General features: G+C 42.4%; 4 protein-coding genes across 6 annotated transcripts in view; 3 read left to right on the top strand and 1 right to left on the bottom strand.

Annotated features, from left to right (window-relative positions):
• Positions 1–8,836, top strand: part of LOC117776798 (nectin-2-like) — an 82,402-nt gene extending 73,566 nt beyond the window's left edge. Inside the window, exons 7-10 of one of the 2 annotated variants that reach the window (XM_034611098.1) lie at positions 5,306–5,441; positions 5,578–5,635; positions 5,761–5,844; positions 7,282–8,836. In XM_034611098.1, coding sequence (XP_034466989.1) covers positions 5,306–5,441; positions 5,578–5,635; positions 5,761–5,844; positions 7,282–7,473 — 470 coding nt within the window. In that variant the 3' untranslated portion in view covers positions 7,474–8,836. Of the gene's footprint in view, positions 1–5,305; positions 5,442–5,577; positions 5,636–5,757; positions 5,845–7,281 lie in introns of both variants that reach the window. The other variant, XM_034611097.1, reaches the window with a different exon arrangement.
• A 21,314-nt stretch (positions 8,837–30,150) lies between these two features.
• Positions 30,151–51,065, top strand: atp1a3b (ATPase Na+/K+ transporting subunit alpha 3b). Its single transcript, XM_034611023.1, is given in 25 exon segments — positions 30,151–30,312; positions 30,509–30,603; positions 41,222–41,335; positions 41,899–41,958; positions 42,205–42,408; positions 42,699–42,812; positions 43,182–43,316; positions 43,407–43,524; positions 43,705–43,973; positions 44,256–44,454; positions 44,563–44,807; positions 44,953–45,145; positions 45,579–45,754; positions 45,873–46,009; positions 46,098–46,248; positions 46,882–47,050; positions 47,284–47,438; positions 47,553–47,676; positions 47,891–48,000; positions 48,002–48,037; positions 48,549–48,679; positions 48,797–48,898; positions 49,011–49,086; positions 49,088–49,103; positions 49,465–51,065. Coding segments are annotated over 24 exon segments (3,069 nt in total). The 5' UTR covers positions 30,151–30,312; positions 30,509–30,597; the 3' UTR covers positions 49,494–51,065.
• A 1,789-nt stretch (positions 51,066–52,854) lies between these two features.
• On the bottom strand, positions 52,855–56,596 carry rabac1 (Rab acceptor 1 (prenylated)). Of its 2 annotated transcripts, none has more exons than XM_034611179.1 (7): positions 56,476–56,596; positions 55,271–55,417; positions 54,717–54,929; positions 54,349–54,446; positions 54,031–54,132; positions 53,581–53,790; positions 52,855–53,548 (listed from the first exon to the last, which is right to left on the bottom strand). In XM_034611179.1, exons 2-6 carry the CDS (start codon positions 55,408–55,410, stop codon positions 53,702–53,704), a joined length of 642 nt encoding a protein of 213 aa, XP_034467070.1. In that variant the 5' UTR covers positions 55,411–55,417; positions 56,476–56,596; the 3' UTR covers positions 52,855–53,548; positions 53,581–53,701. The 2 variants fall into 2 exon arrangements, with proteins under 2 accessions (XP_034467070.1, XP_034467071.1); XM_034611180.1 differs by having other exon boundaries at positions 55,271–55,410; positions 56,476–56,570.
• A 976-nt stretch (positions 56,597–57,572) lies between these two features.
• Positions 57,573–70,037, top strand: dedd1 (death effector domain-containing 1). The gene is made up of 6 exons (XM_034611133.1): positions 57,573–57,756; positions 58,003–58,198; positions 58,897–59,420; positions 59,584–59,712; positions 60,086–60,226; positions 68,041–70,037. The coding sequence occupies exons 3-6, from the start codon at positions 58,946–58,948 to the stop codon at positions 68,445–68,447; spliced, it is 1,152 nt and encodes a 383-aa protein (XP_034467024.1). The 5' UTR covers positions 57,573–57,756; positions 58,003–58,198; positions 58,897–58,945; the 3' UTR covers positions 68,448–70,037.
• The last annotated feature ends 1,506 nt before the right edge of the window (positions 70,038–71,543 follow it).

The raw sequence follows: 71,543 nt of genomic DNA, 5'->3' as shown, positions 1-71,543 counted from the left end.
GCTTTTCTAGTTACCAATTACCTGCTCATCACTTAAACCAAGGTCAACCACTTTTTTTCTCCAGGACTGAGAGTTTCTCATTTTCAGTCAACCTGTGTAGGTGTGTGCAGTTTCCCTGCGTGGCGGCCAGTTTTGGTGAAGAGGTCAGGAAAGGTAATGAAAACAGACTTATCTCACCTCATTAGGCAGCAGAGATAAGAGATGCAGAGGGAGAGACCAGGCAGATTTGTGTGTGTTGTATCACCGGGGCCCTGACAAGCAAATTCCAAATTACATCGGCGGTGCAGCGGGATGATGGGAAACATGATGGGTAGCGAAGGAGGGATGGATGGAAGCGGAGGGGAGGAGATAAATGCAGCGAAAGCCCCGTCCTGTGCGGGGAAGCTGAGGATAGGGCAGCATGTTAACCTTAATCCCTTCAGGGAGAGGAGTAAACACACAGGAAGAGGCAGAACAAGGGATTGAGTGGAAAATAAAGGGATGTGAGATCTTTGTCTTCCCACTCCTTCATCCTCTCAGTGTGTGATCAGCCCGTTGCTGGCATCAGCAGGGAAATCCCTCTGTACTTATCTGAAACCATCCCCTTAATCACGGCCTTCATCTGCAGTCGCCTGGCACTTCCTGCTGCATCACCCTCATTTCCTTTTTTTGGAGTCCTCCTCTTCTCACCTACTCAATGTCATCCTCCCCCCCAACTCACCTCTTCAGTACCCCCTCTCTCTCCTTGACTCACTTCTAATGAATCTTCATACCTGAGTACTGAGCTTTCCTGTCGGTGACTCATATGCCCAAGTTTTTCAGGACTGATGATGCGTCTCCCAAAAAATGTTCCCCCCTCTCTACAACTATCTTAAAACGGAATTGAAGAGAACAAAGTACAAAGTGGAAAACTCTATAGCCACTGGCTGCAGACTTGCAGAGATTCAACCATGCATTCTAAAGCTGGAAAGATTCTGGTGTTCTCTTTTTTCCAAACTTAGTGAAGTGGTTCTGTGGCAATTTCAGAAAGTTTCAGTCAACCATCCAGCCTTATCTCCTCTTCCTCCACTCCCAATCCGTCCTCCCCCTCGTCTCCTGTGCCCCGTGGGAGAGCGGTGGCCTGTGGTTGACTGGCTGGCCGTGCAGGCGAGGGTGAGTGATGGAGCGCTCGCGTATAGGAAGGCGTACATGTGGATCTGACTTGATGGTCCCTGCATTGATCTGCTCACAGGGCTGGAGTTGACCTTTAACTGGGTTTCAACTGGGAGGACCATCTCATTCACAGTAAAGGAAATAAATGCAAAGTGTTGGTTCAGATTCAGTGTTTGGGTGTGCGCTTCTGTTTGCGTCTTAACGTGTACGTAGGTATGTCTTTGTGTTTGCATGTGAGAGGAAAGGCAGCAGGGCAAAGGGCACGCTGCCGAGCGGTGTGTTTGTGTAAATATGTCAGACTGAGTGACGGGGATGCAACACAGGATGTCAGCTGCCTCTAAATACAATGTGTGTTTGTGAGCATGGTCTATACATAGGTGTGTGTATTTTGCATTTGCATGAGCGTAGATGTGCTCCTCAAATGTGGATGAATACACGTCTGTTATACGTCCTTGGCGAAGAGCTGCATGGATTTTAACACACACACACACACATCTTCTCTCTTTCTCTGTCCGTCTGGGGTATTTCATTAGCGCGAGACATGGCTGGTGTCCCTGGCCAACACGGAGGGCGAACTCTCGAGTCAAGTCATTCACACCCAGGCATCGCACCTCAATCCACACAATTGGCCTCTTCGCCTGCAGCTCTCTCTTCTCCATCGGAGGTTAGCGAAGGGGAGAGAACAGATTTCTACCTGAAACCTGCCGAGTGCAGATTACATTGGTGGGATAATGACGCAGAGGGGTTGAGGGTGGGCCGCGGTATAAAGAGTTTGAAGGGAAAAAAGACTAAAAATGGAGGAGGGGGATGTGATGATAAACAGACACAGCAGTGGAATGAGGAAGCAGTGAAAACAAGACACTAGGCAGGTATCAGGTTTACAATGAGTGTCCCGTGGCTGTTTGGTTTTAAAGTGACACAGCACCCCCACGTGGACGGTCCCCCATATTACATGACAGGGATTTTAAGACACTAGATGTGTTTAATGCCAAATTTCACTGTCAACACTTGGATCGTAATAAAGCCTGAATGCCAGCGAGTAAATCACATCCAATCTGAATCTATTGTTTGAGAATACATGGAGGCAGCCTGGCCTTTTTCCTCTCGTCCGTGTTCTACTATGCAAATCATCTCTCCGTTCCTATTGAATCACTAAATGAAAAAAAAGGAAAAACACAGCAGAACCATCAGGACTTTGAGAAATGCCACAGGAAAATGTTCCCCGCTCTCCATCATGACAGCCCTCGGAGAAACTTGATTAATTGTTCCGCATCGTTCATTTTAAATTTCCTCCTCAGACTCTGTGTCTTATGGTTGAGCTGAAACAAAAAGTGTTTTACAAGCTTCTGGTTTGACTGTTGCATGAATAATTAGTTTTAATTTCCTGCAGCTCAGTCTGAATTTCCTCCGCTGGGTAATAGCTGCTCTTCATCATCATTGCCTTCAATAAATAATGTGTAGACACTTTTCTTTGCTCTGAATCTAATGTGCTGACAAAAGAAACAACGTTTTTTACCAAATACATGATTAAAACCGACTAACATAATTGTATCACTTTAATCTGTCGCAACCTTAAAGGAGAGAACTACATTCGTAATATCATATTATTATACTAGAAAATATCTAGTCTAATATCGCAGCTCTAATATATCAATCAAATAATCCTTATTTCACAGTATTTGTATTCAGCTATTGCTAAAATAGAGAATACAACCTAATCTACACTTCATCAGTTTATGCAACATATATACTACGGCTCGGCAGTAAAATTAAATAATGAATCTATTCTCTGCCCATAAAGTTTAAAACCACAACCTTCACTCAGGAGGAAAAATGAGTCTGTAAACTGAAAATAAATAATGTGACATTTATTATGAGACTTCAACTGATACAAACATTTTTATCTTTGTATAATTTTTGTCCATATTGCGCAGCCCTAATATTTACTAACAAAGTAACAGTACTTCATACAGTTCATACAACTTAAAAATCCTGTTTGATTTGAATTTTGAGAATAAAATGTGTAACATATAAGAAACACACATTTCACACTGTACATATAGATGTGCCGTTGACAGTTTGTGTCCCTACAGAAGCATAAAAGTACTTTAGATGCAATGAGGGCACCACATGTTGGTTCTAGTCCCAAGACAGGGGGAATCAAAGTTTTGCACAAAGGATAAAAAAACAATGTAAAACTTATTTGCACCCAACAGAATAAAAGTAATATAATTAACTCAGTCCACCCCATTAAAAGATTTTATTTTCATTATATCACAGGAAAACATTTTGTTTCATCTTTAAAATAGTTGCAAACTCAGTGACTTTGATATCCACTTTCATTTTCTTCTTTTTTTGTCTTTCATTTCTCATTCACATGTTTTATTTTAGTCTTGTGAATTCGGTGAGTTGCAAAAACCAACCAACCCACAGTCTTTTGTGAAGGTTACGTATTCAAACCTAATACAGGCTGTCTGTGTGAATCAGCACAATGAAAAGCAAAGGTAGAGTAAAGGGGAGAACAGGCGGGTCAGAGCAGAGACGATGTGTTGGCTCGTAATGAGAGCGAGAGAAAGACGTGATCATTAGACTTTTCAATCTGCGGAAATTATTTTAGGAGATATTCAAAGTAGTCTATTGTTGGAGGAAAATTGTAATTAGGGGACTAACAACATTCAGTCATGACCTTTCCAATTATTACGACCAGGGTTTGTTCTCATCAAATGAGCGTCAGATCCTCTCTGCCCTCCACCACCCCCTCATTAGCATAATCCCCCTGGGAATATGGGGGGGGATAATGAGCCGGGTTGCACCTCCAGTAAACACAGTGTGTGTGTGTGTGTGTGTGTGTGCGCGTTGGTTCATGTTAAGTGTAGTCATGGTTCATTAGTGGAACCTCTGCATGATTCCTCTGGTTCGTCTTAATCACCCCTGTGACTTGACACTCTAATCAATACCCTTTCTGTACTTCCTTACACACACACACACACACACACAAACACTCATTTCTTCTGCTGATCCTCTTTTATCAGACCACCCTTAATCATGTAGAGGCGCAGGACTCCTGAAAGCGGCTTCAAAGTAAATTTAAGCTGTTGGAGGATGATTCACAAATGGAGAAGATTATAAAACCTATTTTTACTTATCAACAGTCTGAAAGAAAAACATTGTTGTGAAGTAAAATTATTTATCAAGGGCCACTTTCTTTGCTGATCCTAAATCTCTCAGCTGCATCAGCCTTCATCCTCTTTTATAATCTATGAAGATCGATGAGCAGATGTCAGGTAATCAGTGAAGTTACTGGTCTCAGTCATAGACTGTGTATGAAGATGAACGACATAATGTCTCCCCACAAGTGACTCCAAAGCATCTCTATCACCCCCTGGTGGCTGGCTGCAGTGTAGATCATAAATCCTGCTTCTTCTATGTTAGTGGATGGACCAAATTAAAAAGTCAAAGTTCATGCTGAATATTTTTTTCTTTAAGATGGTTTCTGTCATTTCCAGTAAGTTTGGTTTTCCTTAGTTATTTGATGCTATGAAAAAAAAGTGGTAAAAATACAATGATTGACAGTTGAGATTGACTCATTGGTCGAGCGAGTGTACGGGTGGGACTTCGCTACTGTTTCCCCATCCCCCGTACGCTACTGGGCAGACTGGCTCCAAGTGCACAAGATGGTGGCGTTCGACGATATGTTGCCTACATTTCTGGATGGTGGGAGGAAGTGGAGATGCGTCGTCCATCTTTTTATCCAGTCTGAACTGTCTCAGCCAAGAAATAGTCGAGCACAAAACAGCTAATTGTGGCTTTCTCACTTCAGTTTCTGTGAGCTTCAGTTTCAAATGAGCTATAATACATTAGGTTTTGAACTTTAGAGGATTTCCCCCCTTTGTTTTACAGTTTCTACCGGACCCTTTATCTCCTGTGGCTTCTAAAAGTCACAGTTACTCTGCTCACTGCTCATTGACACATGTAGAGAATGACAAGAGGCTTCAATCAGGCCTTAACTTGAAGGCAAACAAGGCAAAAGGGTCAGGAACCATTGTGTTAAACCAATAAAAAGCCAGTGAGGCTCTATTCTGGATCTGACCGTAGCTGCTCCTTTCAGCCCAACAAGTTATTCATGTCCACTTCTTTGATTTCATCCGTTTTCTCTCTTTTCTTTTTCCTGCAGAAACTCGTCTTCCAGAGAAAGGTGCGACCACAGGCAGCATCATAGGAGCCATCATCGGAGTCATCCTCCTGCTGGCCATCATCGGAACTGCCATAGCCATGTACCAGAAGCATCGCAACAAGAAACAAAGTGGAGAGTGAGTATCAGCGTGTGGATGACGAGTTGTTGTCGTCTTCATGCTCAGATGTTTTTTGTGTGTTAGATAAAATGTCACGCAGCATGTGTCATATTTGTTGTGACTCACTAAGCGGCTGTGTGTGTTTGTGTTGCAGTGGTCCACCTAAGTACAAGCCCCCTCCCCCCAAGAAGACCAACAACATCACCAACGGGGTGAGTCGCCTTCGACACACGTCTGAAATAACAACAACAACAATATCAACAGCTAAACTGTTTTGTCAGATACAAAGCAAAGAACTGTCGGCAGAGTTATCAGGTTTGTTTTCTATCTTCAGCAGGCGAACCCAAGTTATGCCCCGGTGGCTGAGGACAGACCCCTACAGACCCAGTACTACACTACCCAGAGTGATGAGCCAGTCACGGTAAGGACACGTGTTCATTAACAAGGAGAAGGTGTCGGATCACTGTCACTGAAATGGACAATATTCTTTGTCTGTCCTCCAGTGCTCCATGCTTTATTTAGAACATGTCTTATTTAGTGCATTACGTTCATCAGGGAGACGTCTGAGGATGATTCCCATTTTTATTCATTAATTACAACCTCTTCAATCCTGCTGGATCATTAGTGGGTCTGTTGTGTGTTACACGTGTGTTATATGCAGCCTGGCCTCGTCGGAATGCAGAACGTGTGTTCCACAAGGAGCATCCTTTATTTATAGAGCTTATCCTTTTGAGGGTAGCAGGCAGGGGCTGTAGCCAAACCCACATGATACTGGGCGAACATACAGAGAAATAATTACCATTCACATCTAGGAACAATTGAGAATCTCCAATTTACCTTTCATTCAATCTGCGTGTTTTTCGGGGATGAAACTGGAGTACCAGGAGGAAACCAGAGCAAACACAGGGACAACATGCAGACCCCCAAACAAACTGGGATTCAAACTAGGAATCTTCTTGCTGTGACGGTGCTTAACACTGCACCACTGTGCCGCTAGAATATAATGCATTATTAAGTAATTGCACAGATGAAGGTTTAAATTATAATGCAGTGTTTAGTTAAATTAACTTCTTGCAAATTCTGGAAATTTTCAATGGAACATTGAGGGTTGAAATGAAAGACCAGATCTTTCAATTATTCCATCTGTGGTCAATTTCTTAATTTGTGGGTAAATTAGGATGTTAATTTATTTATTTTATTCTGTTATTGTATCGTCTCATTCAGCTGCAGCCTCCCTCACAGAGCAGCGTCTAAGATCAGCCTGGTATTCTGACTGAGTGGCCATTTCTTTTTCACCCCTCTGCTTCTGGGCCATGATTCAGTCTGGAACCAGGCTGATCTCACCATTGGATTTTAATAAAACTTTGGTTAATGGTGTGTGTCACTGCGTCATCGCAGCGCTGCTAAAAATACACCGATTAGCCCAAGGAGCTCACAATGACAGTTTACTCGTCAGATTCTGCCAGAAATTCAAGGCAATGATGCAGATTATCATTTGTATTTTTTCACTTTGTAAAAACCAGACCAAGGTTGAACATGACAAGTAGTTAAATGACACTATTTGAAATGAAGTAAGTCATTTTTCTCTGGTTAAACTGATGCAGTGTAGTGATGTAGATATAATGTTATATTACATGATTCAGGCTTTTAAAAGGCAAATTTATAAATAGCTATTTAAATGAAAAAATGATACATAGTTATAATAATAATGATAATAATCATTATTAATTTTATTAATAATAATAGGTCAACATCAGAGCTTCTCTATTCTAGCACTGCTTATAAACCAGGAGACACATGTTTTTCGTTCTGATCGATGCAGTTTTAACATACGTGACCGCTGCCTTATCTCTGACAGGACCTGGATGCTTACCATGAAGATGAGGATAGGGAGCATTACTTCTCTGCTGCCCCCTCTGGCTGGGATGATCCCGGAGACAGCGAGGTCCTGCCTCCCTACATGCGCACAGACAGTGACCCCCAGGACGATCACCAGGGGCCCAATGTCAACCGCGGAGAAAGCTTTGTGTCGCCGGCCATGTTTGTGTGATGAGTGAGAAGCCCCTGCATACACTGGCCTGTGTAAATATGTGTGCATGTATGAGTGTGTGTGATTGAGCCAGTGCTCATTTCTACCTAAAATGACACAGACATGAAATGAGCACCATCGCGGGAGAGTCAGAACGTGTGAATATCAACATTTGATAGGTAGTCATGATTTTTTCTGTTGCTGTTGTGTGTTGCTCTTTGTTTTTTGTTATTTTTACCATTTTAAACCCTGATCAGCTTGAGCCAGCAAGATACAAAGTGCACTATATGCATGACTGTAGCATACAGCTATAGAGATATAATGAACTTATTTTTCTTAAACTGGAAATAAATCAAAGAAGTTTTTAATTAGATTATTCTGTTGAATGTAACATAGTCAGGATACGTTGTAAGTACATGACAGAAGCGTGGAGCAGTTATGTGTTTGGTGAACAGCAAACTGCGTTGCATTATAAATGTGGAGCTGTCACACACATTATGAGCTGGTTAGCAGAAGCACAATATATGTGGGAATGACATGTTAGCTCTGTCGGCTCTTGTTGCTTTCCAAACCCAGGGGGCGGGAAGTCGCTGAAAACCAGGCGCCCTGTGGAGGAGCTATTAGCTGCAGTTAATCAGGCGACGGGACTCGGAGACCGTGACGGCATCAGGGTTTAAACTGCAGTGAGGAGGGGGAGTTAAGTGCTGGGGCAAAATTATATTTATGTTTGTGTTTGATTTCAATAGTTGTGTTTTTTTTCTTGCGTTTTTTCTGCTTCTGGCCTTTGCCCTACGTGTGAAAATTCAGTGCCTCTCAGTTCAGTTGGTGAGTTTGTGAGTGACTTTACTTGATAGCACCGGCCTCTAGCCTCTACTTGCATCCATCCATCCTTAAAGCCATATTAAATCAAGTAACGGAGGATAAACACAGTGCTGTAATTGTTAAGGATATCTGTTACTTCAAAAACACTTTTTTGTCCACTTTGTCTAAAAGTGTGCTGACATGGATTAGGATAAATCTGGATTAAGCCCATAAAATCTGTTGCAATTCATCAGGATTAAATAGTTCTGTATGGAGTTCACACAGGGGCGGACACAGACCCTGCTAGTAGACTGACATGTCTGTCATCATCATGGTTGAGGATTAAACAGGTCAGTAGTAGTTGGTCCGATTTATTGAGGAAATAATCACTGCTTCAAAATTAAATTCTGTGTCTTTTTGTGTGTTTTGGTGCCAACCAGGTGTTTATTTTGTTCAATTGCCTTGTGAGGACAGCAATGTATGTTTATCTTTGAATTAATGTTGATTTCAATCTGTGTTGGTTGTCTGCATTTTTCCAATGTTGTTGTTGCAGACGTTGATTCAATAAACATTTTAAGCATGATCCTTTTTGAATCCTCATTAATTAACATGAGTTTGTCTTTTCTATAACTGAGTTGTAATTCCACCGTTTCACCACATGTCGGCAGTATGGACTGAGAGTAGAACAATGAGTTCCATGGCTGAATATTATCATCTACTGACGTCTAAAGCAGAAAATACTGAATAGGTTTTGAAATGAATGTATTTACGTTATTAGTGAATATCGTCACTGACATTCGACATCATTGTCTGTATCTCAGAGTGGATCTGCAGTGCCCACTCTCAGCCATGTGAGGGCTCTGGGCTTTAAAGACTCAAACTGCACTGGGCTGGAAACAGTGGCAGCCGCTTGTTCTCCTGCTTCCTCTCGTCTCGCCTGACTCATCTCTTTCTATCTTAAGCTGCGTTTCCTCCAATCACAGCCCATGAAAAGTCTGAAGGCACAAGAGGGGGGAACCTTTTTTAGATCAGCGTGATTCATTTCCAGCGCTGGTGAGACTGCACCAAAAAAAAAAAAAAAATAGAGATACAGCCTTTGCAGATGCAGAATATAAGGATTACATAGATCAGCCTCCTGCACCACTGACTCACATGCGTAAACCCCTTGTGTCTCGCGGCTTAACCATATTAATGTGTATGTATGTGGTGCAGCAGTGTCCAGAATGTGCCGGGCCTGCTGCAGAGGAAGGTGAGGCCCGAGGTGCGGCCCACTATGACTCTGCAGTCTGTTCCCTGCCTGTATTCTGATCACACAGGGTTTCGTCTAAGGAGAACGGAGTGTGTAATGGGTTCATTGCTGACATAAGGTGTTCTGCAGCTGTAAGGCCGGTCAAGACAACGCAGAGGTCAGCTCGCTCTGCAGGAGGCACTGAAAACTCTCACCGCCCTGTATGGCAGCCATGACTTTCATTCTGCGAATTAAAGAGGACTTCTGTGAACTCCCCATTCATGCAGTCTTTCTAATTTTAGCTCGGCTGCAATGTACATTAAGGTGGCGACTATAAAAACATCTGGATCGATAAATATGATGCTGGGAGTGCAGCAGGAGTAGTAAGTCTCTCAGATGACTCTTGGTGTATAGATTGAAGTGTTGCAGTGGTATGGTTGGAATGCACATGTCGGTGGAGCGATGTATAGATAGACGACGAGGAGATATCAAGATTCAATATGTTAGTTCAGAGTATTTTCAAGGATCAAATACATACAAATTTAAAAAATCACAAATGCTCGAAGGGAAACCGTCCTCGGGGTTAACCGTGTTACTTTCCTCTAAACTAGCAGTGATCTGTGCAGTTGCAGCATTATGGGATTAGCAGACTTTGGGAATCGGCAGCCAGGTAATGAGTGAGGGAGAAGGCAGAGAATAAACCTCTCATGCCTTCAGTGCTGCTAAGCTGGTTAAAAATAGAGGCAGAAGAGAGGGATTGAGAGAATCGGGGTGGACAGAAAAGATGGGGGATGGAGGAAACGGCTGATTTGACTCCCGGCAAAGTAGGCGAGCGGGGATTTACCGGGTGACCTTGACTGCTTGTATTAGAGCAAAATGTGTGGCAGCATGTTAAAGGCACATAAAGACACAGCTCATCATGCACTCGCCGTGATTCTGAATGATTTCTGAGCAGCCTGGCCTGATGGACAATCTCTGCCCGTGCTCATCATGTGTATGACAATGATGAGCATGATTGGCTGCATGCTGTTGGCTTGGCTGGTGAGTAGATACACACACACAGACACACATTGAAAAATGGAGGCATGTTTAAGCCTGACAAGGTTGAGGAAACCTTGAGTGACCTTCAATATCCATTTGAGGAGCTAGAAATATACACAGATTTAAGAGAAGTGTGATATTTAGGAGGCAATTTGACAAAGTTGCATCACGTTCTCTCAAAGGAGATTATTAGTTCAGAGTAGTACCTGCACCTTCAACAGCTATGAGATGATGAAGTGAACAAATAACTGGGCCCCCATGGAGACAGCATGTGTGTGGCCATAGGTTTAAAGGTGCTGATTGTTATATATCATGATAGTTAGTTAAGCAGATTGTAATTTAGGTATCTACAATTGTAGCTTTAGTAAAAATCAATTTCCGAAAGTTCCCCAACTGCTCTCCTTTTTCTTTTTTCTTTTTTTCTTCTGTTTGCTATCATATTTTGACGGGGCCGATTCTGTAAACACCAGGCCAGAAGGACACACTGCGTGAGAGGAGCGCAAGAGGATGAAGGAGGCACGAGCACTGGCACCATGGTGAGTGACACTGTCGAGACGCCCTCGCGACAGGGAAAGCATGCCAGTGGAGTCTGGAGAGAGGGAGAGGGCGAGCGGATGGAGTAGATAAAGGGGAACAGGCTGTGAAAGAGGAAGAGAGGGACAGAAGCTTTGGGGATTAAAGGGGAGCTGAAGGTGGAGGGCAGACAAGGCCACTGGACAGCTGAGAGAGACGCCACTGCAGCTTGGGTCAAACTGGAACTGTTTGTTTCTCAATGGTCTGACTTGTATAACTTGGTTAGAAACATAAATGCATGAAATGAATGAAACCAGAAATAAACTACACTGGTACTGGTATGGTGGAGAGCTTCTGCAAAGGCCAAACATTTTTTTTCCCAAAAAATGTAATAACCTCAACAAGAATAGTGCATATTAAATTAATTGAATGTAGAGTCAAGTAAAGCTATAAATGTCTGTATAGTGTTGTAACGTATAGCGAGACCAGAGTATCTGACCGGCCAGTGTTGCTCTTGCAAACAGGCAAATACAAAAAAACATTCTTATCTTATACGAAACAATGAGACAGTTGTAATCATTATACAGAGCTGGTTAATCATTGTCTTTGCAACTGTGTGCAACAGCAACAATTAATACACTATGACCAAGACGCAAACAACCAGAGCAAACAGTGTGTCATCCAGCAGACAGGCTGATGTGATAATGGTCCTACAGAGGTGTTCAATATTACAGCACTTTGCTCCCTATGTGCCCAGGGCAGGACACATTGGTTTGAATTATTCAACATGGTGATGTAACTCAAAATTACATTAATGTCAAATAACGAAATCTGTGAATAAAGAGGGGGAAAAAAAGAGAATTAATCCAAAATGAAAACATTAACGTGTCTAGGAAGAGGTGAGGGTGCTTATGAGACAGTCACACATGCACATTTAGTCACTCATTACACAAGAAAAATAAGGTCATATAAATTATCAGCATTTTAATGAGAATTGCTGCAGTCTAAATTGCAAAGTAAAACAGTTTCACAGTTGAAAGGACAAACTAAGACAGTAGTGATAAATGAGGCTGAATATTCAATTAAGTTTAATTTTTATTTTGTTATTTTAATGCTCATTGTGGCATTGGAGAATCGGTAATGATGTCAACATTTGTGAGAGTATTTATTATACATTATACTATCAATGGATTTATCAACTTAAAAGGTACAATCTTGTTGAAAGAAGCCTATAATAGCCGATAATGCTCTCTGATCAACAGAGGCAAACGGCTAATTTCAAGTTTTATAGGTGCAGGCTATAGCTCTTTCACCCTGTTTCCAGTCTTGATGCTAAGCTAAGCTAACAAGCTCCTTACTCTTCGTTTCCCAAAATGCAGAATTAAAAGTTAAAATGTGTAATTTGACAGATTGTTACCAAATCTGTGCATCACTGCTGAGAGATAAACATGTGTTACATAAAGTAAGTTACAAAAAAAGGATTGGCTATGGGGGGTTTGCATGTGTGCGACCGTGTGTGTGTAAGTGTGTGACATCAGCAGCTTGTTTCCCAGTCCTGATGCCAGCTGGTTTAAAATGATCTTTAATATTTAATGCTCTCAGCTCCGGTTGCATCATTCTTCTGCACCTGCCGAGTGACTCCCATTCTATATCGCCGCATTTTCTCATTTAAAGGGATGAGATGTCCAACATGCCCTTTAAAAAACACGCCTTCCCTGGCTGAGCAGACAAATGATATTACCCACAATCCCAACTACTCACTGGTTTAGAATCAGCGGTGGGCTGTCGACTTGTGCAGAAGAACAGTGTGTGTGTGTGTGTGTGTGTGTGTGTGTGTGTGAGGATAGTGTGACCGAGAGACACAGTGAGGAGGCTGTGACATTACACACTCTGTGACTCGCTCTCCTCCTCATCTGCAATGTCCTGCACCTACTTTCCTTGTAACACCTCTCACTTTTTCCTCCATGTGACTCGCTCGTTTCTTGGTGTCTTCACTTGTATTAACAAACATTTCAACAAGCCCAGCAACATGAGATTCCTCTCACACCGGTCACGTTTTGCTGAGTCTCAGCTCTTGTCCAATCAAACCGGGGTGTGTCCTCTCTCTCCAATGGCAGAAGCTGGGTCTGCACTGCAGATGCAGGTGGTGCGACGGCGTTGCACAGATGTGAATTTTCTCCTGCCTCATTGAGCAGGACTCCTGCACAAGATGAGGGTTACAGAGACAGAAGGGAGAGAGGACAGAGGGTTTAATGACCTTTAGTCGTCGTAGAGGAGCCGTTAGCAAACACTGTGTGGATATGTTGCTGCAAAGGTGAAATATGCTTCAACGAGCAGGATGAGGTGGAAAATGATGGCGTCATAAAACTCGTGATAATTCATCCTTGTGTGGCGATGATCTGTTCTAAGCAATAAAATCTGCCTACGCACAAGCCATGATGCCATAAACACAGATTCAACATTAATCAGAGGATTTAAATCACAAGGTCGTGATGTGACTGTGATTAAGATTCATTTGTGGCATGAAGTCAAATAACGGACACAACCTTTTCGCTCAATTTATAAAGGTTTTATTGGTTGTTAATAATGGGTTTTTAATGTTTAATAATTATTTCACTATGGTTCATTCTTAACCTTTGGAAGACATGTTCGTGATGAAGTCTTCGAAACAAACATTTCACTTGCTACTGTATTTTTCTGCAAAAGCTTTCAACCATATCTCACAGCTGCATGAAGTAAATGTTCATATTCTTGAACATGGATGTTTATACTCTTTTGGGTTGGAGGGTTGTGAAATATCTTGTTGGCCGACATTTTTGATAACGATACAGTTATTGATGCTGGTAATGCAGAGGTGCTCTATTGGTGCATTGGTGCATGCATAACCCCATGTTTATTGTCTCTCTTGACAATATCTGCGAAACAAACACAACAAGAAGATCATCTACCATTAAAAAAGTAAATGTTGGTGATACATACAAGCCACCAAGTCTTCAGTTAGAAATGCTGGGTCATTTAGGAAAATGAGTTTTAAAAGTTGAAAATGTGTTAATCAATGCACTTCAGAACAGGAGGAGATGCTTTGCTGCTATTTTCCAAAGGTTAAGATGCCAAATTATCCAATTTTAAAGTTCCCCTAATGAAATAAGAAACTCATCTACAAATTCATGAATATGAATTATCAAAGAGATTTGTCATCGCCTGGCAACTCAAACATTGTTCTTAGTTAGCCTTGCTTTCATCTGATCTATAAACATTATTAAATCATGCACTAATAGCCATAAAGTGGTTCTAGTTTATAATTGCTTCATAAAGGTTGCAATAAGTGATATTGGAGGTTGTTTGTCGTGGCAACATTGAGTTTAAAATTTAATTTGATCAGTTATTTTAACTTGAATCAACCTTGGTGGATCCTTCATTTCAATGTCTGATACATGTTGTCTAACAAGTGGTCTGGCCAATCGGGGGAGTCGGCTTTAAAGAGATAGTATCCATTAGGATTTGTTTTCATGCTCATGCCCCCCACTCTCTGTTTGGATGCATATAAATTCATTATATATCTACACTCATGATGTAATTACCTGTCTTTAGCTACATTAGATACACAAATAATCAGAAGAGAAGCTTGAGTCTAACTGAAATCTCCTTGTGCATGCTTATATGGATAAATCAAATAAAAGGACTGAAATACATTTGAGTATTTGTTAAATCAGGGCTGTATGTGCAGTAGAGCTGCTCCTGAGACAGACTCTTCAATCAGCTGAGGTTCCTCTATGCTTGATTAAATGTATTTTGGAGTAAATGAGAAAAACCAGCCAGTCAAGGCCACCACACCAAAACAGAGCCAGATGTTTCATTCCCCGGTGATGACTCAACATTTGAACAGAGTGCCTCTTGGGGACTCATCCAAACTCCCTCCCCTTCATCATCCCTCACTTTATTCAATCGGAAATCACATTTCTGGGCACATGTGCAACCTTGCCAACTCATACCGACACACACACACACACACACACACAGACACACACACACACAGAGACACACACACAGTTACACCAATAAATTCAAATGGCTTCCAGGGAAACACTTGAATAACGACGTGTTTTCACAGAGTGATGAATGGCTCAACTGATCATTCAGTCGGAGGAAACAACCCTTGATTTAGCAGCACAACATGTTAGCGTATGCTAGTGAAAATGGCATAATCTGACGAATCATTATTTATTTGTGGTTTAGAGCCACTCAACCTAATGAGGTGTATGTGCTTGTGTGTATGTGTTATCCTAACGTTGTTGGGACCTTTTCTTGGTATACACACCAACCATGTCAGGACTCGTAGTCCTCTCTGGGACCAAAGCCCCGTCCCAATGACGCATAACGTCAATTTTTATGTCCTTGTTGAGGTCAGGGGTAATGTGTGAACTGAGGTTATGTTTGGGTCAGGTTACTGGTTATGGATAGGGGAAGGGTTTGGGTTAGGTTGTCCAGATTGAATGGATGTCGATGCAATGGTCTTTCTGCACAAACATCTTTGTGTGTACAAGTGTGTGTGTACGAGTGTGTGTGTGTGTGTGTGTGTGTGTGTGTGTGTGTGTCCCTCTGTGTTTTTCTGCCAGGGTGTTTACAGATGTTTCTTTCAGTTCTTTTTCAATCCGGCCACACCCACAGTATACAGAGATTCAAATTGACCATTGACAGACAGTCAGCAGATGTCACACAGAGACGCCGGTTCTAATTATATTCATGCCTGTTCTTCAGTTCTATTGTCGGGCAGATTGAGTTTAACCTCTTAACATCAGTGGTCAACTGTAATATGGCAGAACTCAGTTCTAATTGACCTCTGCCACTGCACAGTGTCCTCAGGCTATACAATGTGTCTAATACATCAGCCTGCTGGACACAGCTATATCAACTAATGCTGCATGGAGGGTCATCTGGCTTGTGTTGCCAGATTGGCTCTATGTCTAAATCCATTTGTGAAAATATAGTCTTAAGTTTCTAACGTTTAGCTAAATTTAAATCCTGACTCAGGATCCACATAACTTAAAATTGTTTCTTTTGGTCTTTATCAGGAGACGGAGTTTGCTTGTCAGTTGTTCTCAGTGGGATAACAACAGAGCTTTCTCTGTGACATTAGAGCACAAACTACAAGAGCCCAACAATCTCCTTATTAAACCACATTCATCCACTAAATCAGGATTATTATTTGGATCTGCACCAAATTGCACACACTCATAAATATCTGTGCCCTAAACATGCAGGAGTTTTTTCACTGATCAAATCAACGAAAATGTTGAAAAACAATCACAATATTAAAGAAATGGAAAAAAAATCCCGAATCTGGATCCACAACACAAATGTAATGGGTTTGTTACTGACCCTTACCACATCCTTCATTCATTAATAACTCATATAAATAAACATTGAGATAAGATTTTTATTAAATCTTTTTGTAAATTTTCTGTTTCCAAAAATGCCGAGTTATGACATCTGCAGTATGTTAAATATTTTAATGTGCATGTATTATCACAATGTTCCAAAATTAAATGAGTCAAGAATCCAAAGTTTAAAGAGCAAATCCTTTCATTTTAGAATCCCGAGCCAATGAGTCATCAATATTTTTCTTGAAAATTGCTAAACTGTTATTGGTTATCCAAATGTTTGCAGCTCCATTGCAGCACTATTTTTTTTATCCAGTATTAAACAAATAGAAGAAAAGAGACTAGTCGTTTTTAGCAGGCTTGTTTCCGGCAGCATGTGTTTATAGTGTAGCCCCACTAGCAGGTCTGTCTCTCACCTTGCTCCTCCGAGGACGTGAATGACCTGTGATTTACTGCTATAACGTGTCGGTAGCAGTTTAAATGGAAATGTGACAATCCCCCAGGCTTTGCCAAGGATAAGCTTCTGCTTCACTTGTCCGTGCGTGTGTGTTTGAAGTGTGTGCAGTTGTGTTGCACGCTGCATGTTCCGCTATGTGTTGCCATGCATAACCTTGGGAGCTATCCTTCCTCTTAGCATCATGGGATGGCTCAGAGGACACAGAATTAGCCAATCAGCCATTAGGGTCACCCCAGTCAAATGCCTCTAGAGACTCAAAGTGTCCCCTCCTTCCCTTTTCATCTTGATCCTCATCACATTACTCATCTGTTCTCACTTGCTACACACTAACACACACTCAAGATGTGAAGAAAATGCATGTGTGAGATAAAAGTATCCACGTCAGACTCATCATGAGTCCACTCGCATGAGGAAGAAAGGCAGAAAGAATGAGAGGGAAGAAGGGAAGAGTGAGATATGGGAGAGAGGTGAAGAAGGGGGGAGGCAAATAGATTCTGTAGAGGACATGAGACAGGGTGATATACAAGGGAGAAATGTGCAAAGCTGACACTTAAGCTCTTTTCTACCGGTGGTGCCAGTACTCTGTGCACCATTTCTTCCTGTTCAACCTATAGGTGATACTACTACTACTACTACTACTACTACTACTACTACTACTACTACTACAACTACTACCACTGAAAATAATAATTATAATAACAATTATGCTTACTATTCCTCTTAATTAAAAAGCAAATATCAAATTCCTACAATTTAAGAGCATATTAGGCATATTTGCACGTATTATTTTTTTATATTACTAGTTTTTATTTCTTAAGAGCATTCAAAGGGGATTAAGAAAGGTTAAGTCTGCTGGTCTGTTAAAAAAAAACAGAGCTATTCATAGATGTAGGAGAGTGCATTTTAGAGGCTGGGCTGCAGCTAAGCTTAAGGTGGCATTTCTAATAATACAGAGTTTAATCAAGACGGTGGCGGAAGGTCACCTGATGAGAGGTTGGAAAATTAACCCTTCCTCCAAGAAATGTTATCTGTGGCTAAACAAATTAGGAGCTTATATATTATTTATATATATATATATAATTTCTAGGATACTATGTAGATGCGTCTCTCTACACACGATACACTGAGTAAAGGGGACAGGTAACCGGTGCAGTATGTGGAGGAGCCACAGTCTCATTAGTATCCCAGCAGCCAGCTGGAGGCTCCTGGCAGGAAACCAATAGCACACTGCAATAGTAGCTTCTCAGCAGCAGGGAGGGATTAAATGGGATGTAGCTTTGCAATGTTCTGTGTGGTTTGAATCCATCATCACCATCTCTTTCCTTTTTTTCCCTAGGATAGAGGAGGTAAACGGAGTATAAATAATGCTCTAACACACTGGACTCAGTCTAAGTACTATCTAGGTATGTTTATCTTATAGATGCCCCTGTGCTGGACTGTGTGCACTGACAGATGAGTTATGTGATGACAATTGAAATGAAAGGGGGGATGGGAGGGAGGAGGACTGGTAGTTGCCAGGGCGACCTCCTCCAGTCTCCAGGGTCATTTGACAGGGTGACCCTGACAACCAGCACTCCCTTTACTATTCAGTATTACAGCCTCTGCTTCTGTTGAATGCCGAGTGTCTCAGTCACGATCGGTGTGGCATGTGCAGGACCTGTCACACAGACACATGACATGCCTCTCCCAGACCGTCAGCTTCCATTTGGACTGCAGCCTGCGACTGTACGTGTGAGCGAGCGACAGAGGAGACAAAGCAGTGGCCGGCGAGAGCCAATTATCTTATCACTTGCACACACTCACACACACACTTCACATTCCCACTGAGGGAACAATGTGAGAGTCTTGCAGTAATAAGCGCACAGCAGCCTCTTTCTGTCAGACCAGAGCTCAGTATAAGGGCATGAATAGACATCCAGTGGACAAGCCTTTGGGACAGGAGACACACACACATACACACACACACACATACACTCCTACGTATACACACACAGCTGAACCATACTCAGAAGACGAATGAACATCCAAAATAAGCATGCAGCGTAGAGATATATATGTCTGCAATCTTTAACTTTTAGTGGGGGTGGGTGGGTGGGTGCGTAGGTGCCTAGGTGCGTCAGTGCATGTGTGCGTGTGATATGCTCATCACTTGTGGTCCAGTAGGGGGGGACAGGGCAGGGCCCAATGTCTGCGGTGACTGGGTGCAGCAGAAATTTAAATATTGCTGAGTTTGTGTTGTTAGCGTAGCATCGGGCTAACACTCCATTAAATTGACTCATTGGGCACAGCAGCAGCAGGCCCCCATTCACATATGTACACTCGCACGCACACACACACACACACACACACACACACACACACACACAACTCACCCTTTGTAATGACGAATATGGTGCATATACAGACCTGCTGACGCAAACAAGCCTGCAACATATTAAGACACACTACTATTTTTAGCACCATCTTGCTCTTGCATGCACAAAGACACACCCACACACACAACCTCACACAGACATACTCTCACTCCATCATCTGTAACAGAATGGGGCCGTGCAGGACACAGCATCTGGAGCTTCAGCACTGCTGCGCCTGCTGCTGACACCACACATGGAGGAGGACTGGAAACCTTGGAACTCTGCTAGTGAACGCATCATCAGGCTAATGTTGAGATTATTCAGGTTGTTATCAACGCTGAATGAGAGAGTGTGGTCAGAAGCAAAACCAACCCTATATCTCATCTTTAATTTGAATGGTTTTACCTACATTATATTTTTGAGATACACTTATACAGTTGAATCCTAAACGTTACATAGAGTTATACTACCACTCTCGTGCCTGTCCAGTAAATATGAACCATAGGCTGTTTGTAAAGATGGACCGAGTGTCTCCACTTCCTAAAGCCAAAATATCCCGTATACGAACACTGCCATGTTGCACCGAGGACGACATTTGGCATCAGTCTGCACAGTAGCGATCCAGGGATGGAGCTGCGACAGTGATGTCCCATCGATTCACGCTCTCAACCATGAGAGTCCAGTTTTAGCTGTTAATCCTGATGTTTCACCCGAAAACCCATCAAACTAAAACCTTACGAGAAAAATTAGGACTCAAAAGACAAATCAGTCTGATAAGAACTAACTAAAGTGAGGGGAAAAAAACATCTTTGAGAAAAATGTATTTGACATGTCTGCCACCAGGGGGCGATGGAGACACTTTTGCTTCCCTTTTGGGGAGCTGTCATGTCGTCCATCTTTATATACAGTTTATGAACCTACAGCGAGGAAATGCAAATTGTAGTGACTGTAAAGAGGGGTTAACAGCTAGCATGGCTCTGTCCAAAGCTGATTAAAAACATCTGACAGCCTATGGGGGTTTTACCACAACCGGTTATTTATGTAAAGCTAAGTTAACCCTCTCCTGGCTGTTACTTCCAGTACAGACAGTGCAGTTCTATCAATCTTTTCATCTCAACTCTCTTCAAGACAGACACAAGGGATATTTAATATTAACAGCTTCTTTGAGGAGATTCTCATTTTCTTAACTGAAGAAATCTGATGCCGGTTTATCTTCTCCCGCCTTCAACCACATTTCTTTATGCCCACATTATTTCCAGCTCTAAATCCGAGCCCTATTCTTATTCCTCCTTTTTCGTCCCTTTCAGAGACATTCTTATGCAACGTAAGAGCGTGGCATGATGTCAATTTAATCTGTACGCGATGACGTCTGCGTGTCTGTCACAGACGGAGAGAGAAAGAGACAGAGAGGAGGAGTGAGGCAGAACCGCGCAGCTGAACTTTTAATCCTCTTAGTGTCCTTAACTATCTATCTCTCATTCATCTGTCTGTATCTAGATGTCTATCTATTTATTCTATCCATCTGTCTGAGTCGTGGAGCAGTAAATTGCCTTTGTGGTGCAGGTTATAACATTTTTACATACATTTTCTCTCATCCCGCAGATTTCCACCATCCTCCCACCACCGCTCTCGTCCTCTCTTTTATCTGCCCCTTCTGCGCGTGCTCTTCCCTCTCCATCCCTCGGCCCCCCTGCAAGGTCGTTCCCAAGGACGGCCTGCTCCCAGCATCCCCCGCCTGATTGGCTGATATGTATTAAAGGGCCGGTTCTCCCACCAAGCACATGGCTCGACTCCAGCTACGCTACGACACTGTCATCATGCCCATCACTCCTGAGGCTGCTCACTGTACTTGCTACACACACTCCCCAGCTCACATGTACATGCAGCACTGAATCCAAAGACACTCAGCTAATGTAAGATGCTGACAACATATCTGACACACCCGCATTCATAGACTACCCCGTCTCTTAAATCAGGCTGCCTGCTGCACTCCACATGACAGGTCACTTATCAGAGTGACAAAAGATGCTTGTGTGCAAATACGCAAACGTACACACGGAATGAAAAAAATAAAATAAACACTTGAACCATGCTTGGATGGCCAGCAAACCTTTTCCTTTACGATAATTGAGCGTGACATACTACAAGCTCAGCAGACCTGAAAACACAAAGCAAACAGCTTCAAAGCAGCGAGAGCAGAAAGACCATCAGCAAAATGGCCTCCGCTGTGAACAAATTTAGCCAAATGTGCTGCCCTGCAACTAAAAGGGGATTTAGGGGTGGCTGTCAAAACACAACAAGAGTGCTATTCTGAAAAATCCCTAAAAACTTGAGTGCACCACTTAATGGGTTTTACAGCGTCCATCAGTCCCCGTCTTAGACAAAAAGCTCAGCTGCTAATCTGCTGAATAATCATAGTTATCAAAAGCTATTATTAATAGTTAGCTCCTTTATAAAGCAATTTGACATTTGAGAGTTAGACACGAATGAATGGTTTGCTTTGTTACTTACTGCAAGATTTTTTCTTGCACACAACCATAGAAACTAGAGCTTCAGAATTTAGATTAAAGAAAATAATTTTCACATTTGGGCGGCTGTGGCTTAGGGGGTAAAGCGGTCATCCTCTAACCAGAAGGTCGGCAGTTTGATCCCAGTCTTCCCCATTCTGTATGTCGAAGTGTCCTTGGGCAAGATACTGAACCTCAAAGTCTAAATGTTTGAATGTGTGTGAATAAGTGAATGAAAATAACTGCATAATAATAATATTATTATTATATTATATTAATTATATATTACATAACACAATATAAATACAGACCATTTACCATTTTGGGAAAGAAGCTCAATTGCTGTCTTACAGTTAGACTGATGCAGCTCTCATGTCTGTGCATTGAATATTAATACTCAGCCAGCAGTTAGCTTAGCTTAGCACAAATACTAGCAAAAAGGAGGCAACAGCTATTTCTGTCTCACTCTGTCCAAACAAGACAATGAAACCAGCATCTTTTAAACATCACTCACTACCATGTCACTTTAGATCTTGTTTGTTTGATTAAAGATCAAGATAGAATAAGGACTCAAGACTTTGATGAGTTCTTGTTCTTAGTTAAGTGAACCAGCTGCTGGCTGCATACAGATTCTAGTGGTAGCCTATAGATATGCTCTCATTTAACTTTTGCTAAATATAGTAAATATAGAAATGGTTTGTCAAACTATTTCTTTAAAGCTGCTTTTTCACTAATGTTTTCACTTCCTGCATGTTGCTTTGTTACACAGACCTAAACCTAACTACTTGATTCCTTGCTCTATCAATCAATCAATCAATCAAATTTTATTTGTATAGCCCATATTCACAAATCACAATTTGTCTCATAGGGCTTTAACATGGTGCGACATCCTCTGCCCTTAACCCTCAACAAGAGTAAGGAAAAACTACTTAAAAACCCTTTTAACAGGGAAAAAAGAAGGTAGAAACCTCAGAGAGAGCCACGTGTGAGGGATCCCTCTCCCAGGACGGACAGAAGTGCAATGGATGTCAAGTGTAAAGGAGAACATCAAGATAAAGGTTTTAGCAGCATTGATAAGGGTAAACATTTTGAAGTATAACTGAAGGTCAGTGAATTGGTGGATTAATGTCATTAATGGTCAAGTGTCTGAGGAGAAATACTATGTATCGAGCAGTCCTGCTGCAATCATAGTCTATGGTCAGCAGCCAGCAAGATCATGATCCACCATCAAGATCGGATGCCACTATAGTCCACAGTCATTGTCCACTGCCGCCATTAGGATCCATCATCAGCTGCCACCTCGGTCGTGGTCCACCACCAGTATCTGATGCCAACACGATAAAGGATCTGCCCTACTGTTAGTTATGCTGCACCCATGTGGCTTTAATACACCTTTATCACTGTGATGCATATTAGGTTTGGTGACAGAGGCCGAATCAACCCTGATGACAGAAAACACCTGCCTTTGATAAAGAGCACAACATTTCACTCTGACAGCCGAGGTGTTGAACAGGCAGAGAACAAATGTCAAAAGAAAAACTTGCAAAGTGTGTTAGAACATTTTCAGCTACATAGAAAACAATAAGTGCTGTTTTGTTAAATAAAGAAAAAAAACTATTTTGCTAGATAACTTTGAGGATTTTTCTGAGGTTACAAGATAAACGTAATGAGATGATTATTTCTTCTTGTCAGTAAGTAAGTGCATCCAAGTTTGCGATATAGTTAATTAGCTTCTGAGTAATGATGTGGCAGCTCTCTCTGTAATCAAGTGTGACATTAAAGTTTACTGAACAATAGTTTTACTGCTTAAAAAAAACAACTAGTTTGACTTCATCAGTCAAACGCTGAATATGAATCTTGAATGACAGTTTGGTATCAAGCCAAATTCTTAAATATTAGTATGAGTCAGAAAGGCTCCATTTCTGTTTTAAATGCAGGGCATTAGCATATTGGCATTTATGGGGTCTAAATGGACATTTAAAAGTTCTTTAAGTGCTCGCTGAGAATATGTACCCACTAAAAGGCAGTTACATAAAAGGAAAACTAGTGAATGGATGTTTGCTTTCTAATGGCCTTGCAGACTTTAGTTTCACTCACAAGTCTTTCAATCAGTGGTTATAAAAAGATGTCAGATTGAAATCACTGAGTGCAGTTGGAGAAATTAGCAGCTGGTGATCTTTCGTTGAAATGCATTAGAAGCACCGTGTTTCCATTTCTCTGCTGTTTATCACAGTGACATGTGTTTGTGGTTTTCTGTAGCGAAGGTGAAGGTTTAGTTTATTAAAAGAAAACGTGGTGTTAAAGGTGCAGAGGGGCAGAGTTTTGCTGCAGTGGTTTTGGTGCTGAAAGAACAGCTACCGGAGGAGGAGGAGGAGGAGGAGGGGGAGGGAGCTCAGAGAAAAGAGAGGAAATGAACCAGATATCCCCGGAGTGGAATAAGAGAGGATGTGGCTGAAAATAATGTACAATAGTGATAAGTTGAAGTCATTCGTGCAGTTATACATTGAACAATATAATTTGTGTACAGTATCTAAATCTGTGTGTGGGGAAAGCATTTATTTAGACTGAAAACATATCCGTCTTCTCTTCTCTCTTTCTTCGAATTCAAATACAAATCAGCTCTCTCCATGGCCGACATCTTGGCATGTCATATGGTACCAAAAGCAGTCAAGTGTAATTGATAACATGATAAACGGTTGCATGTCGGTGTCCTACGTCCAGGGCCCTGCTGTGGCGCTGGCATTAAACACTGAGACACTCAAATGGCATAGAGCCACTGTTAATGTGATTACTTGCACCAGCCAGCTGCGGAAAAGCTCTATTTGAATTCAAGGCTGTTGTCGGGGTTTTAACATTCTGCGGTCTCGAGTTCAAGTCTCTTAATGGACCCAACAAAGACACCAAAAATAAATTGTGCATTTGTATTATTTCCCCAAAACGAAAGTCTAATTGCTGTTTCCAAGCTGTCTCTACACTGGCAGCAATAAAACTCTCAGGGATAAACACCTCAGAGGCTCCGTGTACCCATGATATACCCACACAGATTATTTCCATTGTTGATTTGATGTCCTATCTCAGCTCTGTGTGAGTGTATCAGCCTCAATCTCCCTCACTCCCTTTTTTTGTTGGCGTAAAACAATCAAATCATACTCAGGATTCATATATTTCTAATTTTGTAACAGTTCCAGGTTTACAAATTACAGAAATAATACATTTCAGATATAACATCAATGTCCCCATCACTGTTGCTATAATGGCATGACTAGATCAGATTCTCCGGAGAAAAAAGATTAAAAAAAATGTATACACACTGCATTATACTGTATTGTTAACAATTTACTATACTGCCTCACATTTTACAATACTGGGAGGATGATAACATGTAATGTATATTGTAGACTGTCACATGTTCCTGACATATTTATTGTTTTACATTTTATCCAAGCAAATATTGCTGGAATGAATATTTCTTTCCCTTTTTCCGTTTCTAGCTGACAATCACGTGTGTCTGTCATTTTCATTATTCTGTAGAAATGAATTGATTTTTATTTCACACATACTGACAGAGTCCTGTTTCCTCTGTTGCTTATTCTGGATTCTTCATCACACGTCTGACTGAAGTCTCCACCCTGCCCCCGAACCTCCTTTCCTCTCCCTTGCCCCTTACCACACATCTGCTATTTCATAACAACCAAACCTCCATTGATGCTCCCGTGTCACTCTTTCCACTCTAAATCCCAGAGGAATTTTCCACCACCACCCCTCACATTCCTCCGTCATCTCTGTCTTACTCATTTCATCTCCTCCTTATCGCCTCCCTTCTTCCCACACATCATTTCTGTCATCCTCTGTAACCCCCATGTGCCTTTCCATCATCCATCCCCTGTTATCTGAGGCCTCTCCTCTTTTTGTTCCTGTCTCACTCTCTCCTTCTATCACCACCTCTTTTTACTCCTCTGTCCCTGTTCTGGACACTGTGAGTGGAACACAGATTATGTCATTTATAAAACCGGATTAGCCAGGATCACCTTCACGCACACACACAAATGCGCACAGAAACACACAAATACAAATTACTTACCACACAAAGCATTATTTTAATTGTCCAAAGATGAACTACATATCCAAAGGTATGTGGACACTTGTCTGCCTGGGAGTTAATTTGTTTGCATTGCTGTTTGTTAGCTTGCACGATTACTAAACTATACACAACCGATTTCAATAAAATATTTGGAAGGGTGGGACATGACCAAAAGAAGAAGCCATTATACTTTCTGTAACATGGCGAGATAGAGCTGTAGCCTCGGTGGAGTTATTCGTTCTCCAAGCACCATGCTATTTTGGGACTATCATGGTTTAAGATAGGCACCTAAATTCCTGCAATAACAAAATCTTAATCCACTGTCCCTGTGCAAAAAGCCAGGTCCAAAAATAGTTTATCTTGAGTTATTTATGGAATAGCTTGACTCGCCTGCACAGAGTCCTGTGTTTCACCTTTTGTGGTAACTGTGGGACACCCTAAAACAATTGCCCACCATCAGTGTACAACCTCTTAAGTGCAGAAGTCACAATCATGTAATGTGTGGGTCTCCACATTATATTTGTCACAAAGCGTATGTATACATCTTATAATGTATATAAAGATGGACGACATGACACCTCCCCAAAAGTGAAGCCAGAGTGTGTCAATTGCTACCTGGTGGCTGGCAGCAGTATAGGTCATAAATCATAAAAAAAAATTCAAAGATGGTTTCTGTTATTTTAGGTAGTACAATGATTAAAAGCCATGTTTTCACCCTAGGGGAGGGTGAGGCGAGGGGTATTCAGCTGCAACAAGCAAAATCACCACTAGATGTCACTAAATTCTACACACTGAACCTTTAAGTGTGATTATGTCAGTTTGGTTTTAGTGAGTTATTTGATGCTAAAATGTGATTGACAGCTGAGACTGACATGTGATTGGTCAAGCTCATGCATCGACCGGGTCTCTCTATCCCCCGATCCCTACTGCGCAGACTCTGGTTCCGATTGCGCAAGATGGCAGCATTCATATCTGAGATATTTCAGCTTCATTTCTGGATAGTGAGAGGAAGTGGAGATGTGTCGTCTGTCTTTTATATACAGTCTGTGGTAAACATAGATTCACAAACACATACACGTGCTATTTTAGTCAGATTTACACATACTTCCCTAAATCCTCCTCCCATGGCCTTTAACAGTAAAACCTCATGACATATGTTATTCATCTGCTGCTCTGACTCACGCAGAACAGCTCATACTTTCCAAAATCACAGAGCACGCACACAATTGCACAAGACTGTCTCTGGGTCAGCCGCCCCTCTTGAAGACACACAAATCGGCTTCATGTAGATTACTATGACACAGCAGAGTCCACATGAGCAGAATCTGATAGAATAAGCTTCATCTCTGTGTCATCTCTCTCTCCCTCTCCTTCTTTCTCCATATTCTCTCTTCCCTGCGTCCCCCCCTCCCCCACCTCACCCATCCCTCAATTTCTGACTCAGCAGAACGAGTCAGAGACAAGGTCATCTGACTGCTGTTGCTGTGGAGACTGAGAATTGGGGGATTTTTCCCTCACTCACTCACTCACCCCCCCTCCATCCTTTCTTTCTTGTGCTGCAAGGCAGGGAGGTGTGGAGGGGTGGTGGTGGGGGCAGGAAGGAGCGAGAAACATGAAAGAATGACAGAGGTTAAGAAAGGATATTAGCGGCGGCCATTTTGGTTGAAATGAGATTGAAAAGAACTTTATTAACAGCACCACAGTGACAAAGTCACCCTCATGTGCAGCAGTGTGGATCAAATTATATCTATATTTAGTCCTGACTGTCCACATGGTATACATGTCTCTCCAGTGAAGGAATCTTTATAAGAAATCTGAGGGATTTTCTATTATATTATAGACATAGGAACTGTTATGATCACAGATAACCTGTCAGGAGCTTCACCAAGCAGGAGACAGGCTTTCATGATTTATGTTTTTATTTTCACCTCCCCTGTATATCTTTAATCTTCACATCCATATCCATATTTTTGGGGTTATTCGCATAAAACAACACAAATGGTAGTATTTTGAGTTCTTATAACCTTGCAAAGAATTTGGAAATGGTATCCAATTAAAGTTTCATTGCATTTTTGTACTGCCAAAGTGCTGATTGATGCTTGAGCAAAACAGATTTTTGGGAACTTTTAATTTAGTTTTACATATTTACAAAGCAGAACATTCCTTGAAATTGGACCTCCATCCTAGAAAATGTAATACGAATTTGAATTTAAAAAATGATACATAAATAATAAATAAGTTAAAAAAATAATTATCAGCAAAAGAAATATATAATGAAATAATCATTACAATAATAATCAACAGAGAAAATGGCATTTGCAGCATATTCAGAAGGAGTAACTGATTTCCTGTGATACTACCTGTAATAACACAGTTCTGTTCCAACAACCCATATCTCTTAGATGCATTGGTACCGTCTGTGTCTTTACTATAACAGCACTTTCTTTATTCTTTTTGAAAATAGCTGGAAGGAATTCAACAAAATAGTCCAATCTTTTCATATACTGTATTGTGTGTCCGCGTATTTTCATGTTACTTTACAATTCAATTTCTGTTGTACTAGCATCCCACATCCCACAAAGGTTAACAATCCATATTAATTAGAGTTTACGTGCAGTAGCTTGACATTTAACCATTTTTTAAACCAGACCTGACTCCAACACAGAAATGACTCCACAAACAAAATGATTATTCATTGAAACGTTGTATTCTTACCTATTGGTAAGTCATCTGCCTTATTTCAGATAAATTATAAAAAACAACTGCAGCATCGCAGCATGTTTGAAGGAGCTGTTTTAACTGACTCTCCTCTAACCCTGATCTAACCCTGCTCTGATGAATCTGGGGTCTTATGGTGCTGCATGGTCATCGTCTGGGCCCCCAGCAAGGAAGCCAGTGAGGCATGGCCACAATCTGCTGCAGGGACGGCACGCACGACTCTCATCTTGTCCCTTGCAGAGCAGGCAAGGGGCCTTACATACATGCCTGTGCGTGTGTGTGCAAGTCGGCGACTCTGCATGTGTGTGCTCTCGCTGCTGCATCGTCCCCTCAGCGAAGAGCACGGAGCAGAAACGTGACCAAAGGCCTGCAAATGCAACTCACTGCTGCATATGGGCCAGCTTCCTCTTGTGTGCTCATATCCTCTGTCTGTGTGAAACTCCAACCGAAATATACACAATCTGTCCAGCCACCCCTTTTCTTTCCTGTCCTGATATCTTCTTCTTTCAAACTACACAGCTCTTGCCCTTGACAAACCTCCCTTTCTGTCTTTCTCTGGCCATGTCTGCCCCCACTCTCTTTCTCCAGCCAGTGTTTGAAGAATGCAGCATAGTTTCTTCCACTGCTTCATTCCTCTCTCTGTGTGAATACTCTCAATTGTCCCTCGCAAATGTCAACACATTCTTTACGACCACCCTCGTAAATACCAGGCAAAGTTACAGCCCCAACGAGTCTTGCGCATCCACGGAGAAAATAATTACAGTGCTGAAACAAGCCTGATTTGATTCCTGAGTTTTACTTCCAGAGAGGTATATACACCCAATTCTACCTTTTGTTGCTGAGTTGCTTAAAAATGCTGCGTCTGCATGGGCACAACTGTGCACCTGCTGATGAAGACAGTCATGTTGCAGGCTGTGGTGTGCAGAGGCGGTCCGATGACTGAAATGTGATAGAACAGGATCATGTATGATTCGGGATTCATTCTTATTCTTTCAATCAATACTTCTCTCTCTCTCTCTCTCTCTCACACACACACACACACACACACACACACACACACACACACACACACACACACACACAGACACTCTTTGACTGTACTGCTGCCTCCTCTGGCTGCTGCACCCAGGCCCTTGACTAGTGAAGTGCACCACATGCTGCAGAAAGGACCAACACGACTGATGGAGACACCCAGGGGTGCTTATCCCATGCAGTAACGCACACATATCCACCATTTTATGTTACATGAATACATTACATGATGAACAGACACAATCACGACAGCCAGAGTCTAACCTTGCGCGTCCATTTCTACAACATCTCAGCCTAGAGACTCGCGACGCTGTTGGCTGTACGCCTCGGAAATCTGCAGTAACGCAGGAGGGGCAGAGCTGCCTTTCTATTGGCCCGCGACGAGCATGGGCTCACACCGATTGGCCAGCGATCACATCACCAATGAGACGCTCCGAATTACGATTGGCTGCGTGGCAGGGAAGTGGGCGGGTGCGGGAGCCCCCCCCTCTGCTGCCATTCGCTCAAGGCGGCGCTTGTTCCAGCGGCGGAGTGGTGTGGACACAGCAACGGAGTACTGCGGCAGGAGCAAGGCAGAGGCTGCGGAGGGAGCGAGAGGTAGTTGTGCGGTCCGGTTAGTGCGTCTGGTCTTTCACCGCAGGAGAGCGACGGAGAGGAGGAACGCGTGCCCATGCGTGATGCTCCGCTTGAGACCGCAACATTTCATCTGACAGAGGAGGAGAGACGCTGTAGCTGTAGCCTCACAAGGTTTGAGAGACCATTCATTTTAACCAAGGGAGAAAAAAAATCATAACCTCAGAGCTATAGAGAGAAAACAAATCTTAACAAAAGGAAAAAAAAAAAAAAAAAAAAAAAAAAAAATCCCTGACGTCTTTTTTTTTTTTTCTGCTCGTATTCAATCAGGCTGAAAAAACAAACTCTTCTCACTCTTGTGTTTTCCAAGGCAGAGGCATTTAGACACAAACACACCGCGAGAGGCTGACACCTCTCAAGCCGTGCATCACCTGAGAGGAGAAGACTGACTGCGCCAACATGGGGGTAAGAGCGACCGTTCCAACTTCCTCTCATGCGTTGTTAGTCCCTTGTGAAGCGGCCTGAGAAGAGCCTTGCACGCGGGGAGAGATCCACACCGACGACCCTTTCTCTGCTATTTTTTTTTTTTTTTCCTCCCCCCACCTCCGTTATGGAAATCCCGGTTTGTCTGAGTGACATTGACTCTAATGCGGAACTGTGCTGTAGCCTGCGACAAACGGATGTGGCCGGTATTTTGACTTTAGCTTTCTGGTTGTGTCCTGCGTAGAAAAGCTGTATTATTAACATTTACGAGAGATGAAATAATGAGTATGTACGTGTTTGTGTGGTTGTCCTATGGATGTCAGGCCTTTACTGTGACTGTAACCTTGCCAGGCACAGTAGACCGTAATCGGTTTATTCTCAGAGGGAGAGAGGGTGTGGATGTCCCAGTGCGCTTCATCCATCACGTGTGATTTAAAAAATGATGTATTATATTTGAAGGTTTTTCTGCAAAAGTGCATGTTCGAAGACTTTCACCCCCACTGTCCTGTGTGACCTCCTCCTTGCGGCCCGCTAATCAGAGACCTCCATCCTCCTCTCCTCCTGCCCTCCCCCGGTGCCGGTGAGGAGGAGAGGAAGATGCCGTCGAGTCTCATCCTCGGCACCCTCGACGACCCATGCGTCATAATGCGGTTACCGGGAATAAGCGCCTCACCAGCTTATTCCCCCCTTTAATTTGTGACATAACAGGGGACTGGTTAATCGCCAGCAGTGAGCACATTTACGCACTCACACTATAGATTAATCACACGATGCGTCCATGCAGCAGAGTCAAATTTGACTGGGTGACTTTGGAGAGGGGGCTTCTGCTGCATGTGATGCGGACCGTGAAACCATGAAACCCCGGCTGATCAGGTCCGATACACTTATCAGATGCATGTACATGATGCAGTGGCTGCTGCTGCTGCTGCAGAGCACAGCGCCACTGGTGAACGCCATGGTGCAGAAGCTGGTTTGCAGCCATTGCGCAATTTTCACTCCATCTTTTTTTTTTTTTTTTTTTTTGCTCCATCGCCATCCTGCGGAAGGAGTTGTAATTTTTAATCCCTCTCTCCGCGCTGAATGATGCGGTGGCGTGACTGCGGAGAGAGGACCGAGCGCTGCTGGGAGACATCTGCCGCCCTCTGGGCAGCGCAAACCGGTGACATCGCAGTGACACCAGCTGATGAAGAATTTGCCCCCACCCCCACCCCCCTGCAGCATCTCTGCGGGATGTAGTGGGTTTCAGGAGGTGGGGGAGGGGTGTGCTGCGGTGGCTCACAGGGTATCCATTGATGCTGCATGTGAAGGCCATCCCGCCATCATCGTTGGGCACTGCGTCAAAGGGGATGGGATCGCAAATAAAGTGCTTGCGCACGTACTGCTGCCGTGTGGAAGATTGATTTAAACAGTGTGAGGAGGCTGTCATTTCGTTAGATATCCACGGCTCTCCAGAGATCTGCAGTAGGCCGCAATGATAAATGCGCGCTGAGGTGACCCTGAGAGGGATGTGGGGGGATGGATGCGAGGATGGAGCCATGAATGGATGCGTGCGCACCGGGGCATCTTATTACAAACGCGTCGCCGGTCCCTTCACAATCTCCCAGTATATCTCTGTCCGAATTTCGCACTGGCGCACTGTGCGATGGCACCGCCAGCTGTCCTTTCCCAAGGCCGCAGTGGGCACCGCTTGCGACGCGCCTGCTGCGTCAAACCGGGGGCGGGGCCTGTGCTGTGGAAATTCCCTGTAAAGAACTGTGATAGGCTGGCAAGAGAAGCCACGCAGAAGGGAGCGAGTTGCAGAGATGCTGTAGAGCAAAGCCTGCATCAGGAATACCAGAGAGAGAGAGAGAGAACATTCAGTCAATGGCACAGAGTCAGATGTTATTCTAAACCTAAAGATTTCACATTTCCTCTCAGCTCATTGCTCTGCAGTGATGCAGCTCCACGTTGCAGTATAGCTGGTGTAGATGAAACTGTGGAATGGATGTCAAGAGAGATGGTGATGAAGGGCTGCACACATGCATGGGCCTCTGGTTTTCACCTTCAGACACGTGACACTGATGGGGGGATGGTGCCACCGCGGAGAGAGCCACAGGGACAGAGAGAGCGAGGGGAGGGGCAGATACAATAGGGAACGGTTTGCAGGTGTGGAGAGAGAGGGATTTAAAGTGGGGGAGGAGGTGTAAGAGGGGGGAGGGTGGCCTGGCTGCATATCCTGTTACAGGATAATGACCTGAGGCTCACATTACCATGGCTCCTGTTTCCTCGTGCTGCGCTTTGTGGGATTGGTTAACAGAGGGGGGGTGAAGAGACAGACGGGATAGGGAGAAGACGGATGGGGTTGGGTGGATGATCCTTTATAGGACATTGACTGAAGGGTGAATGTTGTGGTGGAGGAAAGGATGGAGAGGTGTGTGGTGTAGGTGGGTCACTATGGGAGGAGAGATAAAAGACAGATGTCGTAGTAGCAGTGAGGCCTTGTCAGAAGGTCATGCAGACTGGGGGAATGGCGGAGCTGCTCTGAATGCAGCATGGCTGTGGCGAAGCTCCTGTGAACACTGAGTTCACTCTAAGACTTTGATTAGACTTACAAATTACCTAATGTCCTGGAGTAAAGGTTTAGAACAGCATGTGCTTTCACGTTGGCTCTTGTGCAAGGAAAAAGAAGAAGTTAGAGGCTGTTTGTGGAAGATGGATGTGTGTGGCCTCTGCAGAGGCCCAGCCCTCAGTTTGGTGCAGAGTGCTGCGCATCCCTCCCCACTGCACCTGCTGCCTGATGCTGATAGGCTGAACTGTACCGCGACTGATCTGTCCCACACGTTGCAGGAACCAGTAAGAAAGCGTGTCCACGCGGGGTCTGATCTGCCGAGTGGCCTCCCCTCCTGCATAGCCACCTGGGATGTTGTGCCTCTGAGGGCTAGGGGTCAATTAAGGTCAATATGGCGACTCTTTGAAATGACCCTCCATTGTCTTCATGAATCCTATTGATGGTTTCTGATCAATAGATATCCCCTGTAATGAGGACATTGTCCTTAGTGAGAGTTCTAGTGAAGGACAGAGTCCAGACTTCTCGTGCCTCAGCAAAAAAAAAGAAACATGCAGCTTCTCTCCTCACTAATGTGAAGCTGACAGGATGAGGCCTGAGCCTGTGTAATGCTAATAGAATGTAAAGGTCAGTTCTGTCTCTATCATACATTACTTTAAAACAAGACTACAGTAGTAGTACTGTGATTTATAAGCCTAACAGTTTTCTAACTGTAACATGTGGATGGGCTCCCATAATGAGGGTGACTCAGAACAGTTAGGTTGCCTAACTACAACAACATGACTAATTCAGGGTGTTGTCCTGGAAACACGTGTACGTTTGTGAAGTGTGTGAGTATGTGTGCATGTTCCTGCATGACTACACCAAAACCTGAGTATAACACTGCAGAGCATCAATGGATAAAGGATTGTTAAAATCTTTATTTTTTATTTATTTCGGCCATTCAGTAAAAAGTAAAAGTAGTTTTTCAACAACAGTAATTATATTTTTGAGGAGTGAATGGTGAATTATTTCCAATTCATTTGTATCCATTGGATACAATAGATCCTGCCTTGAAATTACAGCGACACATGCACAGGTTGAGAATCTGATATGCTAATGGGTTTTTCGGGCAGCTGTGCAGTCAGCAGCTGTGTATGACTGAGCATGCACGCACATCTGCATGTCTCTGTGTGACCATCTGCCTGATGATGAATCCTACAGTGTCCTTCCTCACACCGTGGCGAGAGGCCATGTTCACTACGAGCGCCAACGAACCAAGATTTACAATGTTCAACTAGATTCACTCACACAAACTACAGTAAATGTAGACCCTTCAGACCTGAAGGGGGTGGGCAGTGCATTGTGTCGAACTGAAGTTACACAATTGTCTCTGTGGGATGAACAGATGAAGCTGAAGGACAGACAGATGGACAGGAGGGTTTTCAATCTAAATTGGGATTATCAGTTTTATTTCTTACTTTTGTTTATTTTGAGGGTTTTGAACAGATCACAACACAGATGACTGAGAGTTAATCTCTCCTTGTCCCTTTGTGTTCATGTAGTTTAGGATTAAGTGGTTTCTTAGCGGACTTATGTTATTGTATACATATACCAATTATTTTAGTGTTTAATTAAAACAATAGCACATAGTAGTAGGAGAAATCTTTTTTGGGACAGTTGTAGTCAATGTCTCTTTCTTCCAAAAATATTTTATGCACACCGCACATTTTCTTCTTCAGATCTGATACCTTGATTCTCCCCCTTTTGATGTGTGCTCACTTTGTTAAATACAAGGATAAGAAGCCTTCACATCAATCTCAAGGCTGATATGGATAAGTGAGACAGATATCTGGACTTGTCTCTTTCAAAAGGCATCCAACTCATTATCGGCTGTTAAAAATAACTCTTTTATCAGCATCCCTTATCCAGCAATGATGAGAAGCCGCACACCAGATTATTTGGCAGCAGGACTTGAAATGTGGAGATTGAATTCATATATTTACTGAGAGAGAACGGCAGAGAGATACAGAGAGAGAGATGAGCAGAGTGGGCTAATCCAGCGTAGTAATCAGACTAGCTAATCCCAACAGCCGTGTCCCTTGGTCCCCAGCCTGAGCCCCCCTACTGGGGCCCAGAGCCCTGCCACCCTACTGCAAGAAACAGCAGATGGTTCAATGACCTTGCAAGGTCACACACACACACACACACACACAGAGGCAGATGCATGCATGCAACAACGCGTATACACACACACCACACATTGTTGCACATGCTAAAATAAAATTTTAAGAATAGACATTTAAAAAAATATAGTTTTACAAATATTTATTGAAATTAATGCATCATGATTACATCCTCTTGCAGTTTAAATAGGTTTAAATAAATTAAACATTTTCCCATAAAGGATTTAGCTTTTTTTCCATGCGTAATTCATATATAGAGCATAAGAATGAAAGTATTGGTACATATATAGAACATATATGACACCAAAATATTTTTTTATATATACAACTCAAACATATTTATGTATTTTCTCTGCTGTGCAATCTAAAACCCACTGTCATATTTTTGTTAAAAAATTAAACACATAACAAGGCCATGATGTGGATTCCATATGTTCAGTGGAGGGAGACTGATGTGACGCTTTAATATGGCTGCTCTGTACAAAAAAGCAAGTGGAGACACCTATAGGTATTACTAACGCTGCAGTGGTTGATGAAGTAAGAACTAAATCTGGAGCACGGTGACGCTCCTTCCAACCACTTCCTATGACTCATGTAAAGAGAAAGAGAACAGCACTGCAATGCCAGATATTTCCTCTTCCCTATGCGTGCTATAGAAGGGGAAGAACAAAGGGTTACATCCCAGTCAAACCCACTATCCGGGGGCCTGTCCTGACATGCTCAACACGCTAGTTCTCACAGGTGCCACTCCCAGATTAAACTAAGTGGGTACATAATGTGTAGATATAAGAGATTAGTCTCACTTTATTTCTTGATGCCAAAATATATTATATCTTTGTAGTTTTAAAACCGTTAGTAAGAGGTTTAGTTTGTCTTGAACGTGTGTAACACTGTTTACGTCCACAATAGGTCTCAGGAAGGCTTTTTTGATAAGCTCTTTTTGAGCCATGTCTTATATTTGTCTTATTTTACCGTTTTATTCCAAGATCACAATGTCTCTGCCTCTCTACTCCACATCTCCCTCAGTCTCTCTGCCGCAATGCGTGTAGTCGCTGCACATACGGACTGTAGCCAATACAATGACTCACCTCTGCTCGCACACACACCTGCACACACAAAAACCCACTTCATTTCTCTCCGTCTCTTTGCCTGTCCTGCATTATACAGCAGTAAATACAGTGTCCAATTACAGAGGCATCAAGTATTTCTTGTCACAGATCACATCAGGGGATCCTTGGAGTACCAGGCCATGGACGAGCTGCGTCACCATGCCAATGGCCGCGCCGGTCACCATGGTTACAGTGGTTGCCCTCCAAACACACTCATCAGAGTTGGTCACACAAGGAGACAAAAATGCGAGGTTTAGTTTGGTTACCCGGAGCAGGCCCTACAGAATACTTTATGATCCAATCAAACACACACAACCGGACAATGTGGAGCTCTGGCTCAATTGAATTATTGACATTTTAAGCATGTTTTAACAAGCCAATATGTAACTGGGTGAGAACGATTTCAATATGTAATCCATAGAGGATCGTGGAATTTTTCATTTCCTGATGATGTCAGAGATGTGTCTGCACATCAGTCTGCTCGTCGCTTGCGCCTCTGGGAGAGCGGCCGTCTGTAATTCCAGCCACGGGTCTCTGTTTCCTTCCTCAGTACAGAGGGGGGCTCATTACATTACCCAGAGCTGTGTGAGACAGCTGGACACCGACACTCAAACAGGCAGGCAGCAGCCGACTTTGATGTTGTCTGCATATGAAAAGACTCTTTTGATTGTATATGCACTAAATATAGACACAATCTGTCTCTGGTGAATAGAGGAGTAAAGGAGTAATAGAGTAATAAAGGAGAGGCAGCAGATACAGATGAAAGACAAAACTAAAGAGATCAGAGGATAATAGACATGTGAGTCTTCTTTCTTCTTTTACCTTGTGGGCGTCGTGACTGAGGCAGTGTTTAGAAACTGGAGATACAATGAGAAGAGACGACATGGTAAGGGACTTACTATTTAGCATTTATAAAATCAAATTATAAATGTTTAATGAACATTTTAAAATGTTTTTTAAGGTACGATATTGGTCAACTATGACAGAAGACCTATTTATTTCATTACATCTACTTCACCATATTGTCATTTATCACCTGTTTATAGACCACATTGTCCGCAATGACATTCATATCTGATTACCACTACTTTATAACGTGTTATAAATGTATTATTAGTTGTTTATATACTACTGATGAATGCTGAATTAGATGACTTAAAGAAGCAGGATGTGGGGGGATGGACTGGCTTGGTAGGCTGCCCCTTGTGTCATTAATGATTGAGGGGCAAGCACACACACACACACCCAGACACACCCACAAAGCAACACGGGTATGTACATAACATAATCACAATGTAAAGACACACTAAAGATAAATAAGCAACCTCTCTTTTCTCTGCTGAGAACCACTCATTCATATCTGCAAACGTCTGCACACAGAGAAACCTGGGGTGTGTGTATAATCTATTAACATATAGGAGCACACACTCTCAAAGTGACACACACTCCATAAGTGGGGTTGTGCAATCTATTAGAGTGGGGTCACTGCGGGTCAAACACTGACACAGAGTCAGCAGACAAAGACTGGTGGTCAATATCTAATTAGAAGCATGAGATGAGAGTGACAACTGTTCCTTTCTGTCTTTCACTCTCCATCACTCACTCTCTGTCCCTTCCTCCACCCTCCTCTCCCTCTCATTACCTGTCCCTGCTTCTCACCTCCCACGGATATCTCCCGTTCCATGTGCCCGGTCATGTCTGTCATCCGCCCCCCTTCACATCCATCTCCCTCTGTCTTTACTTTTCTCCCACATGTCGTTTTTGTTTGGCACGACTCGCCACCTCCCTACCAACCACATCTATTGTCCGGGCATGTGTGTGTTTGTCTGAGTGTGACAGAGAGAGAAAGAACTGTGTGTGCTCCTATTTTTTATTATCAATTTAAACGTGCATGGACTCAGAAGTCCAGGTGTGCTGCGGAGCTCACAATGCACCTTAAATGTTTTTACAGTGCTCATGTGTTGTTTATGGAAAATCTAGCCACAGTATTACATCTATATGAATCTGCACTCACACACCTGCCAGTCTGTCATCTTCTAAATGAAGCTGCCAAGTTGAAAATGAGGCAAATCCACATGTTATTCAACGGCTCTTTGATTTTTAAATCGATATATAGAGCCGCCTTTCATTACCTGAATCTACAGTGGAAAATATGTACACATCTGTAATATAAACATATGATATGAGCACACTCCCACACACGCACACACTAGAACACACACACATATCCAGGGTTTGTCTCAAAGGGGGCAGCAGTACTTTTCCACTGCATCAGTCTCTGCTCGATGCATCTCTGTCTCACCAGGCCTGCCTGGTCTTGCTGCAGCAAGAGATTTGTTCACCTGCATCCGTTGTTGCAGAACTCTGTGTGTGTGTGTGTGTGTGTGTGTGTCTGTGTGTGTGTGTGTGTGTGTGTGTTTGCGTGTGTGTACTTGCAGGTGCATTGGCAATGCGGGCAAACTGCTTCCTCCCACTGACACACTATTCCCTGCCTGACATGCGTGAACGGATGGTTTTGTTGTTTACTTTGAATGCAGAAGTGGTCGTTGAACAGCCGTTGCCCAACAGCTCAGTACGATGAGTGAGAGTTGGCCTCGGTGGCGTGCGGTGACTTTGAATACTCGAGAACAAACATCCCAAAGAATGCTGCTCCCCCTCTGCTTGACAAGCCCAAGTCTTTATAAACACTGTCTGGTAGTCAACCAGGGACAATGAAGACCTTCACCAGTGTTTGCCTTGCTTGTCTTGATGGTATCTCATCCACATGTTGCCTCTTGAAGCCTTTTTATGATAGACTAGTAAAACAGGTCTTTGTAACCATGTACACATTTAATATGTAGAGGTGTGATTTCACAACAGATTTTCCCAAGGGCAGCACAGTGGGAAATGCAGTGGCAAGTTTATCTTTGTAACATAATTGTGTGACTCCAGGTGTGTTTGGTTTGGGTGTATGTTTGTCAAACAGTATAAGTGGAGGTCTTAGAATCCTGACTCACACTCTCTCACTGGTGCTTTTGCAAATATACTTGTTAGATAAGTAAATTTGAACAAAGAATCCATTAATTTTAAAATAATCAGACTTCCTCCACACCAGTTTGTCTTTGTAGTTCATATCAGATGTGAACAAAACTGTCAAGCAGCAGTTACATGGACATTGTGCACTTCTGAAAATGTTGCTACCCTGTTGTACCACTAGAGGGTGTTTTCAGCAGTAAATTTCAGCATACAGTGCAAGTTAAAGGCTCAGTGTGTAGAATTTGGTGACATCTAGTGGTGAAGTTGCATGTCACAACTGAATATCCCACACCTCACCCTCCACTTCCAGACAAGGAGAATCTGTGGTAGCCTTCAGTCATAAAAAATGTAAACGTGTTAAGTTTGTCCAGGTTGGACTATTGCAGCAGTTGTCAGTCTCACATAAATTCCTATTGTCTGTCAAGGGAAGAAGGTGGATGTGCAAAGGTTTCTGATTTCTAATGACGAGTCATTAGCTCTGATCTAACACAAGTTACCAAGGAGATTTTAACCTTATAACCTCATCCACTGATGCTCTGATGCACATGCATTAATCTTATATTAAGATAATTGACCATCATTGATTATCAGTTAGTTATTGATGTCTATGTTCAATCTTAGGTGGGTTTTAAAGCTCTACTCAGTCATGCCTGCAAACCCCTGCGTCGAGGTTATCACTATATATCTGACTTTATTGATCCACCACCAAGGGCAGTTTCCTTAATGTCTCAGCTGTGTCGATGAAGGGCCCGTCCACTGGGACCTGCTCATGTCACCTCTGACCTCTGATGAGGGACATTTATATCGACGCGCTCTAGTGGTCATGTTGCTCTCCTTCAGGACGTCATTAAGCTACAGTTGCACTTATAGAGGGACTCCAATGTGCAGCAGTGGAGGAAAGTGTGGTTATTAATAGTCCACTCTCGTCTGGTTTAACAACATAAGCCAATTTCTTAGGGGACAGTTTTAGTAAGGAGCACACCATGATGTGTCTGTGTGTGGATTCCTTTAGTAATCTTGTCTTCAAAGTGCCTTTGATGTTTCTAATAGTGCAGAACTACTAGAATCAAATCAGAAACGTCTGTAACTCAGTTGGTCTGCAGCCTCTCTCTTGTCATGTCTTTGATGTTTGCTGCCAAGTGAAAAATGTTGGGACGCAGGAAGCCATTAATTAAAACCTTCAGGTTAAACCATTAACACTTGATTATGTTGGGATGTGTCCGTCAGGCACTTTTGGACATCAGGGCAAGAGTCCTTTGATCAAACGGACATGGCAGAGTGGTCCGCAGGCAAAGGTGTTAACGTGTGGTGATGATAGAGCACTCGGGCAAAGCAGACCTGCCGGGGGTGATGAATTTTCCCGTCACGTCACAATGATTCTTCGGATAATGGGTTTTTATGTTAATGCTTTTCATCTAATATCCCCCTCATAAACTCAGAAGAGTTGACATGATTACCTCCTGAGCAACGCAGGCCACTTCTCAAGGCCACTTCACAAGGAGAACAACGCTATAAACTGTACACTGACGTAAAGACATCTCAAGGACATTTAGGTGAAGCCCACTGGCTGTTTCTGTTTCAGTCCGTGACCGAATTGAATTACTTTTAGAAAGCCAAGCAAGATTTAATGCATTTCATAGTCCTGGTTCATACTATGCATTTGAACAAGCACAGGGAACAGCTAAGATTACACACGGAGGTGCATCCACCACTATCTCCTCATCCTAGTCCCAAGGCATGTATAAAACATATGTGTGTGTCTGTAGTATGGGCGGTCAGACAGTTACCGCGTTGCCACCACACAGGACAAAGTTAAGCGATCCCCCAAGAAGAAGCCGGGGGCCAAGGACATGGACGACCTGAAGAAGGAAGTTCCCATTGTGAGTAAAACCTACTTTTATCCCTAAATGTTGATGTTAAAGATGTTTGAGGTGTCATGTCAATCAAGAGCAGATTAATTCCATCATTATTTTTTAAAAGATATTCACACCATCCATATATATTAGTGTGAGAAAATGATTTTCAAATATTCCAAGAACATTTTTTTGCAGAAAAGAATAAAATAAAAATGCACTTATATCAATTCTTGTTGGAGAGAAGGGATTATATTTCTCTTACAAGCCAAATTCATGTATATTTTGCTGGTAAGAGGGTTGACTTGTCAGGAAATCATCACCTTGATCCCACAACTCAGCGCAAGAAACAATCACCAGGGTCGCCATACCTGGCTGCCCTGATTCTCTTATCTCTCAGGTGAACTGCATGCATGGACTAAATTTCTGATTACCTTGTGTATGCCATTCAGTGCTACGAAGCTCTTTACATTCCGGCATACCTCCTCTTCTAATCTGGACTACTTTCTACACATTATTCCTGCATGCAAAACAATAGCTCCACACTGTAACATGCAGAGTGGTGATTATCCCTGTGTGACGTTTTTCAGACGGAACACAAGATGTCCATTGAGGAAGTTTGCCGAAAGTTCCAGACTGACATCGTCCAGGTGAGTCTGTGATATCTGGTTCTCCCAGCGTGTACTGTACATCCATGGTGTGAGGCAGTTTTTCCAGTTGGCCACTAGATGGCATGAGGGCACCTTCATTGGTTTATTTCATGTTTAGACTCCTCAGCACAACCGTCCACTAGGCGCCATAGTCCTACTGAAGAAATATGAGAACTCAAAGACGTGTGTTTTCAGTGCAGACTTGTCTTTCTCCGCTAACTCTCCCCTCCTCCCTGTTCCCTCCAGGGACTGACCAATGCCAGGGCTGCAGAGTTCCTGGTTAGGGACGGCCCCAACGCCCTCACCCCTCCTCCCACCACCCCGGAGTGGGTCAAGTTCTGTCGCCAGCTGTTTGGTGGATTCTCCATCCTGCTGTGGACAGGCGCCATCCTCTGCTTCCTGGCCTACGCCATCCAGGCAGCCACAGAGGACGACCCCGCAGGAGACAATGTGAGCGCCTTACACGCACACACACACAGACACAGAAACCATCCCATACTTTTTCAACCAGCATATTCACATGTGGGCCATGTACGGCTCATTAACACATCCGTCTCACTCTGAAACACAGACATAAATAACAACTGGGGATTTGTCACTGTGCCCCTCCACTGCCCATGTATACTTATCTCTCTCTCCTCCTCTCTCTCTCCTCTCTCTCTCTCTCTCTCTCTCTCTCTCTCTCTCTCTCTCTCTCTCTCTCTCTCTCTCTCTCTCTCTCTCTCTCTCTCTCTCTCCAGTTGTACCTAGGTATCGTGCTCACAGCCGTCGTTGTCATCACTGGCTGCTTCTCATACTTTCAAGAGGCCAAGAGCTCCAAAATCATGGAGTCTTTTAAGAACATGGTGCCTCAGGTAAACACATTGACTCTGACTTTACATTCTTGAAAGTGACTATTTATTATTCTTTTAAAATATTTTGGCAGACGTCAGAAATGAATAGCTAATGTGTCTTTATGTACATGAACAATCTTTTACCACTACCTTTCTAATTATGTTGTGACAATGCAGAGACTTTGTTGCTCAGTCAAGTGTTTGTTATTTAACAAGGTCACAACAAAATAAGACCAAACAAAAATAAGAAAGATTACATAAAAGTATTGAAAATCAAAATATTAAAAATCAGGCATGAAAATATGTGTTACGCTATTATTTAAAATAAAAAAAGTAATACTCACTGGCTACTGTGTACACATGCGTGTGTCTCTGATCTCTCCCATGCAGCAAGCGTTGGTGATCCGTGAGGGTGAGAAGGTACAGATCAACGCTGAAGAGGTGGTGGCTGGAGATCTGATTGAAGTGAAGGGAGGAGACAGGATCCCTGCCGACATCAGGGTGGTTTCCGCTCATGGCTGCAAGGTTCATACACACACACACACACATACACACGAACAAACATTTAAACCCTTGCTTCTTGTTGTACAACGTTATTTTTCTGCTTCTTGATAGGTGGATAATTCCTCCCTGACAGGCGAGTCAGAGCCTCAGAGCAGGTCACCTGACTGTACCCATGACAACCCCTTGGAGACCCGAAACGTTGCTTTCTTCTCCACCAACTGTGTGGAAGGTATTGTCACCATGGCGATAGAATCACATTCTGTAATTAATTCTTGTGCCAGTGGTTGGATTCAACCCACGGAACTGAGCCATGTGATAAAAGTTCCTCCATGTGGTTACAAAACACAGATACTGACTCTATAAATTATATTTTTATAACACTATGTATCTGCTCTTTTTCCCAAACCAGGAACAGCACGTGGCCTCGTGATCTGCACTGGAGACCGCACAGTCATGGGTCGCATTGCCACACTGACCTCTGGCCTGGAGACCGGCAAAACCCCCATCGCTAAGGAGATCGAGCACTTCATCCAAATCATCACGGGCGTGGCCGTCTTCTTGGGCGTCACGTTCTTCATCCTGGCCATCGTCCTGGGTTACTCCTGGCTGGAGGCCGTCATCTTCCTCATCGGCATCATTGTGGCAAACGTGCCCGAAGGGCTGCTGGCCACAGTCACTGTAAGTGGACTCTTTATTAGACACTTATCATAGCATAGTATTTCCTCTTTTCCTTTCTTTTTTTTGATTTTATTTCTTGATTTTAGCACCCACCTTGTCTTCACTTTGTTTTATTTTGTCCATTTCACTTAAGGTTTTTAATATATATTGCTTTCTTTCTCTTTTAAATTCTAGAAAAATAAATATTAACTTGGTTGCTACTTATCTAATTGTACTATTTAATTAGAGAATTGATCTGTAATAGCTGAAGTGTTTTAACATTATAAATGTCTTTGTCCGCAGGTGTGTCTGACCCTGACCGCCAAACGTATGGCCAAGAAGAACTGCCTGGTGAAGAACTTAGAAGCTGTGGAGACCCTGGGCTCCACCTCCACCATCTGCTCTGACAAGACCGGCACCCTGACCCAGAACAGGATGACTGTGGCCCACATGTGGTTCGACAACCAGATCCATGAGGCTGACACCACCGAGGACCAGTCCGGTAAGTTAAGAAGAGAACACACACACACCCCTCACGTCTGAAAAATGTGTCTACTGGAAACAAGTACGACCACAATGATTAATGTCCACGTTTCTGTTCCTCGTCCAGGTGCCTCATTCGATAAGAGTTCAGTGACATGGCAGAATCTGTCTCGTGTCGCCGCTCTGTGTAACCGCGCTCAGTTCAAAGCGGGACAAGACTCAGTGACCATCCTGAAGCGTGACGTTGCTGGCGATGCCTCAGAGTCGGCCCTGCTGAAGTGTATTGAGCTGTGCTGTGGCTCAGTGAGGGCAATGAGGGATAGGAACAAGAAGGTGGCTGAGATCCCCTTCAACTCCACCAACAAATACCAGGCAAGTCATGGCTGGATATCACTGTGTACGCACAAGTAACAACACACTGTACAAATACACGGAGGTCAAAGGTCTGAGACCACTCAATGTGATATTTTCCTCCGAGAGTTTTATCTTAACTTTCATTTCCCTTCTCCGTCTTTAGCTCTCAGTGCACGAGACCGAGGATCTCAATGACAACCGCTACCTGCTGGTAATGAAGGGCGCCCCCGAGAGGATCCTGGACCGCTGCAATACCATCATGCTGCAGGGCAAGGAGCAGCCTATGGACGAAGAGTTGAAGGAGGCTTTCCAGAATGCTTACATGGAACTGGGAGGACTGGGAGAGAGAGTGCTCGGTAAGGATTGAAAGAACTGGAGAGAAGTAAAGAGGGATGGTCAGAGACAGAGAGGGAGAGAGTAGAAGTCAAATTGGGATTTTATTCCGTTATATTTATTTGTGATATGTATATTCTGCCTTGTATGGAAGTTCTTGATACCATAACATCTTTAAAAATCAATTCATTTAGCCTTATTAGCTAAACCTATACATTTCTGCTGTTTCTCCCATCATGTCATACTTTGTATGTCTGTTTGAGTTAAATGCTTTTAGTTGGACTCAAAGACAGTATGTAAAAAGGAAACCAAATCATCTTGATCCCCCCCTGGTGGCTAGCTGCTGCATCCCTTCCATCAGTTGGATCAGTTAAATTTGAAAATCTGTGTTGGTTCTTATACATATATTTATAAACGTCACAAATTTAACACTTCACATGTTTCTGTTCCTCCCAGGTTTCTGCCATGTGATGCTTCCAGAGGACCAGTACCCCAAGGGCTTTGCCTTTGACACAGACGATGTCAACTTCCAGACCGACAACCTTTGCTTCATGGGCCTCATGTCCATGATCGACCCTCCCCGTGCTGCTGTGCCTGATGCTGTTGGCAAATGCCGATCTGCTGGTATCAAGGTGAACCTTTATATATGATCTCTTTATTCCTCGCAGTGATTTATAAAACAGGTTCGGTTTCAAAATGACTTTGAAATCACGTGAAGAAACATAATCTTTGTTGCTCTTGACGTTGTAGGTCATTATGGTCACTGGAGATCATCCAATCACAGCCAAGGCCATCGCCAAGGGGGTGGGCATCATCTCCGAGGGCAATGAAACAGTGGAGGACATCGCAGCTCGTCTCAATATACCTGTCAGCCAGGTCAACCCCAGGTAAAGGATGTTTACAGAAAAACACACACGGTCGTATAAATGATGGTAAATTACGAGGCTACATGACAGTTTGAATGTCTTTGTTTAGGGATGCCAAGGCCTGTGTGATCCACGGTACCGACCTCAAAGAGCTATCTCAGGACCAGATGGACGACATCCTGAGGAATCACACAGAGATTGTGTTCGCCAGAACGTCCCCACAACAGAAACTCATCATCGTAGAGGGCTGCCAGAGACAGGTGGGAAGACGTTAAGATTATTATAAACTGTCTTATGGGCAATAAAATAGAAAATACCAATGTATCTTATTGTCTTTGTTTTTTACATTGTGCAAGTGCAGGGACCAGATTTTGAAGTATTGCTATACTTTTGCAACAGCAGATGGCGCTAGTTACCTGTTAAATGAAGATTCCCTGTCTGACAAAGAATGTTGTTTTTTTCACTGGGACTTTTAGATTGCTTTTGAGGACCACATTTTTACTTTAACGGACACATATTGAATTGTTATCAGTAAACATAGTTATAAATTATTCATATTAAAAATTTTAATTTGTTTTATTTGTCTGTTTAATTTGATAGTTTCATAAAAAGATAACCTTTGAATTGTTTATTCAAATCAATTTTTTTCTTATAAATGAAAACTACATTTGGTTTACTAAATTTAGTTTTGAATTTGAATTGATGCCCCTTTTGTTAGATGTGAAGTATCAACAAATACCATTTATTTATCTTTGACTTATTTATTTAGTCATATTGTGTTGATATAAATAAAAGGAGTTGTATTATCTGCCTCTTCTATAGATTGCTTCAAAAAGGGATAAATGCATTTAACAAATATTCATTAATTGACTCCCCTTTTTCGTCTCTCCCAGGGCGCCATTGTAGCCGTGACAGGTGACGGCGTGAACGACTCTCCTGCTCTGAAAAAGGCCGACATCGGTGTTGCCATGGGAATCTCCGGCTCTGATGTGTCCAAACAGGCTGCAGACATGATCCTGTTGGATGACAACTTTGCATCTATCGTCACAGGAGTGGAGGAAGGTGAGATGACAGAAAAAAGTTGAATCATTATAGAGGTTTTAATGAAAGGATCTGAAGAATACGAGTGGAAAGAGGAGGATGGGATTTGTGAAATGCTCGTGTGAATGAACTAAACCAAAAATTGTTCTGACACAAAATTGGAGCTCTGACCTAAAGAGTTGAAGTTCTAGATAATTCTAGATCAGTGGATGTACTCAGTATGTGATGTAACCCGTCGGCATCTCTCTCTTTAGGCCGCTTGATCTTTGATAACCTCAAAAAATCCATCGCCTACACACTCACCAGCAACATCCCAGAAATCACACCCTTCCTGCTATTCATCATCGTCAACATCCCCCTGCCACTGGGAACCATCACCATCCTCTGTATCGACCTGGGAACTGACATGGTGAGAGCGGATCAAACACAGACAGATTCATCTTTCAGACACAGTGAATCCAGCTGTTGTTGATGCAACACCTCACACGTAACTAAAAGTTCAAGTGTGTTCCTCGTCTCTCAGGTTCCAGCCATCTCCCTGGCTTATGAAGCAGCAGAGAGCGACATCATGAAGCGTCAGCCCAGGAACCCATTCAGGGACAAGCTGGTGAACGAAAGGCTTATCAGCATCGCCTACGGACAAATTGGTAGGTGGACTGAAGACTGCACCTCTGATCCACGCTGTGAATTGTTTTTGATCTGGATTGAAGTTTGATCCTAGTGGCCTGAAAGTAGTTTTGTGTCTTTATCCTCCTCGAACTGCACGGTTATCTTTGGACCTGTGTTTTTGGTAAAGCTGGATAAGGAAGATGGAAAACTTAAAAATATGTTATTAAATCTCTGTTTGTGTCTTTTCTTCAGGTATGATCCAGGCTCTTGGAGGGCTTCTTCGCCTACTTTGTCATCTAGCTGAAAATGGCTTCCTGCCCACTCGACTAGTCGGCATCAGGCTGGATTGGGACGACCGCTCTAACCAACGACCTGGAAGACAGTTATGGACAACAGTGGGTAAGTGTATCGTGAGCGGTTTTAAACATTTAAGGAGTTGGATTATTTACTTTTTTTTGTTTATTTTCGATTGTTTAATTTAAGATTGATATGTAATTTAGTAATTTCAAAAATAACAAAAATTAAGAATTCAAATATATCAAATAAAAAAAGGCAATTTTTGATATCTCCAACATAACCACAAACTATTGCTGATATGTTGCTTTGTATAGCATATTCATTAAATCAGTGAGAATATATACAATAAAAATGTTTCAGAGTGAAAATTATTTTGTATTTATAATATTATTTTTGTATTTATAACAAGTTTTTACATACTATTTCATATTCATTGAGTATATTCTATATATTTTAATATAATATTTTATCAGTTCAAAATATGTTAAAATCTAAATTAATTTTGGATATGTTGCATATTCAATAAATAACTAAATTGAAGTGAAACTGTGTGTGTTGATGTTTAGGTTTTGATGTTTTATCTCATGGTCTTTCTGTGCTTTCCTTTCCTCAGACATACGAGCAGAGGAAGATTGTGGAGTTCACGTGCCACACAGCCTTCTTTGTCAGTATTGTAGTTGTGCAGTGGGCTGATGTCATCGTCTGCAAGACCAGGCGTAACTCTGTGTTCCAGCAGGGCATGAAGTGAGCCCCACAACTCCACTGTGACGCAGCACAATGTGATCTGCACTGATGCTTGCAGTTGTCTCATTCTCTGTATCATCATTTCTCATCGTTAATATTTGTTGTTTCTCTGCCCAGGAACAAAATCTTGATCTTCGGCCTGTTTGAAGAGACAGCCCTGGCTGCCTTCCTGTCCTACTGCCCAGGCATGGATGTGGCACTCAGGATGTATCCTCTAAAGTGAGCGCCATATCCACACACATGGATGAACCTTGAGTCACTTCTCTGCTGTTAAGATGTTTGGTGTCGGCTTATTCATCTCTAATCATTCTGCTTCTCCTCTTGTCCACAGACCCAGCTGGTGGTTTTGTGCATTCCCATATAGTGTTTCTCATCTTGTTTATGATGAAGTCCGAAAACTGCTCATGCCGCAGGAATCCTGGAGGTGAGTGTCCTTTCTTTACACCTTAAACCAAAGTTCTTATGACTGAGTAGTTTGATGAAGGACCATGTTCTAGACATTTCTTTGGGTCGGCGTTAAACTTATCAAAAACTCATGGTGACGACAAGATTCCATGAAGTCTCTGCACTTAACTGAGAAGCTGTCCAGCACATGCCCCCCCGGAAAACACCAATATGTATAATAATGAGAAGTTTTTTGTGCTAAGCTAAGCTAACTGATTAGATAGATTTTGTTTTGTCTTGGTTACAATCAAACCAACCAACAGACGGACAGGGGTGAAAACATTCTAAATATATTGTCTAACAAACAAACATTTCTCTTCTTTGTCTCATTTGCACTCCAGGTTGGGTGGAGAGGGAGACATACTATTGATCAACGGAGCGTCTCCGCTCAAACCCCCTTCATCTTCCACTTATTTCTCCCTCCCGTCACTCCATCCCCGGCAAGACACACCTTCAGACGCCCCGCCCCCCCGCCCCCCTTAAAGACAGAAACCGCTTTGAAGCAATTTTCATCAAAACTGCCCCAAAGATTAAAAACAGCAAAAGCACCTTTACAACTTTCTACACTGACCCGCCCCCCTTACTCCCATCTCCTATGATACTCTTTGCATGTGTTCTCTCACTGCTGTGTACATAAACCAATATATCTACCAAACGGCAGCTGCATATTGTGTATGTAGATTTGAATGAGCTAAGGATACAAAGGGAGTGTCTATGCTCTGCAAAAAGGGCCATCCAGCTCCTTCCTCCCTCCCGCTCTCCCGCTCCCCTCGTCTCCCTGTACCTCCGCTCCTATCACCTCTCTCCTCTCCCTCCTCGCCATCCCTTTGCTTGTCCTCCAATCACACACACACACACATATAAAGATCACACGGTGAGATCCCACCGCCGACACCACTTCGACTGCCACCTCTTGCCTCCGTCTCATGTCTGTGGAGGACCAGTGGAGTGACCATCTCCCTGTTGTTCTCGCTGGCGTCCATTTTCCTTCTCCTCTGTTTCTCAACGGCCACTGTGTTGTTGTTTTTTTGATATATGTGGGGTAGGGGGAGGGGGGGTGTCAATGGTTTTACCTGTCTTTATTTTTTTAATTTCCAAACGGGAGGTTGGGTATGTGAGAGCTGCTTTTCCTCATTTAGGCCTAACAAAGCACACCCCATGGCGTCCTGTCCCTCCTCTCTCCCCCTCTGTCTCTCACACCCCTGCCCTCCCCTCCCTCCCTCCCGCCCCCCGTTTGTCTCTGTTTGTGTGCACTGTGTGAACCATCGTCCTTGTTAATAACTATTACAGTACACCCACCCCCAAGTTGGTAAATGCAACTCAATCTTTCTGTGTGCTCTAGGAAATCTATATAATTCTATACTGAATTTAAATGAAACAATAAAAAAAAAAACATGTTGAAAAACAGCTCAAGAGAGACACTCATGAGGAAGAACATTAACAAAACTGTTGAGATAGGAAAAAGTGAGAGACGTGCGTCTCTCGTTTTATTTTATTTGTTTGGTTTCAATTATTTTTTTGCTGGTTTTCCAGGAGGCTACTGTAAAAATGTAACAGCAGAGCAGGGTTTTAGATTCGTGTTTCTAAGGCTGTCAGGTTCCTATCACTGCAGGTGTGTGTCGGTATGATGTGGTGCAGTGTGTTGTGCTGTGGTGAGTGGTGAAGATGCGTCCATGTGCCCGGGGTCTGTTAACCGGACTGGATCCAGGCCTGGTTCCCTCCAGGTCCTGGTGCTCGTCTGTTCTGACCCGGGTCTGCGTGCATGTTTGTGTTGGAGACCAGTGAAGGGCCAGCGGTCTCAGGCTGGGTCTATCTCAGATGGCTGAAAGGGTTGAAATTCAAGAAAAAAAATAAATGAAATAAAAACACAACTAGTAGAACATGTGTGTCAAATAAATGAAACCAACACCAATAAAACATCTAGAACATTTATTACAACTCAGACGTGTCTGTGTTTCTTTCTGTCTCTCTCTTTGACTTTTGAAGCACAATAAGCTTTACTCTCATTCTACTCTTTCCTCTTGTTATTACTTCCTCCTTTTCCTCTGGTTTAGTTTGATAAAGCGTGATTAAGAAAAGGCTACTCCCCCAATTTCGTAACCCAGGGAAGAACCAATTAAATGTTGGTGTGGATCAATAAGGGGCTAATTTCTCAGAGAATAATTGTTCTATCTTGATTTTAAAAATCAAGCATGTTTAGCGAACTGATATTTATGAGTATGTGCAATTTGCTGTAGATCCAAATAAAAATCTGCATCTAGTGAAATTAAATGTGGTTTCTAAAAAGACTGTGCACCACTCTAGTCTGCTAATCTATATCTATAGCCCTGCAAGACAACTCTCCACTGGGAAACGTTTTTCTGAAAGATTTTAGCCTCAGTAAATATGTTTATAGCTACTCCTACTTATCAGCCCCATGGTTATCAGAATATATGAATTCAAATATGCAAATAAACCATCTAAATTAATTTCATCACATTATGAAGTTCATATGATATGAATTTATTTGTATAATTGAAGCAACAATTAAAAGAATAAACAGTTTTAGTCTTAAACGTGAAGGATGCCACCTAGTGTTATGAGTTAATATGCACTTCAACCTGCAATCTGCGTAACATTAATTTGCCATAGGAGCACGAGTTGGCAGCAGCCCAGGGTAATGCACCAAACCACTCCGTACATGTGCTGGCCTCGTCTGTGACTTCAAGAGGATGAGAATCACTGTAGCAGCAGAAAAATGAACAATATTTTATTTCCCAACATAAATAATAATACATAAGTAATGTATTTGGGATAGAATGACACAATTTGTTATTAATAAAAGTTGTTATTTCCAAAAGGTGACTTTCCTTCAAACAGGCACGGTAGTATATGTTTATCTTCAGGGAACAGACTGCAATCGTGCTTCCTCCCTGTGCCACAGGCGTAATCTATTTTAAATGAACCTCTTATTGCCCGGCGAGCGCCCGAGTCTAATAAATTATACACAATATACTGCTCTGTAACGTGAGAGATAAGTACTGTTAGAGGTCACTTTGCTGCATCCAGAGAAAATGTAGCACATGTCCCTTTGAGTAAGTGACACAAAAACTTTCTGGCACCACTAAACCACCGTCCAATGACAAATGCAGCGTCTCCTGCTCATACATACACACACGTGCACACCCACTTTCTGTCACTCTCGCTGACAAACACGCTCACACTCTCACCCTCTCTCTAATTTCCCCTGTGTCTCTGCAGTGAGCTCACTGCAGTGCGACTCTCCTCTCTCCCCTCTCGACACCCTCCGTATAATAGAATATCGATCGCTCGCCTTTGCCGCAGTGTGTAAGCGAGTGTGTGTGTGTGTCTGACTACGGCCCTCCAAGGTCATCGCCATGGCAACCTGAGCATGGGGGTGCTCTCGCTGCGCTGTCACAGACCACAGGTCACGGGGGTCACATGAAACGGGGGACAAGAGGGGGACCGTGGGGGGGGGACGAGAGGGGGTTGGTGAGCGCTGCAGTGTTGTGTACTACAGACAGAGAGAAGAGGAGCCAGGAGTATTTGAACTGTCCTACTCCACTGTGTATTCAGACCCGAGCAGAATAATGAAGAAATGTACAAACTAAGTGCAGAGGGCCACTGAGTTCAATGCAACTCCTGCCAAACACGAGTCCACTGTAGTTTGGACTGAAGCTACCAGGATTAATAAGATGCAGTAATAACAAAGACCTGGACACAATGAGGTACCTTTACATCAGGGGTTTATTGCACTTCCAAAATGTAATTTAAATACAAAAACACTTACATTGAAATGTAAACAAGTGAATAATTGATTTAAAAAAAGAGAAATATTTCAGGTTCGAGGAATTGTTGATTTGTGCGTTTGAGGAATGACCTTCAGATCTGAATGTTGTGAGCGGAGTTAGTACCAAATTAAACACCATCACTGACCTTTAAGATTTTGTCTCATTAACCTTTGTTAAGCAGCCGACACCACATTATATATTTTTTTAAATCACTTGAATAAAACATTTTGCTTTTTTGTACATGCTCATCACAAGAGACAGATTTTAAAGCTTCAAATGGCACATTGTCTTTGGAAAATGATATTTTTAGCAGAACTGTGACCATTGCATGTGAATTATCTTTACATAAGAAAAAGACCGAAACTATTTCCCATGACATCTACAGCAGAGAGTACAGCAAAGAGATAAATAAAGATATGTCTCTGTGCATAAGCAACGTTACAAGGAGCAAAAGGCTGTGTGACAAAAACCAGAGGCCTCCAAGGTTTAAACATATGCAGAGAAAGGCATAGAGTCTGCATGATACTTTTCTTAAATACCCGGCCACAATTTAATTATTAGTGAAGATTGACAGATGTGTATGAATGAGTTTGAAAAAAAGCTATAGTCTGTAACAACTATTTCAGAGGCAAGACAGGGTGCATTCTGGATACTATGGAATATGTAAAATATAGGGAATACAGGATACACAGACCTACGAGTAGTTTTCCTTCTCGGCTTCAACAATTACAGGGTCAAAGTATAGACTGATCGTTGACCTGCTCCTCCTGAGAGTTCAGCCTGCTCCTCACACCGGTTCCATCAAGAGCTCTTCCATGTCAGATGACTCCAGCTCACGGAACGCAGCGTGAGAGCCAATCACAAACAGCGTCGCTCCTGAGAGGAGACGTGACAAATGGAAAAAGGGGGATGTGAAGGCGAAGAACAACGAGAAGGGAGGTTTTTTCCTTCAGACAGAGAGTGTTACACAGATTTTCACTGAATGCAACTGCAGAATTTATGTATTTAATAATTAATATCACACAAACACATTTGATCCCAGACAAGCTTTGCAAACATTATATTCCTTAATGTTTGGAATGAATAACAAACGACAAACGAAGCTGTTTGACTCACCCAGAATCCAAAAGACTGCGGCTCCAGCTCCAGCCAACCAGAACACAGGTAGAGACACACATCCAGCCAGACCCATCTGGTGAGGGACAGTCAGCTCTTTGCCTGGTTGATGAGATCATTTCCAGATTTAACACATGTCAAAGATTAGAAGTGGTTATCTGATGTCTCATGCAGATTTGGTAAATTGACTGAAAAAATAAAAACTATATTTAAATCTGATGGATATACAGTGTATATATTTTTTTAAAGACTGGACCGATTTTTATCAGCAGACACACACTTACACAGTGGCTGATATTTTGAGGCAGTTTAACTCACCAAGGACAACCAGTTTTGACTCCTGGGACTTGAGGTGGATTATGTAGAAGGCACCAACAAACACAGCCAAGGCAATCAGTAGCATGGGAGAGCTGATACTGGGGAGAGGAAACATAGACAGTGTGATCAGTCTTGTGTTCATTTCAGCAGTAGTTTTAGATCTTAAATTAAATTATTTGCTGATGTTTCAGTCCTGTTTCCTTTACTTTAATACACCCACTGCTAATATAGACCTATGAAAACCCTGCAAACGTTTTCAAGAAAGCTCCTGTGTGTATGTGAAGCAGAGGCTGTGTGAGTAAGAGCTTGGCAGCAGCAGGTGAAAATGTTCCCACTGACAAAACAGCACAAACTTGTTTTGGCCTCACATGCAGTAGAGGATGAGACCCATGAAGATGAAGGTGTAGTTGCTGTTGTACGTTTCCACATTTTTCACCACTCTCTGACACAACTCTCCAAAGTTGCGGGGTTTCGAAAACTTGCGTTGGTCCACGAAGCCGGCCCATGGTCGAATGGACACCCGACGCCTGTCGATCCACTCTTTAGCCGAACTGACTGAGAGGCCTTTAGGGAGCCAGAGCCTGTGAAATAAGCCACAAATGAGTGAGGTCATAGGAAAGCATTTGGAATTTCAGAAACATACAGAGTCATGTTGCTTATTATTAATTATGTTATTAACTGGCAACTAGAAGTATCTGTAAATGCCTTTGCATGTAGTAACTGTGTATCTGTCGAAGATGGACTATTACAGCTTGTCTGCGTTGTAGATAAATAAATACCAGTGGCAGCTCCTTCAGTACATTCCCATCAGGAAGAAGGGGGAACATTTGAGCAACTTAGAATCAAAACCCTCTTGATAACAGCATTATTATTACTACTATATGATCAAATAACACTGGAAATAAAAAATATGAGCCCTTACTTTGACATTATTCCAGTTCCACCCTTGCCAGTTGGATGAGCGTCTTCGGCACCGAACAAATCTCCGTCACCGAACAGATCTCCGGCTTTGCTGCCCATGTCGACTTGACAGTTCTCCCCCTTTGGCGCTCCAGATGGCATCTACAGACTCACTGCCACAAAGCAATAATAAGTGAATAATACATCACACAAATGTACACAATTATTTATGAGCACATTGGGAGGTTAGCATTTCTCCACAGGACTAGGTTAGTATGCTGCTGATGCCAAATTAATATAACCCTGGATAGTTTGGGGAATAAACAATGGGTTTTGTACAAATGGTTAGAGTCTAAACTTCAGACGAAGCAAAGTAAGAAATTATGAAGCATAATTCTGTTATAGCATCAAAACTCAGGTATCTCTCACACACACACACACACACACACACACACACATTGAGATAAATCAATCACAGCCTCTATTAAACACCAGATAAGGTAAAGCTTTAAAACAGTGATGGGATGCTAGCTTTGTAAATTACATTTCCTTTAAAAATGTATTTTATAATCATCGTCTGGTAAGATTTTTTAAAAAGCAATCTGAAAACCTCCCTTTAGCTGCTTGTATGCTGTGATGTTTAATAGTTGGGATAGTTCATGATAGACTAACTCATCTATCAGTTACTTGAAAACAGTATGAACACCTCATTGTGAATGTTTGTTAAAATGAGCTGCTGTATAAAGTGTCAGGGAAAAGAAGCTAACTTGATAAACAAGTGTTCACCACCTTGTTCTTCACACTTGACGTCAGTGTTACTCACACAACACTAGGACACACAGTTAGCTTAGCTTTTAGCTGCAGGGCACTATTTTGAGTCGTGGAAAACCCAGGGCTGGGTCGCTGCCACATCACTGAACCAGCCGGATATTTAGGAAACTGTTGCCAACAAACGACCATTTGAAATTCACGTGTTAATCAACTCTGACAACGTTTCAGAATAACCTCAATACGTCCGGTTATATATCAGAAACCCGTGTAGCTGGGTTGATACAATAGCAACTTTGATGCTTGTTCAAAACATTGTCGTTAGCTTCACTGCTAACGCTGTGACTCCTTCAGGCTGCGGCAGGTTTAGATGATTTTAAACCTGTGAGTGGGACGAACAGGGAGGAGATGACACGTGTCTGCGAGGGTAAAACTGTTTATTTAAACACATGTACTCACAGCAGAAGTTTGATGGGATCGTGTGAAGCTCCTGTTTCTCTTCTGCTTCACGGATGTGATGTGGATGTTGTTTTACTTCCTGCTGTCTGGACGCAAAACACCGCCACCTACCGACTGCTCAGAGAACTACCGACCTCTGCTGGGCTGCTCTATCTGCTCCCAAAGCATCTTTGAGGTTAACAACATATTGTGTCATATATTCAGTTATGGAGTATTACCATTACTACATTTAAAATTCAGATAAACGTGGATGTACTTCACTTTACTGTAAGTCCAAGACCATTTACAGATATATACTTGTTACTGCAGTACATCTATTTAACTACTTTAGTTACATTGCAAAGTAAACATTGCACAAGAAAACATATGAATAATTTATAAAATAAAATGTTTTTTTGTTTTCACTTCAATAACAGGTCACTTTTGTTTTTACAACTGTAACAAATTGCTGCTTTTCATTTCAAAATTGTTTATGTTTGGAACCTGAAGGGCAAAACAAGCTCCATGCCACTCAAAATGTTCTATTTATATTATTGTTATTATTGTTGTTGTTGTTGTTGTTGTTAATTGTAATAATGATAATGATAATGTAATGATAAAGAGCTTTATTTGTAAAGCACTTTCAAATAAACAGTTACAAGGTGCCTTGCAAGTTCAAAATTATATTGAAAGCAAACAATAGGAAACAATTCAAAGCAAATTGAAGATCACACCACACTACAGTTATTCCCATACACTTTATCTATGGTTATTCCACACAAGCTCTTGTCTAACAGTACTTTAATAATTCAGCAACAAGTTGTGCGTCCTAATACTTTTTATATTATTTTATTTGACTGTTTCTTTTCCCACTTTCAGTTGTTAGTAAAGTCGTCAGTGTGAAGTGTTTAATGATGAGAACAAAATGTTTTCAGCCACACACTAAGACAATAGAGGAGAATCATCTGACCTGGGATCAGCTGTTTAGCTCTCGGTGTTCCAGCCTCACTCAGGGGCTCGATGGGAAAATCTGACTCTGGATCAGCGACGTCCAAACGTGACCTGACGTCATCGTGCGGGCGGAGGGCTGTGATTGGCCCGTTTCCCTCCTCGTGCTGGTGTTTGGCAGCTGTGGGAGTTTCCAGCCCAACATCAACAAACACGGAAGATGAGCCGTGAAACGCGTTTACATTTTTACAATGTGACACTTTTACAGATATTACAGTTTTATCACACTTTGTTTTGGCGTCAGCGTCGACGCTACTCACGCGGTTTGTTTACCAAGCCTCGTCAGGAGCTAACGTACGCAAACAACGTTATTAGTAGCTAGCAGGAAATGTCCCGTTAATGTCCGTAAAGACAGAATTCTGCCAATTCTGAACATTAGTTTTTTATACATATTTTAACATAATATTCCAAACTTAGCGTGGTTCTAGTTGTTATTTTCAGTTTGTGTATTTAGCTCGAAATCTTTATGAAGCGATGTTCTTTTTTGTGTGTGTTTTTTTTGGGGTCCTGAGGCGTGTTGTTGTTTTTTTTCCCTCACAGAAACGTGACTGATTACGTAACGTGTCAAAGGGGTAATTTGCTCCACCGGCTGCTGCTGAGGAACGAGCTCCAGTCCCGGTGTTTCCCCTCCAGTTCGCTTTTGGTGGATCCAGTTCCACAAAGGACGAGAAGAACACAGCTGCCTCCGATCTGCTCGGGGGGTTTGGACACAGCCTCGAACTGACGGTGACTCGAGGTAGGAGTGCTGAGCTTTGCACAAACAGGCCACCGAACACTGGGGAGAAACACGTTAGCTCCATGCTACAGCGCAGACAGCTGTTTAAGCTGTTTGGACGGGTACTTTACTATGAACGTAGCCTTTGTTCGCCTCTCGTCCAAACATCTGCTTTTAAGTCTTTGCAAAAAATATATATAGTTCACACAATTTAGTGCATGCATGGAAAACAGGGGAAACAAACAGACAACTTGGCAGGAAGTGGAAGTCCGACCTATTTTACTTGTATATGAATGCAGTGTTTATATGAAACAGCAAACCTGCCCACACTGCTGTGGAGTGCAGCGAAATACAACAATCATTTTGTCAGTATAATTTATATTAATAGCAATATGACAAAAGTTAAATATATATATTGACACCAGTGGTGGAGGAAGTACTCTGAAGAAAGAAACTGACTGAAGTATACTCAAGTAAAAGCACCTCATTAACTTTCTTAATTGAGTAAAAGTAAGCAAGTGCTTGTTTTTAAATAGACTTGAAGTATTATAAAAGTACAAGTACTGTAAAAGTACTTGGTAATTCTCAGAAGGCAAAGCTACCGAATACTTGATCTATGTGCCGTTACCTCCAAACTGACAAGTTAGACAGTTGGACCTTTACATGTTTACCAATGACATATTTGTGTGTTGTATCTATTTATTTTCTATCCTGACCAGTCTTGGCACAGGTGGGAGGGTAGAGAGAGGCCACAGACAGACCTCCATCATGGCTGCAGTCCACCACCACCAGTACCCTTTCAGGGACTCAATGTACTGGGATGAAACAGAGTGTCTAAACTACTATGGGATGCTGTCTCTACATGAGGTTATTGAAATAGTCAGTTCTCAGCTGACAGAGACGGACATAGAAGTGCTGTCATTCCTTCTGAATGAAGCCTATTCTACACCGCACCCTCTCAATCCAGCAGGCTGGACAGTTGAGCCCCATGAGGGCGAACCAGATGACCCGGGAGTGTCCCCGAGTCCTGAGCTGCTAAAGGCCTGGGGGCGTGTAAAGCTTCAGGCCCCCCATCATCCCTTGGAGGTCTCACATAAACCCAAGAGTGGCCTTGAGCTGTTGCTAGAGCTAGAGAGGCGAGGATACCTTAGCGATGGCAACTTGGAGCCACTACTGCAACTACTAAGAGTCCTCACCCGTCATGATCTGCTGCCCTTGGTGTCCCACAAGAAAAGGAGGACAGGTGAGGATGAATCTCTGAAGTGCTTCTTAGCAGAATTTGAGATTATGTTGACTGCAACATCTGCTGCCTTCCACTATAATGACATGTTAGAGTTTTTCAATCATTGCATAATTCTTTCCTACTTCTATGCTCATGATACTTATCTATAGTTTTTGTTTTACAGTGTCTCCAGAGAGAACTAGACGGCGATATGGAACAGAGAGCAGAGAGTTGATGTGCGTCTCTGGAATGCGTCACAGCTGTAGACAGACAGAAATACCTCTTCCTTATTTCACACAGCAATTGAGAACTGGTAAGCGCACTTATTGTGTTGTGTCTTTCTGTCCAGAAGTATAGGCTGCAGTGTGAGTGCAAACATTTTTGTAATGGAGGCGGACTGTTCAAAACTACTGATTATCATTCTTTACATTGGAACATTTTTACCCTACACTTAATGCTAGTGCCACTGGCGGTTAAAAAATACAATGGGCTGAGTTAGAGAACAAATGTAGTTTTGGTGTCTATAGTTGATGTGAACTTTTCAACAAAGGATGTTTTGTTTAGATATCAACAGAAAGTGGGTGGAAATGAACGAAGTAAACAAAGTAAAATGTCAGCACAAACACAAAGATCTCCTTTCCACGCTCATTGTCCTAATTCCACTAATTCCATTCCTGCTCTGTCAGATAATTACCCTCCTATGCCTGGGTTACCCAATCGCAGGAGGAGGAAGAAAAGGGGAAATGGCTGGAGCCGTAAGCCAAAGAGAACAAGCAGACAGGGGCTGCCGCTGCCTCCACCACCACCGCCATTTAAAGCGTCCTGTGGTAAGAGCACTTCCTGCATTCTTAACCGGTCTTGTTAAGCTGTCTTGCCTTCAGCACCATCACCCGCCCCCATTTTCTGTTACAGATAATTTCCCCTTTTTTATTAACTTCATAAGTTTCGATATCATATTCAATCCATTAACATCCCCTGCAGCATCAACATATTTCCTGTTATGTCTCCTACAATTCTGATGTTGTTTGTCTTCAGACTCTCAGCTTGAGGGAAGGCATTGCCATGATAAGTCTGAGTTTTCGATATTTTTTTAACAATCATCCCAAAAAATCTTGACGCACAGAAACCCTGCACACTGAGTCCAGAGTCTTTTAACTCCTTTGCGTAATGGAGCAAAGATTCGGTTGTGAAGAAAGAAAAGTGTGAAGAACAGGGACAAAGTTTGACATTTGTCTTACACACTTCAGAAGAGGTAAAACTGTTTAACATAAGCGCATTGACCCTAAATAGCAGCTGGCAATAGACCAGCCACACCAACACTGTTCTTACCTGACAAACAGACAGTGGAGGGAGTTAACCGGGTGTGTCAGCCGGAGAGATTTCTTGTTATTAACAGTGTCAATGTCAGTGACGCACTTGAAAATCTTGACAGCATTAGAACCCAAATGTCTTTGATGTGGTGATATTGCTTGAGTATGAAATCTGTCGGTACTACATAAGCCAGAACTGCAGTAGTTATTTGTTGAATTCATTTGTTGAAGTTTTCATGTCAGCACTTTCGGTCTGCCAAGTCAACTTCTTCTTGTCTCATGGAACCAGGAAGTCAACCCTTTTTAACGGTCTGCAGATCCTGACTTTACATCTCAAACACATACAAATCTAAAGGACTCTATTCGATTTACTGCTTCAGCAAAGAAAACTTTCACAACAATTGATTCAACCGTTTGATGCAGACATAAAATGTGAAATATAAATTTCCTTGCAATTCCCTTTCATTTGACAGGCATCTTCTTTTTCACTGTCATGCTCTTTGTGTTTAGATTTTCAATATCTCCTTAACTGTAACATCAACAGCGGGGACATTTTGCCTGTTTCTCCATCTGGTCCCTCTTTGCATTCTCATACCCCTCATTTCACCTTCTCTCTAACCCATCAAGCTATGTTCTGCTGCTGCTGTTCAGAGCATGGACTGGTAGGTTGTCTCTAAGAAGTTGCTCTGCTTTAAAGTCAAGCTTGATACAAAGTTGTCACAAGAGCCAACTACTGAACCTCGCACATCTTCCTGAAAAACTACTTTATGCATTTGTTCAAAACGATCAAACTGGAAAGCTGCACTTTATGATCAATTATCAATGTCCTGTTCCACGTGTCAACTATTGCCTGCCCTAATCGGCCAATGGTAGTTTCTCGCAGCAAATATAAGCTTCAATTCAAATACCATTAACACCAGTTGCTCTTTGTGTGAAGTTTGCTCAAGTCATTCATGTCAACGTTATCAATTGTTTTTTTTTTAACGTCCTTCGTTGGCTTTTGGTCAGAAATACTTATCATAACGAAGACCTCGTGATTCTAAATAATTTTTTTTTAAAAAAGAAGAAAATCATCTAACAATGCAGACAGCCGCTCTTAGTTATTCAGGATGAGTGATGTACTTGTGACTATAAACATGTTGCTGTCTTGACTCCACCAGGTTGACTCAGGATTGTGACTCAGATCCAGTAACCTAAGACACAATGGATCATGGAGACAGAGGAACAAAACAGTCTGTCACCCCCCTCTGTCCATACATACCGCAGTGTGCGCGATCAACTCAGTCATGCGCTCTCTCACAAGTCTGGGCCCATGCCTAAGGTAAAAGAGGCTCTCCCCTTGTTACAACTGGGGTTGATGCTGCCATTTTGCTCTGTATTAGATGCTTGTGTATCATAATGTAGCTGCCCCCTGTCTCTAATGTTATAGTGTTGCACACTGATGTGGATGAGAAAAGTGTTTCACAGAACTGACAGAGTCCTCAGCAGTAAGCCACAAATATTTCCAAGAAGTCTTTAGCTTATGTAAAAAGAAAAAATGCAAGAAAACTAAAATCTCTCATCGTTAATTTAACCCCACTAAAACTAAACTAATGGGGATATACGTCACAAAAGTCTTTTACAAATTCCTTTACTTTCTCTGTGGAGAAAAACCTTGAGAAACCTGACACGTGTTCACAAATATGGCCAATGACCAAAAGTCCAGCAGTTGCATATTTGTAATCCTGTAAACCTCGTCTCTCATATGATAGTTAAATAGAAAATACTTTATCTTACATGAGTCGGATGATGCACAAATATTTCCAGTGTACTATTCTCCTTTTTGAATATTGCATGATGTCAAAAGCTGTGTAGAACAGAGCTGAGTACAAATTTGTTTACTAGCTGCGACGTGGTCTGCTCACATTAGAGGGTGGAGTTAATAAGTCGACACCAGATGAAGTCAATTTAAGCTTTGACTGAGCCCAACGTTGCAACAGAACAAGTCAGGTTTGACTGCAGTCAATTGCTTTTGTTTAGTTTTAGGTTATCTGAGACGTATTATACATTTTCAGTTTTTCTCTTTCCTCCATTGTGTTATTTGGTTTGTAAGACAAAAGTCTGTGGTAAAGGGAGCTCCTTTCCCCCACAGAAAATACCATCATCCTCTTCAGTAGTCTGGCTGATACCCAATATTTGCTTACTGCACGCCTCCCGGTTAGTCTGGTGCATCTAACAAAGCCAGGTAAAGTGAGAGTGGAGGCAAACATTTACATGTGGTGAAAGCAGTTGACCAAACACAACAGAATGGGCCACAATCAGAGCAGACTGGGATTTAACAATAGGGGGCCTTAAAGAGACCGGAGCTAAAACCAAGTGTTAAAGACAGCGGTGGAAAAGAGGAGCTGCAGCCCAAATTAAAACGATGAACCTGAAATGAGCAAACTATGTTATCTTAAGACAAAATATAAGATATGTTGGACATGTTTGTGAAAGTGTCAGTTATCACTGCATGCAGGAAACCATGGGATCATGGGATTTTCATAAAAGTGGGTGTAAATATCTGTGTGGAGATTTAATCAACTGAAATCCTAATGGCTAATTAAAACTACATTCGAGCCTCAACTTAATAACAATAATAATTTGGTCCTTTCTGAAGAACTAGTCCAGTATTTCATCTTAGAGAATCTAAAAGGGCTGCCAATAGACAGCTGCTTAAAAAAAAGCCCATGTAACCTTTACTCAGGCAGTTCTGAGAAAAATAACCCCACAGTGCTTTGCTGAAGGAAGCTCCTGCTGTATCTTATCTCTGTGCCCGGTGTGAGTCCTGAGTGTGTGTTTGTCAAGAGGGAGCAGAGATAGATGGGGCGGTTCAGTCCGATGCTGGCCTCCAACATTTAAACAGACTTCAAATACTTGTCAGGATTCATCTCTCAGATCATTTTCAGTGAAGTGTCTCAATCAGATTCTGACAACGGTCCAAATGCCCATAAGGTGTTTTTTAACTTCAGCTCAGTCGTAGTTTTGTGCGATCCAAATGGGATGCTTGTGAGGCCCTTACTTGGTTTAATGCACATCAAAGATTAATGCTACTGTCAGACCTTAAATAATGGATTGGTGAGTGTAACAGGATTGGTCAAGGTAAGAGTAGTCCCAAGCATCCCACTTAGACACTGCTGTTATATTGTAGAGCTATAGCAAAGGGATTTTCTGAGCTGATGAACTTGTCAGTATCAACTATTGCCCCGACTCAAACCTCATTACAACTAAGAGAAGTGAGTGCTGCTGTTCCATGCCTGCTTGATGTTGAAAAAACAACCCAGTCGACAGATATCCAACCCACTTGTGCTTGTCTCTTTCTCTTTCTCTCTTTCTCTCCTTTCTGTGTTCGCAGTTCTAAACAGACCAACCTGTGTGTCAGGAAAACAGTATCCTTACACACAAGGCGAGGGAGAGAACGAACACTAAATGCTCAAGCTACGCAAAAATGGTACAGAGGGTGAATTTTGTCTATGGGGAAAAGAGAGTTCTGTCTGCCTGTCTCTCGATACTCCCCTAACACTCCACTCTCTCGGTCAGTCGTTCAGCAGAAAAACGGATCGATAAAGAGTTGAAGCTCTCCGTTCCAAGTGACTCCTCGTAAATGGGTACTTAAACTTTTTTTTTTATTTTGGTGGGGTGAGATGGAGGAAGCCAAACGGGCTTGGTGTTTAAAGTGAGAAAATGAAAGCTGTGCTTCCTAATGTCCTGTCTAAGTGGATCTCTCTGTGTCTGATGAAGCGTGAAGTGCTCTGTAACCCTAACAAAATGACTATCACTGTGTTCCTGTGGTTTTGAATGGTCTTCTTCTCACTACCACTATCTCTACCTCCATCCTGCTCAGTATGAAATGGGAAGGCACACACGGAGACCATCCATAAATGCATTAATTGCATGAAGGGCAGGTGTTTATCTTAGCCACAGCCCTCACACAGTGTAATGATTCAAAAGGTCGAAATGTTAACTGCCCTTCCCTTTATATTTCTCTGCGCCCATACTGAATTTAGTAAAGGGTATAAAAGTAAGGTGATTGCCAATATTCTGTATCTAGATAAATACTCGATTTGACATTCTGAACAAATGCATCCTGATTTTAACAATATGCCTGCAGGAACCATATATAGTAAAGAAATGTTTTTAATCCCCTCTCCTTATACATTTTAGTTTTATTCTTTTACAACATTGAATCCCTGTGCGACGGTTGTTTGACACAGAAAAACCTTTAATTACTTGTTCCAAGTGACAACAAACCTGTTCAAAGTTCAGGTCATTGTGTTGAGCACTTACGTGCGAGCCACAGTTCTTTTGCAGACTGCAGCAGGTTTTCCTCAAGGATTTCTCTGTATTTTGCTGCATTCAATTTAGCCTCTACCTTCTCAAGCAATGGAAGTGCCTGCTGTAGAGATGCATCCACAGCATGATGCAGCCACCGCTGCAGTTCATAATGGGAATAGTGTGTTTCCAGGAGTGAGCTCTGATTTGATTATTCCAACCATAGGTCCTGTTCATACCTGGCATTGACATGCCTTTTAGAAGTATATCAGTTCACACCTGACATTAGTTGCCACATGCATTGTAAGTGACCACTTGTGATCAGATATCATTTTCCTGCTCCTCCCTGCTGGAAATGAATATGTACATTTCTATTTGCAAGGACCAAGTACATTGGTATTTATAATCAGCAGCAGGCTGCAATGCACTTCCTGTGCCTAGTCTGCTGGATATTAAAATAAGAGGAAATTCCTTGGTGTGTTCCCAGCAAAAAAATTGGCCACGATATCTGATTTTTTTCGTAATATCTCTGGACTATTTGAAATTTTCAGATGTCCTGGCCAGCTCATACGATTTGTGAACCAATTGAGCGCTTACTTCCGCTCATGCAGAGGACGTCAGTTGAGAAGCTTGTGTCTCAGTTTGGCCCCAGGACACATTCACGTCTCGTCTAAAAGAATGTGGCCATATGCGTCCCAGACGACTTCTGACCAATCTGATGTCATGGCCTCAAAGCGTCCTTGGTGCATTCACACCTGTACTTAGAGCTGTCCGCTTGTGATTGGATCAGCTAAGAAGGATGTAAGCGCCAGTTATGAACAGGGCCACTGAGGACAAAGTTCTCAATTTCAATTTTGTTATGCCATAAAACTTCTTTCTACTTCATTTCAAAGAACATTTATCACCAATAACTAATATATTTTTTTATGCATGATTCTCTGTGTGTCGGCAGTGCACTGTAGATCAATGTTGTAAAACAATGAAACTTGAAAAAAGGGGGATGAATAATTGGTGTAGGTTCTTAAAGTCCTAAAGACAATCATGATCTGTGTTATGAGGAGACAACCAAATGTATCAAATCTCTGTTATTGTCAATGGACTGAACTTAAGAAACATTATTTCAGTCAAAGGTCATATATTTTAAGCATTGTAATAGAAATATGAATATAATTTATTTTTATTAAATCACTACAATGTCTTATAAAGGTCTGTAAAATGTCATTCTTTCACGCTGAAGAAAAATATTTTGCCTTATAATAGAAACTGATGTGTAAATTGAATGATCTCCTGCTAGTGGGTTTTCAAATGAATGTTGTTTCCAATCCTGCATATTATTTTACATTTGTCAAACCTTATTGATTAAGTGTCCCTTTTGATCCAGTCCTCTGTTTTCATAGTAATCTAAATACAACCTTGTGAAGCACAAATGCAAATAATGGTGTTTGGTTACCGCTCGCCTACAAATGTTAAGAGATGCAAAATCAATGCCTTAATTCAACATTTGCATTTCTAATGTTGGCATTTCCCAAACTTAAACCCTCTTGTGTCCCGTGCCATTTCCCAAAGCCCCAGACGAAACATGAATGAAGAATAGGAAGACTCGGCTCATGAGTTGATGTATAGCTAATGTGTTGTGTCAGGTTGAGAAGTGTTTATATCTCGTCCTTGGTATTAAGCTCCTTCAGTACCATGAGTAAATCTCTGGTCATTGTCTGCCCATCAGATCCATGTATGAGCTTTACACACATGCCTCTGGGTCTGATTGAAAACATATTCTGTTGTGTTTATTTTAACATTTAAAGGCGTTTTTAGTAATTTACCGACACATTTAATGTTTCCTTACTAAGATTTGACCCAAGCCCTTTCTCAAACGGTTGAAGGAGAGCAGTAAAGAGTTTTGACTCTGGGTTTTTTCACACTGGGGAGATGCAACTATGGCTTTAAAACTGCTCGGAATAAGGTTTCTGCACAGCTCCGCAATGAAACCTTGATGAGAATGTTCCTAGAGAAATGGGTGTCATTGGTAGTAAAGACTGTTGACCTCTACTGAAGGGGTTCGAGCGAGAGAGATGGATTTTTGTTGCAGCAAAAGTCGTCAGCAGCTGGTTTCCACTCGAAGTTCCGGAATAATGACATGGGGGACGGTCTCAGCAGTGCTCTTGCTCAGCACAGTATGTATCCTCTGATCTTTCTCGCTGTGCTGTTGCATGACCACCAATCCTGTTAATGCGGAACTGCGGGAGTTATCAGTTGTCAGCATTAAACATGTTGATCAGAATGAATCTGCAGTGTTTTAACACTGGGCTGGAACAAGAAGCCACGCCAGGGCTTGACGCTGCGAAGTTTGCTTTTCCTTAACTTCCACCTGACATTTGCCGAAGGTTTCAAGTTGATTTGAATCGATTCATCATATGAACTGTACCACCATGATTTATGCAAACCCCAGAAGGTCAAAATTCAGTCCCATCAGTTTCTTCTGATCGCTGCCAGCTCTCTAGTTTACAGCTAACATTACTACTTAAATTGCCTCAGAAGAAAAATAACTACTGGTTCAGTTGCAGAGTGTGGACACAGAGTAACACGGGATTTGCTCTTTTGATGAGCCTTTATCAAAAGAAAACCTCAAATGTTCTGCTGCACAATTTTCAGTCCCGTCTTAATGAGCCTATTGGGTCACAGTTTCCTTTTTGGAACTCCATGCTCTCAAACAACTAGTTCAACCTCTGAATTTAATGCCCCATGTTGATAAAGTGAACTAACTGTCCTCTTATGATTTTGTCTTGTTCCTGTTTCTCTACCCTTTGGTTTTGACTTCCTGACCCCTCCCCCTCGGTTTCTGTGGGCCTATCCAATTTGACTTCCACCACCCACTTCTTTTCACTTTTTCAATGACCCTTTTCCTCATCTTCCTCTCTTCCCCCTTTACCCACTGTATGTCGCTGGCCCTCATTATTCACGATCTCCCCTCTACTTTTCCTACCATTATTTCACCCCTCACCCCTTTTTCCACCACTACTTGCTCCTCCCTCCTCCATTATCAGATGTCCGCCTGCGTGTCCGGGCCGAGTATCTGGAGCATGAGTCTGCACTCCGTGGCAACGTCTCCTCGGACAAGCGGCAGCCGCTAGAGCGGCAGTTCGAGTTGTTCAGCCAAGCCAGTTCACTGCTGCGCGCCAGAGACCTGGGTTCCATCGTCTGCGACATCAAGTTCACAGAGCTGGACAATCTGGAGGCCTTCTGGGGGGACTACCTGAGTGGAGCTCTGCTGGAGGCCCTGAAGGGAGTCTTCATCACAGACTCACTGAGGATGGCAGCAGGCACAGAGGGTGTGCGCCTGCTGATCAGTGTGGACCAGGATGACTATGAGGAAGGCCGCAAGCTGCTGAGATCCAAGAGAGAGCAGTCTCCATGTACTGGGGGGCGCGCAGAGTCTCTTTGGTCTGTGTAGGATGATAAGACTCACATTAGATTTAAAGAATTGAATTGTACGTAATGCTATATACAGTTTACTTACAGGCAAATTTGGAAGCATTTACATAGCCTCCTTTTGTACGCGCGATCCATCTAGTAACCACTAGATGGCGGCATGTACCATTAGTTTGTGTTCATCTCAGGCCCTGCATTTTCAAAATGGTCAGTTTGTACTGAAATCATTTCTGTTATTTGTGACAGGAAAGTGAATCATAATGGATCAATGTGCTTTTCCTTTGGATTCACGCACAGGTGCTACTTTGTAGGACCAGGAAGACGCAGGATTTATCAACAGTTTTCCTCTTTGTCTCAGAAGTGGTAAGCCCCACCTCACATAATAAATGTCGAGACACCAGGGCTGCCGCGAAATATAGAAAATATTAAATTGTCTTGATACATTCTTATGCTAATGGTCCAGGTTGAGACCACACGCATACACAAGCCGTCTTAATGGGCCACAATAATACAAACCATTGAGTGCTTATTGCTAATTTTGTCCTAATGAATGCTTGGCCAGTAGGGGATCCAACTTCCAAAATGGCTGGAGAAAATGTTGAAAATGTATACCTAAAAAAAAGAACGCCCTAAAATGAAAAATAATAATTTGGTACCTAAATTAATAAAAACAAAAAATGTAACCGACACTAATACTAATCCAATCAAAACTAATTCAAAAAAACTAAGTAACCTGCCAGGAAAAGTTTCTGATCTTTGAAAAAATGTGTGAGATTTTGAGCCCAAATGGAAAAGTGGGCTGCTCTCAGTATAAATTGACCTGTGGTCTAACTTCAGTGAGCCTAGTCTGCACATAAACACCTTGATAACAAACACGAGGATTCTCAGCGCTGTGTACCACGATAACCCAACTTGTGATTGCCGTGGTCAGTGGATACGGCAGTTGCCAGTAGATGACAGCAGTGATTAGGGCTAGGTCTCAGCAGACCATGGAGGATTCATCATCACAAGCTTGTCAACAGCAACTCGGATAATGCAATGGTGGCTTGTGTCCAGGCTTCCAGCGAGGCCCCAGCAAGTGCTTCTCTCAGCAAGTAAAGCACAGGACAGTGCGTCGGTCAATAGAAGTGATGTTGGGGAGATCAAAATCAAAAGTGCACATCCCAGCTCCACTCAGCCCTGCTATGTTGGCCCAGTAGAGTGGCTCACGGACAGCTGTCTATTCAGCCTGCTGGAACTAATGCCTGGACTTCACTCATAGAAGACGATCAATAAGGCCCCTCACTCTTAAGTCCCTTCATACAGGCATGACTTAAGCAGACAGACTTGCTACTGTCTGAAGTGGAGAGTCCTTCTGGACCAGCCAGAGGGAGGGACAGTAGGACAATGGACATATTTCCATGTTTACTTTTGTGTACAAAGGTCTTTTTGGTACATCAGTTTGTTAATGTTTGTTTGTATTATTAATACGGGGGGGGGGGGGGGGGAGTTATTTAAATACTGGAAAAATATTTGTTAAACAAAAATATGCTTTTGGTATAAAAGTTCTTTTTTGTGGAAATCTTTGTATGTTAGAAATTATTTCTGGTCAAAAAATAAAGAGTTGATGGCCTAAAGCTACTGTTGGTATTGATTTTGATTTTTTTTTTTTTACAACAACATATATAGGTTGAACATAGTAGAAACACATCTGTGAGTGTGACTGGTTGTTCGTCTTTATTTGTCAGCCTTGCCATAAGCAGGGAGCAGCCCGCCTCTCACCCAATATCAGCTGGGATTGGCTTCAGCCCCCCAGCAGCCCTTTGAAGAATAACCAGTAGAGATAATGGCTGGATGGATCTAAAGCTTCATTATATTGTAGCACTGAATGTGTATAACTGTATTCCCCCCCTTTTTGGCTAACTAGCAGCACTTGTCATATTCTGAAATCCCTGAGCCTCACTGTCTGTGTCTTTGTTATTTTGAACAGTTTTCTAAATTGATATTTCTGCCAGCCCTCCAGCCTCTGTAAGTGTATTAGCAGGAACGTGCCCTCTCTCTGCCCCCGAACCATTTGAAGAGTTCCATCGAATGCAGGTCACCCTGGATCAGATCCTTAATTATTTCTCTTTGCTCTAAGCTGTCGGCAAGATGACGGGGTAATGAGTGCTTCAAACATCTTATTAAACTACCTGCCCTTGTGCAATTTTTTTTCCTTCCTTGTGCCGTTCACTTGCTTGAAGGTCTAATTGCAGGGAATGTAATGACACGGCGCTGCTGGTTTCCATGTCGAGTTGCGTGATGTAAAACCATCACCAGCAAATTCACCATTTATTCAGTTGGAAAACGTAAAAAACATTAGCACAGTATATTAATCCTATAATTATTTGTTTTTAAATCTTGCATGAACAGACAATTAGTTATGTTTATGACACGTACATGACACAAACTGCCAATCAACTAAATAACCACCATATTTCTGTTCCTCCGAACTGATGATAGATCCATTACACACCAAAAATGTATTATTGGTGTGAGTCATTAAAGACATTTTCATAGCAGCCTACTAGCTCTAAATTTTATGTTAAGATGCTTCCACTTATTTTCAAATACTTTCATATCCTTTTTCTATATATGACACATGATACTTTTAGATTGTGAGCTTCTCTCAGCTTTTAAAAAAAAAATATATATTTTTCCTCTCTGCATGGATGCTCATTAATTTGGTGAATAGAGGCTTTTAATTCCTAACTTGTGCCAACTTGTTTAGAGGATTATGAGTCAATACTTAGATGATTCAAGAAGCCTGTATGTAATTGATTTCACTGTTGCATTAAGAAATGTTGATGTGTTATGCACTAGTGCTACGTCCTTATAGTCAGTGAGGTCTTTGACTGATCAGTGCTGCCTCCTTGGACATAATTAAGTCCTCTGATGTAGACCATCACAGTTCTGGAGCACATGAATAAATAATGTAAATGTCGGCTAAAGGGCAGGTTGAAAAGCCGCCTCATTTCACTTTTGATTCTAAGTAATTACTCTGGAATGGCACTGTGATGGGTTTTAGGCAAATATGGTTCAAGGTTAGGTCATTCAGTTGTATTGATACATAATTTGGAGATGTTATATAAGTACTCTC

Source organism: Hippoglossus hippoglossus, chromosome 16 (genome assembly GCF_009819705.1).
Source record: "Hippoglossus hippoglossus isolate fHipHip1 chromosome 16, fHipHip1.pri, whole genome shotgun sequence".
In the NCBI taxonomy this organism is placed as follows: domain Eukaryota; kingdom Metazoa; phylum Chordata; class Actinopteri; order Pleuronectiformes; family Pleuronectidae; genus Hippoglossus; species Hippoglossus hippoglossus.
The sequence above is the reverse complement of the archived record's forward strand: the minus strand, read 5'-3'. Positions and strand labels throughout refer to the sequence as shown.

Excerpts from the sequence above, each read along its gene's own strand:
- dedd1 (XM_034611133.1), top strand. The coding sequence starts at position 58,946 with ATGGCTGCAGTCCACCACCACCAGTACCCTTTCAGGGACTCAATGTAC. Across the intron at positions 59,421-59,583 it reads CCACAAGAAAAGGAGGACAG|TGTCTCCAGAGAGAACTAGA; the intron begins GTGAGGATGAAT and ends TTTGTTTTACAG. Across the intron at positions 59,713-60,085 it reads CACACAGCAATTGAGAACTG|ATAATTACCCTCCTATGCCT; the intron begins GTAAGCGCACTT and ends CTGCTCTGTCAG.
- rabac1 (XM_034611179.1), bottom strand. The coding sequence starts at position 55,410 with ATGCCATCTGGAGCGCCAAAGGGGGAGAACTGTCAAGTCGACATGGGC. Across the intron at positions 54,930-55,270 it reads GGAACTGGAATAATGTCAAA|GCTCTGGCTCCCTAAAGGCC; the intron begins GTAAGGGCTCAT and ends CTTATTTCACAG. Across the intron at positions 54,133-54,348 it reads GTCAAAACTGGTTGTCCTTG|GCAAAGAGCTGACTGTCCCT; the intron begins GTGAGTTAAACT and ends CTCATCAACCAG.